Raw genomic sequence first — 71,488 nt, forward strand, 5'->3', positions numbered from 1 at the left:
CAGCCCTGGATCTGCCCCCCGCCGCCTAATTTGGAGGTGGGTCTGTGTGCCACTACACCCCATATTCATCATAGCCTGGCCTCTGACCCCTCCCACTTCCCACCTCCTGAATGCCCCCCTCAGAACCCCTGACCCATCTAACCCCCCACAACTCCTTGTCCCCTAACTGCCCTCTCTTGGGACCCCCACCCCTAACCACCCCCGGGACCCCACCTCCTATCCAACCCACCTGCTCCCAGTCCCCTGAGTGCTCTGAACCCTATCCACATCCCTGCCCCTTGACAGGCTCCCCCCGGACCCCATCCCCTGATCCCTATGCACACCCCCTCTGCCCGAAAGCCCACCCCCCGGGACTCCCATGCTTATCCAACCCCCCCGATCCCCATCTCTGACTGACCCCCAGAACCTCCACCCCATCCAACTGCCCCCTGCTCCTTGCCCCCTAATTGCCCCCTGGGACCTCCACCCCTTATCCAACCCACCTGCCCCGGCCCCCTTACCAAGCCGCTCAGAGCAGCATGTCTGGCAGCCACACCACCTGGCTGGAGCCAGACGCGCTGCTGCACTGCTCAGCAGGAGCTCGCAGCCCAGCTGCCCAGAGAGCTGGTGTGGCGACGTGGCTGCGGGGGAGTGGCCAAGGTCTAGCCTCCCCGGCCAGGAGCTCAAGTGCCAGGCAGGACAGTCCCATGGGCCATGTGTGGCCTGCAGGCTGTAGTTTGCCCACCTCTGAGCGAGACAGTGCTAATGGTCCATCAGCAAAGACAATGGACCATGGAAAAGGTTTGTCCTCACTTGGGAATGCTTCAGCCAACCTATGAATAATGGGCGCTATGACTTTGCCAGGGCACGTGGCCAGACCACATGATACTGAACTCCATTTCGGTACCTGTATTTTTCCACAAACTGGGCTGAGAACTTAGCTTGAAACAAAGGGTTCCCGCCATATGGAGAAATTCTAAAAGGTGGGGAGTGACATCATGGTTGTTCTCCCCCACAACTCCCCCACAACTCAACACCTGAAAGAAGTTCTGGAAGATCAAGGTCTTGTAACAAGGGAGGGGAACCCAAACTGCAAGGCAAATGAAGCTTGTGCCTCCAGAATCTACAAGATTGTTTGTATCATCAGACAGGGTGAGATAGTGCTGATTCAAATCCTGTCTAGTTTGTAGAAGACTAAGTTTGCAGTTTTGTTTATCATAGTAGATTAGGGTTGGAAGAGACCTCAGAGGTCAGTTTAGTCCAACCCCCTGCTCAAAGCGGGACCAATTCCCAGCTAAATCATCCCAGCCAGGGCTTTGTCAAGCCGGGCCTTAAAACCTGAGGTAACCCATTCCAGTGCTTCACCACCCTCCTAATGAAATAGTTTTTCCTAATATCCAATTTAGACCTCCCCCACTGCAACTTGAGACCATTGCTCCTTGTTCTGTCATCTGTCACCACTGTGAACATCCTAGCTCCCTCCTCTTTGGAACCCCCCCTTCAGGTAGTTGAAGTCTGCTATCAAATTCCCCCCTCAGTCTTCTCTTCTACAGACTAAATAAGCCCAGTTCCCTCATCCTCTCCTCATAAGGCATGTGCCCCATACCCCTAATCATTTTTGTTGCCCTACACTGGAGTCTGTACAGATTCCTGTGCAGTGCAAGATGGTATAATTCTGGGTTTATACTTCAATGGGGGTGCAAGGCTGGGGAGCTGGGAAGCTGGCTGGGAGCCCCCTGTTTGTCCATGAGTGGGTTACATAAAGCACTCAGTTGTATGTGTGTGTAACCACCTGCTGTCATGCTGGGTGATAACAGGGCCTGGAAAGGCTGTCTGAGTCACCAGAAGAGCAGTGTGAGAAAGGCCAACCCAGCTGAATTGTTAGGGGGCACAATTCCAACTGCTCCCAGACTGCACTCCAGAGTGACAATCTGTCACAGTCTGAAACCCATTTCTCTTGGTTCCCAGTAGAATGCCCTAACCACCAGGCTATTGGGTGGGACGAGGTCTCTTTCTGGTTTTGTTTGTGTGAGGAAGGGCTGAGCTGGTATGACCCACCCAACCTGGATTACACAAGTACCCATGATAATTCCATATTACAGCAGGAATGTCCAGCAGGTCCAGTCTGTTTTCACCATGGCACTCCCACCTGTGGATAATACCACAGCAGATAAATATGCAAATTGGGACAGTCGTGGATGCCTGTACCCTGAATTGCTCCAGTTTGGAAGAAAGAAACCATGGTGTAGCAAAGGGGCTCAGACTAAAAAAAAAAATCTAGATATTTAGAGAGGACAATTTGAGAGTTATTGAAGACTCCTCATAAATCTAAACATCATCTTCTTATTACAGCAACACATGGGTACTATGCAAACAAACAAATAATAGTATTTAACATACAGATTTTTTTGGTACCAGACCATACACAGGCCACAAATCCTATGCATTTAAAACATGCAGCACTGATTTGGAATTAATGTCTCCACACCGTCCTGAGCTGAACAACCTAGTTCTTTGAATAGGATGGTGTCCTTATCCTTGGGCTCATCTTCTTGCTTCAATTTGTAAAAGCAGGCCTGTGAGCATCAGTCTTCCCTGTAAGCCCACATGCACACACACCCTCTGCCCTGTCCCAATTGGCATCAAGAAATCCCTGGGTTACAGATTCTTCCACAGAGACTCCATCAGGTACTGAAGGCAAAGCATGCCCTTTGGCTTGCTGCTCCTGGTACTGAATCATTAAGAGACACCATTGACTCTGGCGTCCTCTCAGGGACTGTGGGATCTGGACATAGCAGTCTTTCCTGGTCACTGCAGGTCCCCAGGCCACGCTGGTACTATGTCAGACGCCTATCTGTGGCTAACGACTTATTCTGCCTGCCGGTATTGCTCTTGCCTTTGCTTCAGCATGAAGACCCTCATCTGGCATGTCTTCTATATTGTCTGCACTGGGTTGCTTGACCATGGCATCGTGTTCCTCTGGCTCAGTACCTCCCCCTTCCACAGGACCAGCTCCAGATCCCCACCACCACCACATGTTACTGGCAGCCAGGAAGATGCCCATTCTGCCACCAGTGCTGTGCTCCTGGCATGGGTTCTGTTCAAGGTCTCCATGTACCCTTCCAAGCATTGCGCCACCCTTGTTCTCCAGGTACTCCGAGTCATCACTGGACTCTCAAGCTGACTCTTGGTTTTCCCGATACCGAGTGCCTAGAGCTTATTCATAGAATCATAGAATCGTAGGACTGGGAGGGAACTCAATAGGTCACCTAGTCCAGTCCCCAGCACTGTGGCAGGACTAAGCATTATCTAGACCATACCTGTCAGGTGTTTGTTTAACCTGTTCTTAAAAACCTCCAATGACAGATATTTGACAACCGGTAATTTGTTCTAGTGCTTAACCACCCTGATAGGAAGTATTTTCCTAATGTCTAACCTAAATCTCCCTTGCTGAAATTTAAGCACATTACTTCTTATCCTGTCCTCAGTGGTTCCGGAGAACAATTAATCACTTACCTCTTTATAACAACTTTTTACATACTTGAAAACTGTTATCATGTTTCCCCCTCAGTCTTCTCTTCTCCAGACTAAACAAACCCAGTCTTTTTCAACCTTTCCACATAGGTCATGTTTTCTAGACTTTTAGTCGTTTTTGTTTCTCTCTTGTGGACTTTCTCCAATATGCCTTTGTGTATCTAGTCCAAAGCCACCTCTGTGAGGAGCCTCAACTGTAGAAGAAGCTCCACCTATCCCTCTTCCTTTTAGATCCAAAATAGCCCTATTCTGTTGTCCCTCATGGCACATTGCAAGGAACAACTATTTGTGTGTGCTATTGTGGGTGGGGACCTATGGGGGCTTGATATAGGTTAGATCTGTGTGAGATCTCGATGTTTTGTAGGGCTTGAGTTCTGCAGTCTGTTGGGGGCTGAACTTATTATTCAAATGTATGTAAAGGCTGAAATTTTCAAATGTACTTAAGGATGTCCAACTCCCATTAACAGCAAATGGGATTTGAGTGTCTTACTGCACCAGACACCTTTGAAAATCCCAGACTCCACCTACAGATGCAAATGAAGAAGGCTTCTTAAAAGGCTAATTGTCCGCTTTTCTAAAAAAAAAAATCACTGGGAAACCAACACCCCTGAAACAGAAAAATCCTTGGTTCTAGACAGCACACTTTTGAGTTTTCACCATTTTCATTTCTTCCATGAACAATCAAGATTTTCTACTGAAAATTCTGGCAATTGATTTGTTTGTTTCTTCTTGTCAAACAAAAAGATTCCCCATCAATTTCCAGCATATTGTTTATTGCTACCCATGCGTCTTATTCCCTAAGTTCAAATTTCTGCTGCCCAGGGCACAACTAGTGTCAAGGGTGAATTCTCTGTAACTTGAAGTCTTTAAACCATGATTTAAAGGCTTCAGTTACTCTGCCCGAGGTTGGGGTCTATTACAGGAGTGGGTAGGTGAGGTTCTGTGGCCTGCATTGTGCTGGAGGTCAGACAAGATCATCACAATGGTCCCTTCTGACTTTAAAGTCTGTGAACTCTCCCTTACTATTAACCTCCATTTTCACTTTAGGAAGGTTATCTACAGCCTATTTCCCAGTGCCCAATGCATAATGATTCCCTACAAATTAATGGCCAACTCCCAGTGCACAATAGACTCAATGAGAAAAAGCACATTGTATTGTCCATTACCCGCTCTCGTTCTCAGCCTCAGACAGAGACAGAGAAAAACATTCAGTTTTTTTCATGTCCTTCCAGGGAATAGTTTTCTTCTTACCGCTTTCCTCAGGGCAGATTTCACCTCCCGGTTCCTCAGGGTGTAGATCAAGGGGTTCAGGACAGAGGTGACGATGCTGTACATGAGGGTGGCTATCATGTCCCTGTCTTGAGAGTCCCCCTGAGAGGGCAGTACATAGTTAAAGATAACAGGCACGTAGAGTAAAGTCACCACCGTGAGGTGGGCAGTGCAGGTGGAGAAGGCCTTCCTCCTGCTCTCCCGTGACTGTACCTTCAGGAGGAGGAAGGAGATGATGTAGAGGTAGGAGAGGAGTGTAAGTATGAATGGGCCTATCACGATGCCTCCAGTGACGATGTTGAGGAGGCTCAGGTTGAGGCGGGTGCTGCTGCAGGCCAGGCTCAGCAGGGGTTTGATGTCACAAAAGAAGTGGTGGACATGATTGGGGCCACAGAAATGCAGCCGGGAGGTCATGACCGTGTGCATCAGGGCGTGCAGAAAACCACTGGACCAGGTGGCCACTGCCAGGAGCAGGCAGACCCGTGGGTTCATGACCAGTCTGTAGCGCAGTGGGTTGCAGATGGCCACATAGCGGTCGTAGGCCATGACGGCCAACAGCACGGCCTCGCTGCTGCCAAGGAAGTGGAAGAAATGGAGCTGGACCAGGCAGCCAGTGAAGGAGATGATCTGATGTTTTGAGAGGAAGCCAGCCAGCATCTTGGGTACAGTGACCGTGGAGTAGCAGATGTCTAGCCAGGACAGGTTGCCCAAGAAGAAGTACATGGGGGTGTGGAGCCGGGGCTCGGCCAGCACCACGGCCATGATAGCCCCATTCCCCAGCACACTGGCCACATAAAGAAGCAGGAAGAGAGCAAAGAGGAAGCACCGCAGCTCCTGGAGCTTAGTTAGACCCAGGAGGATGAACTCGCTCACCTCCGTCTGGTTCTCCATCTCTGCAGCGGGAAGAGGAAATGCCATAAATGAATGAAATGCAGCAATCCCCGTGGTTTTTATTTCTATATGCACCTTCCATCTAAGGGCCCCACAGTGCCTGCCAGTTATTAATTAACACTTCCCATGGCTGCTGTGGGGTAACATCCCAATTTCACAGACGAAATAATGGGGGCTAAGAGGGATAATGTGCGGTGCATATTTATATCTACATTGTGGTATTGAGGACTGTATTGGAATTGCAAGGTATCTCTTTAAGTGTGTTTGTGTGGGGGGTGTTTTTCTTGTTATGCTCACATGCTGGGGGAGAGGGTTCAGTGGGAAAGTATAAGAGAGGTAGCTCAAAATACAGTGCGGTGACTTGTGCCTCTCTGCCTCAGGGAGCAGCCTGTTTTCTCTCTCTTTGTTTTTGGATTATTGTATGTAGTCATTCTACATTCCAAGAAATAAAATAGTGTTATGTTGCAACCTAAAAAAGCTAGCTAAGGAGGTCACTGGATATCCAATATTGATTTTCCTTAACTTTTGGGACACTGAGTTAGTTCCAGAAGACTGGAAGAAATCTAACGATGGGCACATTCTTAAAAAAAGATAAAGGGGATGACCTGAGTAACTATAGGTCTCTCAGGCTGACATAATTTCCAGGCATGGAGTGGCTGATACAAGACTTGATTAATAAATAATTAAATGGGGATAGCATAATTTATTCCAATCCACGTGGGTTTCTGGAAAATAGATAGATTGATAGCACAATTTTGGCCGATAAAAGAAATAGAGTTCATGCAATATACTTAGACTTCTGTAAGTGTTTGATCGGGTAGTGCAAGACAATTTGATTAAAAATCTAGAAAGAGACAAAATTAATATGGCATATATTAAATGGATTACAAACTGGCTAAATGATAGGTCTCAGAAGCTCACAGTAAACAGGGAATTATAATCACATGTGTTTGTAATGGGGTCCCGTAGGGCTAAATTCTTGTCCATATGCTGTTGAACATTTTTATCAATGACCTGGAAGAAAACATAAAGTTTTCAGAAGACACAAAAATTGGGGGGTGTTGCACGTTTTAATTTAATAATGATTCAAGATTGTCAAATAGGTTCAAATGGCATTATTTAATATAAGATTATTAATCAAAGATTAATACAGTACTATGCAGAATACAGAAAGTATAGACACTTTACCATCCCCTGTAGATGGTGAAAAAAAAGGTAGTTTGGGCTCTTCCTCTGTACTTGATTGAATGCTGACAGTGTTCATACCCAATCCACCTTTGCTTTTATAGAGTGTCAGACAACTAAACTCCTTTTTTGGGGGAAAATCCTTTCCTGAGCTTAACTCCACCATGTGTTCTGTTCTGTTTTCCTAATTACTGATAGACTTTCTTTTATGGTTCTCAGTTTACCTGACTGATGAGTAAAAAGGAATCTGTAACCCGTACATTATAACTAAGAGCTGTGACAACCGACAGTTCTCAATGAGTTAAAAACATCTTTCAATGGGTCATTACTTTCCTCCATGACAGAACCCCTGTGCAATTACAAGTATCCCTTATCAACCAGCCAGTTTTCTTTATAATGTACCTTTGTAGACATTTTCATTAGTTTGAGGGTTTTTTTTCCCTACACACCTGGACTGTATTAGTAAAGACAGGGTAAAAATGTTACATACATTCCATTATAGAGATCATTTTCCCTTCACCCATCAGGTTAAATTGAAGGACAAGGAACTTCTTTTCATTGAAATATATATAGGGCAATAAATGTATAGATACACAACATGAAAAAGGCTGTTGGCTTTTAAAAGAATTCTCAGGGTTTAACATACATAAATCATAAAAAGCGGCATTGTAAATAATGAAGAGGACAGGTTGCGGATACAGAGTCATCTGGATCAGTTTGCAAACTGGGTGAATTTTTTAAGTTGCAAAGTCAAGCCAGATGGTATACACTTGCCCGTGCAGCCATAATTCTGCCCCTTGTGCATCCATCCTATGCACTGAACAGCACAGCTCTCCTGTGGAACAAAATAGCATATGATCAAGCAACGAAAGAGTGTACCATAATGCATAAGCACAAGGGGGCAGCGTTAAGGTTACACAGCCAGTGTAGAATCTGACATTTCCCAGCGGCTGTGTGTAGTGTTTGACTTCGCAACTTAAATAATGTTCTTTTGTTCATTAAATATTCTGTGCAGCTATAATAGCCCCCCCCTTCCTGCCTCCTCAGAAGGGTTTAGCCCTGAACCCCGAGCTTTTACCACTTAAACTACACAACAAACTACATGAGCTGGCAGCAGATGGCTGCTAGTCAAGAGATCAGGGGAATGGGAGAAGACAGGAGCTTCCCACTAGCTCATCTGCCTTGGGCTGCTCTTTCTACTCTGCTGTGGATCAAACAGATGTAGGGCATCTGTGGCACAGCCAGGGAGCTACTGGATGCTAAATATGGATTATGGGCTGGAAGTTAGGCACCCATATCCCTGTGACTTTCAGTTTGAGGCTGGCACCAAGAGCCCTTAGGACTTTTCAAAAGTCCCAGCCTATAAGCTTGTCTCAGTTTTGGGGGGTAATTTAATGCCACATATCATCATAGTTTCTTTTGGTTCCTATGATTGAACATCTTGGCCAAGGAATCAACTGCCTGAAGGCAATGAATGCATCAGATCTGTCTGTCTGACAGCCCCTCTTTGCATGAATTTGTCCCTCATATCCTCCCTTGCTCCCCCACACTCTCTCCTCTCAAGCAAAAGTGTAACAGAAAAAAACAAGCCTTGCTAAGAGGGCAAGATGAGAGAAGGACATTAGCCACATGCTGCCTTCAGCAAGGCTGTTGCAAACAGAGAGTAACTCTGCTCACTGTGTTGGAGGTCAGGTGGGGTTTCCAAAGGAGCCCAAGGGAGTTAGGCTCCCAACTGCCATTGAGGGGGCTATTTTCAAAGACTCAGGCACTTGGGTGCCCAAATCCTGTTGAAATCCAATGGGAGTTGGATAACAAACTCCACTAGACTTCTTTGAATCCCAGCATATAGCAGAGATAAGAGCCTGAGTTGAAGCAGAGTGTTTCTTCCTTGGTATCTAGAAAATGACCTGGTCAGTAGGATGGGAAAGAAAGAAAGAAAGAAAGAAAGAAAGTCCAATTATTTTACCTATGGTAGCACCTAGGGCCCCGTTGTGCTAGGCACTGCACAAACGCAGAGTGAGACAATCCCTGCCCTGAAGAACCACCCTAAACAAAGAAGACTGAGAAATGGGAAACAAGTTTTCCAAGGTCTTACACCAGCTAGTCATGGCCGAAGGGGAGAAACAGACCCAAGCTCTCCTGATTTGTAACCCTGTGCTCTACTCGCTGAGCCAGGCTGTCTTACAAGTATTGGCTGTTATGGCTACTTTCCTTTGTGGAGTCAGAAGCTTTTCAAAGGAGTCTGAGGCAGTTTGAAAATCTTACCCTTGGTGACTCTCTCATGCTGTTTCCTTAGAGCTCAGCCAGGGTGGTTTTGGTCCTCCTTGTAATGGAAACAATAACAATCGCTGGCATGAAAGGGCACTGAGGAGGAATAGCAGGAACTTCTGTCTGTTCAGAAAGGAAAAGAGATGCGAGCTCCTATTGACTTGAATATCTGGATGGTTGTGCTGAATCTGTGGAACAAATGACCGTTTTTATCATATTCACACCATGGGGGGAAACCAATTTCCATTCTCTGGATGGCTCCCCTGCGGCGGAATGTCTGAACAACACGAGGGTTACTGGTCTGTGAATAACAAGCCAAGCGTTCCCTACAGAGATGAAAGTAAAGCATTATTGTGCAGACAAGAGGTGCTGGGAAAATAAGTAAACAAAGCAGTGATCCTAAGGGAATTAAGTGCTCAAATCCTTTTGAATATATTCGAATATCCCAATCTAAAAAAAAATAAGACTCTGGTTTGCAAATATTGTACTTTATTTATTTATTTATTTATTTATTTATTTTAATTTTTACTGAAACCACTGAATTTGGTCCACCGTGATTCTGAATGTGGTTCCTTATGATTCATTATCCCATTCAGCCATGGAAGGTTAAAGCAGATGTAGCAAATTAGATGCACTTTTCAGAGGGTTATAGTATCTATGAACACTGGCTGGAACCCCATCATGGTTCAGTGATGACATGAAGGAAGCAGAAATATTTTTTTTAAATGGAAAAAATGTGGCAGGTGGTAGCAATCGATGTAAAGTGGAAGTTCTGAATGTAGAAATTTGATAAATACAACTGGAAAGAAATTAGAGTAGAGAATAAGAGTAGAGGTGATTTTCCATCTGTGGACTTCATTGGTGAGATCGATATTTGAATTCTGCATACAGTTCTGGTTGGAGTGCATATTTTAAAAAAGGACGTTGAAAATCTAGAGAGGGGGCAGAGAAGACCCCATGAAATATATCTGAGATCTGGAGAAACACCTTACAATGATAGACTTAAAGAGCTCAGTCTGTTTAGCTTACCAAAGGGGAGACTGATAGAAGACTTGATTACACTGTAAAAATTCCTTCATGAGGAGAAAACAGCAGGGCTCTTTAAGCTAGTAGAGAAAGGCAGAACCAACCACTGTATCTCAAGTGATACAAATTAAAAGGAGAAAGACAGCACCCATTTCTAACAGTAAGGTTAATTAACCACAGGAACAAACCCTGAAAGGGAAGTGGTGGATTCTCCTCTTTTGTATCTCAATTCCAAAAAACAGCAAGTGCTCAAGTGGGGCCTAAACGCTCTACTGGAACAGCATCCAGCACTTTTTCTGAGCGCTACAATGGCATTCTGGTACTTCTTTCAGCGACAAAATGAAGGCTCTGATTGGAATACTGGGGAAGTGTTGGGTCCTCACCTCCCAGTCCACAACATCAGAACTCTGGCAGGGGCTTCCCATTGGGCAGGGATGCGGATGCCCTGTCCCATTATGTCCTGTGTGGGCAATGGGTCCTTGCAACTTGTTGGGTCTGAGTGGAAGAGGAGGCGGCTGCTGGGTCTCCATTCAGAGCTAGCCAAGGAAGGGGGCCTGCCCCTCATTGTGCCCGTATTCCTGGCTCTCCTGTGGTAAGAACCATAGGCACCCCTTCTTTTACTGTTGCTCAGAGTGAAGGGACATGGAGGGACGGATGAATCAAATCTGAGTGGCTCTGTAATGATGCCATTCAAATTTGGCCCTCTATCCCTCTGTCTCCATCTGTGGAGGGGTGGACGCACCAAAACTGGGTGGCACTGTGACCAAGTGGGCCAGGTCACAGAACCCTGAATGGGGAGCCACAGGTCAGGAACTGCCTCTGGGGTCATGGACTTCATTCCAATTCACAATTACCGTGAACACTATGATATCTGTGCCAAAATTGTAGCCTTAATCATCAGGCATGGCTGCTGGCCAGCCAGCACCAGGAAATGAAAACTTTTTGGTACCCTACCTTCCCCATGGATGTTGAATCTAGTTATATTGTGATGTCTGTTACTTAGTGGTTCAGTCACAGTTATACTGAATTAGTTCTTCTGAATTAGTTCTAACAATCAGATTTATTTTAATCCTCAGCACGATGCACCGTCCTTGCTGCTGATGGATGTAGGAATCAGGATCTGCTTTTCACCCTCACGGTGTCATACGCTCACCTTTTCTCCGCAAAGATACCTTCAGCTTGCTGACGGGCTGCGCTGCTCTTACTTGATTTATGCTCCTGTATATATCACACAGAACGTTAATGCCCCCTGCGCTATTATTACAGAGTTTGTAGGTTTTCGTGGGCTGTCGGGATATCCCATGAAGCTGCTGGTACGATCACTTTTAAATTGCCCGCAGGGGGGAATTATCACCAGCTTTCTTGTTAAAACTAGTGTAAACATCAAAGCCATTGCAATCTCCCTACAAACCTCATGGGAAATCTTCCTCTTTGTCATTTCCTCTGTGTGTGTGTGTGTGTGTGTAGAACTCAATGAGTGAGAAACACACATCCATCACTGTATTGTACTGACCACCTACGAGCCCAATTTATTTCATAATTCTCAATGTACTTCTCAGCAGCAGGTAAGTGTCAATGTTGCTGTTTTACAGGTGGGTAAACTGAGGCACAGAATGTGGCCCAGACTTGGGATCACCCAGCAGATTGGGGCAGAGCCAGGAGCAGAATCCAGGGGTCCTGACTTCAAAGCATGTGGCATAGCCACACAACTATGTAACACATTAGTTTTGTTAAGAGGTGGTGCCAAGAGAAACAAAAGATAAATAGACATTTCAGGTATGAGCTATGCAAAATACCAATACAAGATGAGGTGGGAAGCATTCAGAAGAAATATTTTGTCCGGCCTTATTCATGTATCCTTTTCACACCATTGTAATTGAAGTTACCCTGCATATTTATTGAACATTCTCCATCACAGCTGCAGGACTTCAGAAAGCTACCAAGCCCACAGAGCTACCAATGAGTGACGTGAAACTAAGGCATGATGGAACTGGGCACTAGGGTGAGGTAATTGACACTGTGACATGTGTACATACAACAGGCCAATTCCATTTGAGTGGAGTAATATGTTTACATTTATTTTATTAATTAAACTTGATATCTGAGTTGTGGATCTGATACCTGACACACTCTCAAATATTAGCAACAATTCTCTGCCTTGATACCATGTTGTATTCCAGGCATCAACTCCACTCCTTGGTACAGTCTCATTCTCTCAAAATATCACTAGTTACACCCGTAACATTGATAATCCCCCAAATGTGTAGCCTCCTATATATAGATGCTCTAGAACCCAAGACAAAATTCATACTGAGTAGGATGATACTTCTAGAGTTACTCCTTTGAAATTAATGGAAACATGGATGCAGTTAGGCACTACTCAATCTGAGTATGTTATTAGCACCTGATTCTCAGCTACTGTTGTGATGAAAGCCATGGAAGCACCTAGATTAGATAGATAGATAGATACATTTGAGTATAGAAATATAGATGAATTGATGTGTATGAGAATAAAAAGAGAGAAAGAAGTGTTTGAGCAACTATTATATATATATGAACATAGGAACATAAGAAAGGCCATACTGGGTCAGACCAAAGGTCCTTCTAGCCCAGTATCCTGTCTTCCGACAGTGGCCAATGCCAGGTGCCCCAGGGGGAATGAACAGAACAGGGAATCATCACGTGATCCATCCCCTGTTGCCCGTTCCCAGCTTCTGGCAAACAAAGGATAGGGACACCATCCCTGCCGATCCTGGCTAATCCTCCATGAACTTATCTAGGTTGTTTTTTTTAACCCTGTTTTGGTCATGGCTTTCAAAACATCCTCTGGCAAAAAGTTCCACAGAGTGAATGTGCATTGTGTGAAAAAATACTTCCTTTTATTTGTTTTAAACCTGCTGCCGCTCGCTTTTTGTGTTATGAGAAGGAGTAAATAACACTTTCTTATTTACTTTCTCCACACCAGTCATAATTTTATATATAGAGAGGTGTGTGTTTATGGTGATAGATAAATAGATTGATGGAGGGCTGGATAGAAGGATGGATGGGTGTGTATGGGAAAAGTGTGAGAGAGAGAAAGAGGTGTTTGTGTATGGATGGATACGTATTGATGTAGATAGGTGGTTTGATGTGTATGGGATTGGATTCCCAAATATTAGAGGTGAGAAGATACATTATCCTATAACTGATAACTCCAGGTTTTCATGCACCTTCTTCTGAAATATCTGGTTCTGGCAACTGTTCAAGATAGGCTACTGAGCTAGCTGGACCACAAGTCTGGTCCCATATGTGTAATTGCATGTTCCTTTTAAAGTCCCACCCATAAACTGAAGGCAGAAGCCTACTTACTAAAGGTTTTTTTCTTGGCAAGATCACATGACATCATTGCTCTGGAATCTACCCTGGCTGCCCAGTGTTGTCAGAGTAGGATTCCAGGAGTTAGACGTCAATAGCTTGGGATCAGCCTACATGAGAAATCACCTGTGCCTCTGAACAATACTGTCTGAGTTGTAATCAGTAGAAGCAATTAGTTTGGGCCTATATTGATATGAATGAGAAGGGACTGCTTGAGAAGTATTCTGTATAAGCAGCTCTCTGTTATGAGTAAAATTTGGTAAATTACCTAAATATCTTACGTGCCAGTCTCATGTGTAAAAGTGACTCTCACACTTAGGATTCTAAGTCCCATTGACTTTCAACAACACTTAGGCCCCTAATTGCCTAAGTCACTTTTGAAAATGGAACATATTATCCTTGGTCATTTGTGAATGGCGCTAAGAAGATAAGAATGTCCATGCCATGACCAGAACAATGGTCCATCTAGCCTAGTATCATGTATTCTGGCAGTGACCAGTGCCAGACGTTTCAGAGATGGGGAGGGATAGCTCAGTAGTTTGAGCATTAGTCTGCTAAGCTTATGGTTATGAGTTCAATGCTTGAGGAGGCCACTGAGGGATCTGGGGCAAAACTCAGTACTTGGTTCTGCCTAGTGAAGGCAGAGGGCTGGACTCCATGACCTTTCAGGGTCCCTTCCAGTTCTAGGAGATAGGTATATCTCCAATTCCTAAACTAAAAGGGAATGAACAGAACAGGGCAATTATTGAGCAATCCATCCCCTATTGATCAGTCTCAGTATCCAGCAGTCAGAGATTTTGGAACATTGGATTGTGTTTCTGACCATTCTGGCTAATAACTATTGATGGAGCTATTCTCCAAGAAATTATCTAGTTCTTTTTTGAACCCAGTTATACTTCTGGGCTTCACAACATCCTCTGGCAACAAATCCACAGGTTGACTGTGAGTTTTGTGGAGAAATACTTCCTTTGGTTTGTTTTAAACCTGCTGCCTATTAATTTCATTGGGTGAAATTCTTGTGTTATGTGAAAGGATAATTAAAACTTCCTTATTCACCATCTCCGCACCATTCATGACCTCTAGCATACCTCCCCTTAGTCATCTCTTTTCTAATCTGAACACCAGTCTCTTTCATTCTCCTCATATGGAAGCTGTCCCATACCCCTATTCATTTTTGTTGTATTTCTCTGAACCTTTTCCAATTCTAATATCTCTTTTTTTCAAATGAGGGCAACCAGACCTGCAGGCAGCATTCCAGGTGTGTGTATACCATGGATTTGTATAGTTGCATTATGATATTTTCTGTCTCATTGTCTGTCCCTTGCTGTTGTTTTGTCCCCTAATAATCATAGCAGGCCATGAAGTTTGATAATGTATTTAGTGGCTCTTACAGTGTCCTTTGCATGGAATTGATCCATGGTACCAAGGTGTCAAATCTGACAAGCATCACTTTACTTATAATGCTGCTTTCAAAAGTATGGGCAGGAGTTAAAGTCCACTACCAACACACTTTGCAAAGTGGATAGATCTTGGCCCCATTCCTATTAATTTTCATTCCTGAGGTTGACCCTCTTCATAGTATCCCAAGAATAGAGACTTCTGGCAGTTTCAAAAGTCTTAAGAATATATATATATTTAAAAATACACAAGAAAAGAAAGCGTGGGGCAGGAGGGACCATGTTAGGCCTGGTCTACACTAGGACTTTAATTCAAATTTAGCAGCGTTAATTCGAACTAACTGCTCAACCGTCCACACCAGGAAGCCATTTAATTCGAACTAGAGGGGTCTTTAGTTCGGCAGGTTTGACATGGCTAGCTCGAATTAGGCTTGGTGTGGATGCTAATCGAACTTAGTAGACACTGCACCACTCTGTTGACGCTCTGGACAGCAGTCCGAGCTTGGATTCTCTGGCCAGCCACACAGGAAATGACCTTTGAATTCATTTTCCTGTCTGGGCACTTTGAATCTGACGTCCTGGTTGCACATCGGGGCGAGCTCCGCAGCACCTGCAACGATGCAGAGCTCTCCAGCAGAGGACTCCGGGCAATCCCAGAATAGAAAGAAGTCCCCAGCATGGACTGACCGGGAAGTCATGGATCTGATCGCTGTGTGGGGTGAGGAGTCTGTGCTCTCGGAGATGCGCCCCAGCAAGTGGGGTCTCTAAAGCCATGAAAGACAAAGGATACAGCCGGGATGCGATGCAGTGTGGACCTAAGACAAGTGTATCAAAAAGTCAGAGCGGCAAACGGACGCAGACATGCCGCTTCTACGAGGCACTGCATGCCATTCTAGGTGGGTCTGCCACAACTGCCCCACCAGTGACGGTGGACTCCGAGGCGGAATAGTGTACGGGACAGTTCCTCCTCGATGTTCGCCGATGGGGAAGATGAGGAAGGGTCTTTTGAGGACAGCGCAGGCGACAGCGAACACTCCCGCTTTCCTGACAGCCAGATTCTCTTACTCACCCTCACAGAGATCCTGCCGTTAACCCGGACTCAGAATCAGGGGAAGGATCAGGCGGTAAGTGCTACACACGTATAAACATTTATTTTTTATAACATTGGTATAGAAAAAATAGAAACAGTATTTACAAAATTCTAAATATTAAACTATATGAAAAGAAGGTCCACACAAATGGGGATAGAATAATAATCCTCTATCGACAATTCCACGAAGGTGTCATTCAGTTCTCGAAAAGCCTCGAGGTGCCTTGTTGGGCGCTCCGTGGAAGCAGACTCTTCCACGCCAGGACATCCGAATATAGAGAGGAATCATCGCCTCTACTAGCATTGCTGCATATGGTCCTGGTCTGTGCAGTGCATCCCGTAACATCCTGTCTTTCTGGGCACGAGTGACCCACCTCAGGGTGATCTCGTTCTGCAAATACTGCATCTAAGTAGGGCAATTAGTGTAGTGTTACTATTGTTAATGGTTTAAAATTAGGTTGCATAACAATGACCCTCGCCTAACAGCCACGTGCTAGAGGCCACAGAGAACAAGCATCCATTGCACTGGCGGGAGGGGCTGCAAAAGGCTCATTTTTTCTGCTTTGCACATTGCCTTTAGCAGGAGAGCATAGCTATCCACTAACTGATAAGCAGTATGTACTGTAAGGCTTACCAGGACTTTGTGCAAGAGGGATGCAGCTGTCTGTCCTCACTTGTGCGCTCTCCTGTGCAAGCGTATTCGAAATCTCGAACTAGTTCTGAGATCTCCTGAGACTTGGTGCCCTGTATGGTCTTGTTCACTGAAACTGACTAGACTGTGTTCACTGTTGGCAAACATGTATGTGTTCAAGGAAATCACGACTGCCCGGCATCCCCGCAGAGGCTGGCTCAGATTCGAAAGAAAAGACTAGGGACGACATGTTCCAGGAACTGATGCTGCTCCCAGAGCAGAGGCGCAGAGCAGAGACAGTGGAGGAGACCTGTGTCAGCAGCATCGCACACACATCGAACAGGAGGATAGGTGGCGGCAGAGACCAGCAGGGTGACTCAAACGCTGCTTGGTCTAATGAGGGCGCCTTGTAGATGTTCTGCAGGACCGCAGGCAGGAGTGCACTGCATCTGCAACCGCCCCAACGCCAAGAAGTCCTGTCCCCCTCACCCAAAATTACACCGTGAGAACTGTCACTGCACGCGCTAATGTTCAGACACCCTCCGCTGTAAAAATTGTAGAAGTTCTTTCTACAGCATCACCCAGTCCCAACTCCAAGTTTCAACCTACATTATTTCGTGTCAGAAGACTTTGTGTGTGTGTGTGAATTGCAGTGCATAGCCCACAGTACCATGGTACATCAACTGCAGGGCACACACAGACTGCAGTCACTAGGCTCAGTCTGTGTGGTGTATGCTGCGGGTCTTTCGTTGATGTGTATGCTGTCCAGGGTCCTGGTGCCTGCCATCCTGTAAAGGCAGGCTTCAACATGCACTATGCAAACCCCTATCCAACCCCACCCCACAGACCTATGTAGCAGTATGCTTCCATGTTTCAACCAAGAAACAGAAATGCAAAGTCAACGAAAGATTTATTATTAATTACTGTTACATTTCATTAGTTTTAAAACGTCCTTTGGAAGTGGAGAACCGGGTTTGTGAGCTCAGATCTAACTCAACACATACAGACACAGGCCCATGATCAGGCTCTCTTAAAATCAAGTGGACAGTCACAGGTTACCCTTTCAAAGCCTCCCGGATGCCTGATCCAGCAGCCAGGCGATTTGCCTCAACCTCCCTTGCTGTGGAGCACACAGCAAGCAATAACTACGGGGATATTCTTTTCGCTGATGTCCGAGCGAGTCAGTTTCTGCACTTGCTCAGCCGGTAGTTGAAGAGTTCCTTCAAGGCGCCTGTATAGGGCTTCATGAGCCAGGGCATTAGCGGGTAGGCCGGGTCCCCGAGATCACTGTAGGCATCTGCACATCCCCAACCGTTATTTTGTGGTCCGGGAAGAGTACCGCCTGGAGGCATTTGAACAGACCAGAGTTCCTGAACACCATGAACCTTGCCCGCCCACCCGACGAAGATGTTGGTAAAACGTCCCTATGGTCCACCAGAGCTTGCAGCACCATTGAAAAGTCCTTTGGTTAATGTGCTGGTGCCAATGTGTCCCATCTATCCCACGCAGTTTGGGAATCCTGAAGCCATCTATGATGAGAGCAGTTGCTCAACGATTGTAGATTTTCCCACGCCAAAGTGGTTGTAGCTGTCTGGCTGTGTCCTGGCGCTTCAGGGCAGGGGACAGCAAGTCACACACATCCTGAAAAGTGCAGCGATGATCGCAGCGGGCTCCATGCTCCCAAAACCACCTCGACACATTTTAGCAGGCATTTACCCAGCATTCCAAAATGTGGACTCAGAAGTTCGAATTAGTGTATTTAGTGTGGATACACAAATTCGACTTCATAAGGTCGAATCCACAAATTTGACTTAAGTAGATTCGAAATAGTCTTGTAGTGTAGACAAGGCCTTATTATCACTTAATACTTGACTACCTTTTCACTGGACCAAGTGGTTACTTTTTACTTGGTTTGTTTTTCTGCAGGATGAGCAGTCAGAACCAGAGACAATTGTAATCCCCCATTTAGAACCAATATTTTTCAGGTTGGGCATTTTCATTTTTTTGAACAAATAATGAAAAAAAAAGTTTTGAATTTTTCTACAGGAGGGTGTGTGTGTGTGTGGATTGTGTGTGTGTGTGATTGGAATCATCCACCAGTTCTACTAAACAGATCCCTGCTTTTATTTAATTTGAGAAAGAGAGAAATTTTCCTAAGACTGGAACAATTAATGGAGAATCTAGTAAATATAAAGTAGAAAGATTTTGTGTTACAACACAAATAGTTATGCTCGGTAGGCCTAGATTTTTATTAGTAAATGTCAATTTCACCATTCACAAAATGGTTCTATCCAGTTCTATGATTCTATGATTTCAATCAATTTCTCAGAATGTATGGGAACACCAGATATTTCTGCTGAGCTCTCCTCAGGGCCTCCTTTACCTCTTTGTTTCTCAGGCTGTAAATGAGGGGATTGATCAGGGGTGTCAAGACAGTGTAAAGCATAGAAACAAATTTGTTCAGGATTCTGAGTGCTCCGGTGTTTGGTAACATGTAGACAGTTATTAGAGTCCCATAGTAAATTGTCACCACGATAAGATGGGAGGAGCAGGTGGAAAAGGCCTTTTGCTTCCCAATGTTAGAAGAGATTCTCAGGATGGTGGAAACGATATAAACATAAGATGTCAGGGTCAAAAGAAATGGTAGAATGATGTTTGTGGAAGAGAAGACAAGGGTCGCCAGGTTAACCAGACCGGTGTCACTGCAGGAGAGGTTAATCATTTGGGCGAGATCACAGAAGAAATGATTAATTTCATTAGGGCCACAAAAGGCTAATTGTGACACCAAATATATTATTGTAGCAAGAATGATGAATGAACTTAGCCAAGATCCAGCTGCTAGCTGCATACAGAACCTGACATTCATAAGTGTTCCATAGTGCAGGGGTTTGCATATTGCTAAGTACCGATCATAAGACATCAAAGCTAGCAGATAACACTCAACAGTCAATAGGACACCAAACCAATAAAACTGAACCATGCAGCCAGTAACAGAAACAGTTCTGTCCCCAGTCAAGAAACTGGCCAGCATCCTGGGCAGGATGGTGGAGCTGTAGAGGATTTCCAAGCAGGACAAGTTCCCTAGGAATAAGTACATAGGGTTGTGAAGGTGCTGATCAGCCACAACTAGTGCAACAATGAGCAAGTTTGCAGCCATGGTGACTATGTAAATCCCTAGAAATAGCAAGAAGAACAGAATTTGCAGTCCAGGGAGATTCCCAAATCCCAGCAGGATGAATTCTGTGATAGATGTTTGATTTTCCCCTTCTCCTTTCTCCATTCTCCGTCTGATGCAACTAGTGATTGAGAAAAAGAAGTGATCAAATAAGGAACTTGCTGTACAATGCTGTGGTTTCCCTCTATTTGATTTCTTATAAATTCAGTGTGCTATCTAAGGTCAAGGTTTATATTCTCTCCTTACTGAGGAACTACTTCTCACTCAGGTATTGCATAGAGCTAAGGATAGAATTTCTCCACCAAAGAGCAGGATCCCAGCCAAAGGGCAGAAACACAGGGAATTTCTCACTTTCCTACACCTGTTCTCAGCTTCTTTCATTCACTGATTCATAGATTTACTGTCCAAAAGGTACCCTGAAATCATCTCGTCAGATGTCCATTACAAAAACACGCCAAAGGATGTTCCTAGACAGACACGCACTCAACTCAATTAATTGTGTACAGCTAAAACATATTTTCCAGGAATGCAGGAAATTCATAGATATCTAAGCAGAAAGATAGACAGAGGGATGTGAAATGGGTTTGGTACAGGGATAGCTAAAAAGGACAGGTACAGAGACTGTGACAGAGGCTTGACACAGGGATAGGTATAAGGGATTAGAAGCACAAATAAAGGGTTTATTAGATAAATGAATAGACAGGGGTGGGGGGTAGATCTCCTTGTCCTTCATCAATCTCTCTAGAAATCAATCATGATGAGATTTTAAAGTCCTGACTCAGGAAAAGCTCCCAATGAGTGACGACGCTGACCAAGAGTAGTGTCCTTCAGTTTGAGGGCTGAGTGAGAGGATTTTCCATGAGATTGGTCACACTCACCTTTAATCCTCAGCATGAAGCAGCGACCTCTCTATCGACAGTGACTGGATCTGGTCTCACAGTCAGTCTCGTCCTCTCAGCTCCTGGGAAAACAGCTGCATGTTGCTGTTGGAATGGGGTCTCTCCCCTGCTGCCCAGTATGCCTGTCTACATGACACAAATCCATAATGTCCCCTGCTCTGGATTCTTGCATCCTTTATTGAGAAAGGAGCCTTCCTTTGGTCACCTCTGCTTCTGGGATCTCCCTTGGGCCCCCTGCTGGTGATCACTTAAAATTACCTTCCTAGGGAAATTAACACTGTGCCCTTTATTAAAAGAGTAACAACAAAACTGATGGCATTGGCATGTGGCAGGGATGTCCCCCTCGGATGCAGTCATTAAAGAAGGGACTCCATATCGTAGTATAGAAGCTAGGTAAAGCAGAGGCAGGTGGTAATGAGGAACAGTCACATTTAAAAATCACACTTAAAGGTAATCAACTGAATATTGACACCATGTACAAGTGCTTATATACCAAAGCTAGAAGTCTAATTACTAAGATGGGTGAAAAGGAATGCCTGGCATCAGGTGGGGATATTGATATAATAGGCATCATGTTGTTGGTGGAAAGTTGGAGGAATGAGGATAATCAATGGGACACCTAGTACCAGGACCTAAAATATGTAAGAATGGCAGAGTAGGATGCACTGGGATGGGGAGTGACATTATATGTTTAAAGCATAAAGTCAAATAATATAAAAATCTTAAATGGATTGAACTGTACCATAGAATCTCTATGGAAAGAAATTCTGTGCTTCAACAATAAGTGTTTAGCAGTGGGAATAAACTGCTGACCATCTGACCAAGATGGTGACAGTGATGGTGAAATGTGGAGGGAGCTTAGAGAGGCAAAAAATAAATAAATAGAAAATACAAGTGACCTGCAAACAGAATGGGGCTATTTAAAAACACCATAATAGAGGTTAAGATTAAATGTATATCCCAAATCAGCAAGGACAATAAGAGGACAAAACAATTCCACCATGGCTAAACAGCAGAATAATGGAGGTCATTGGAGGCAAAAAGGCATCCTGTAAAATTTGGAAGTCCAGTTCCAGTACGAATAGTGGAAAGTAGCACAAAGTCTGGCAGATTAAGTGTAAATGTACCATAAACAGGCCATGAAAGACAGGGGCGGCTCTATGTTTTTTGCCGCCCCAAGCACGGCAGTCAGGCAGCTTTCAGCGGGGTCCTCTGGTCACGCGGATTCGGCGGCATGCCTGCGGAGGGTCCACCTGTGCTGCGCCATCAGCGTGCCCACCGCCGAATTGCCAGGACCAGGGGACCGCCCACAGGAGTGCCGCCGAAAGCCACCTGCCTACCTCCCTCACAGCGACCTGCAGGCCGCCCCCCACGGCTTGCTGCGTTAGGCATGCACTTGCTGCGCTGGTGCCTGAAGACACCCCTGATTAAAGAATTTGAAAAGCAAATGCTGAAGATGAAAACAAACAAACTATATATATAATGGAAGTGAATCAGAACCAGGAAGCCTGCCCAAGATGCAGTGGGGACTTTAGATGACCAAGGTGTTGAAGGAGCACTCAAGGAAGACAAGGCCATTGCAGAGAACCTCAATGAATATTTGCACTGGTCTTCACTGCAGAAGATGTGGGTGAGATTCCCACTATCAGAGTTACTCTTTTTGGGCAACAAATCTGAAATAAGTCCCCACACTGATGTGTCAGTAGAAAAGATTTGAGAATTAATTGATAACAAAATGATGCTAAAAAATGTTTGTTTCGAAAAAGTTTCAAAATATGTGATTGGGTCAGTATATTGTAATTTCTTATTAGGAATAGTTGAGGATAAGTGAGTTATAAAGGAAGGATCTTATATTAATATAGAATAACTTGAAGGGCGAGAGGACTGAATAAGATAAGGAGGTTATAAAGGAGGATCTCAATCTAAATAACAAAATACTTTGGACAATGAATGAACACTTTGGAGGCAAAACAATGAATGATGCAATCTGAAAGTATGCAATTTTAGGCAATGCAAGAATACATCATATTATTCATGACATCATTATACATCTGCAATCATATTCTGATGCAATCATGCTATCATAGATATGCATCATGCTGAAAATCTCTGCATATCAGCTTGCCTAGATGCTCTACAGTGTCGTGCTCCTCTTATGCAGTCTGGTTTTTTTTTTGTCAGCACAGTATTTTTAGATGGCAGTATTCAGAGAGTGCAAGTACTTAGTGAACAGTGCAGATAACTTCTACTAGTGTGTTTGTGGTTTATGTTTGTGGTGAAGTGACTTTGCAAGCAAAAGCTTTGGTGATAAAGCCTATGGTTAAGATTTTTGGCACAAGGGCTGCAGACACAAGGCAAGGGCAACACACAAGAGGTGGCCCCCACTTTGCAAACCAACAAACCTTCAAGAGTGAAAATCCATGCCAGAATAGGAGGAGAGAAATGCAAGGAGCTTATTTGAATTGCCAGCATTGCATTACGCCTCCAGTTGGCCGTCTATTGGAAAGGAAGCTGGGAAAAAAAGGAAAAGTGGAAAATGCATTATCAAAGTCATCCACTGCTATATTGCATACCCCCAGTACCCCACGATGCGGTTCCTGGAAGTTCACTTGAGTCAGACGAGGAAGAGGATGAAGGATTCAATGAGGAGTCTGGACCATCAATGTCACCACACCCAGTCCTCCCTCCTCTCCTCCTCTCCTCCTCTTCCTCCTAACACAAGGTGAACTCCACCTCATAACACCCAGTTTTGGAACTACCCAAGAAGAAGCAGAGCTGCTGGGCTCCAGTAAGCCACAGCTGTTGGGAATAAGTTCCAGGCAGTGGAATAACCTTTCCATGTTCCGTGACCGTCAAAGTTCATTGTCATCTCTGAGGATCTTGGATCTTCTGCTGGCCCTGCTACAACATGGTGTGATGGCAGCCCAGCATCGTTCATGATTCAGAGATCGATGAGTGGAGACATTGATTCATGGATAGGGAGCTTCAATGTTGTTTTATTACATAATGGCAATGTTTGCCATCAATTCCAGCAAGTCATGCAGCAAACCATTTGAAAAAACCTGAAACCATATGAAATTTTTTTTGAGGTGTGACACCAATCGCATCAGCGGCGGCTGGCCGGCGATTTGAATCTGTTTTGTTGCTGCTTTTGCTCACTTCTGACACACAAAGTACTGCTGTTTTCTCTGCGCGAATGGATAGTCGCACAGAGATTCCCACTACATCAAGAAAGAGCAGCAAGACCGTGGGTCTTGGAGCCTGGGAAAGAAAAGTGGCATCAGCCACTTGTTGAATTGAATCAGGAAGATTTTATTACCACCCTTACACACCATCAGCTGGGTCTGATGAAGTCTCTGTCAAGGACACACACAACAAACAAGCAAACAAAGTAAGTCCATGAAAATTTCCAAGCTAAAGTGAAGCTAAGATAAAGGAAAGGTGTCTTGTTGGTCCAGAGATTCGTCTTCTTCGGATGATGCATTTGACATTGCACTGCTGCATGGCAAAAAGAAGAGCGCATGGAAAGCCAGTCCAGGGCAATAAAAAAAATTTTCGAAACAACAAGGCAGACAACTACAGGTTGTTGGTAGAAAACCTCCTCCCTCAAGGCATACAAAAAAAAACAACATGTCACTTATACATTTAAAGATACATTTTTGCATTTTTTTTTTTTTTTTCCAGCAGGAGCAGAGCAGTGAGAGACAACACCACAGGACATTGCATGGATGGAGAAACTATCAAAGCAAATGGATCATCAATGCTTGACTATTGCTGGAGGACAGTGACAGAAGATGCTTTAATGGAAAATATAGACAAGACAGAAGCCAAGAAGACGAGTAATATGACTAGAAACTATGTACAATAATAATAGTTTTTTGCCTTTTCATAAATTATTTTTTTTAGATAACCCCCTTTGCTTTTTTTTTAAAGTGTTACACAAACAGGACAGGTGAAATATTATCATGTAAAAACACCAAACACACATGAAAAACCTAGGTTTACAACAATTTATGATTACTCTACTCTATCTACACAATATACATACACAAAAGTAAAAACTTAAATTAAATGTAAAAAAAAAAGTAGCCAATCAGTTGTTTTAATTGTCATATTTGAATTCAGCACATCAAAATACATAATAAATAGCACATTTTATCTCTGAAGTAGATGACTTCTCAAAAATTGTAGACCAGTGTAAATTAAACAGTAATAAGTCACCAGGACCAGATGAGATTCATCCTGGAGTTCTGTTGGACCTGAGATATGAATTTGCAGATCTCTAACTGTGTGATGTAACCTTCTGCTGAAATCAGCCTCTGTACAAGATGACTGGAAGGTAGGTAATGCAACACCAATTTTTAAAAAGGGGTCCAGAGGTGACCCTGGTAATGACAGGCTGGTAAGCCTACCTTCAATACCAGGCAAACTGGTTGAAACTATAGTAGAGAAATGAATTATCAGACATATAGATGAACACGATTTGTTGGGGAAGAGTCAATACATCTATTCTAAAGGGAAATCATGCCTCACCAACCTATTAGAATTCTTTGAGGGTGTCCACAAGCATGTGGAAAAGGGTATGGACAAGCATGTGGACAGTGGAAATAGGGTACTTGGACTTTCAAAAAGTCTTTGCCAAGGTCTCTCAGCAGAGACTCTTAAGCAAAGTAAACTGGGTAGACTGCATAGACTGTCTGTCCTTCATCAGTTAAAATTGAGCCAATCACAGCATGTCTTCCAATCTTTTCTTTCTCTGGCCATCCTTCGCCGTGCTTGTCCATATCTCCTTGTTAGGAAATCATCCCACCTCTTTGGAGGCCAACCGAGTGGTCTTTTCTGTTCTCACGGATACCTCTCGGATATAGCTGCAGTCCATCTGTTGTCTCTGAGTCAGACAAAGTAAACAGTCATGGTATAAAAGCGAAGGTCCTCTCATGGATCAATGACAGGTTAAAAGACAGGAAACAGAAGGTAGAAATAAATGATAAGTTTTCACTATGAGACAGACCCCCAAGGATCTGTATGCTAGATAAAATATTAATTAATGATCTGGAAAAAGGTGTACAGTAAAGTGGCAAAGTTTGCAGATTATAAAAAAATATATATTGTGGTTAGTTATTTCCAAAGCTGACTGCAAAAAATTACAGGGAGATCTCATAAAATTGGGTGACTGGGTAACAAAAGAGCATATGAAATTTAATATTGTTAAGTGTCAAGTGATGCACGGGGGGTGGGGAGGAATAGTCCAAAGTATGCATACTTAATGATAGGTTCTAAATTATCTGTTGCTCCTCAGTAAAGAGATCTGGGAGTCATCAAGGATACTGTGGAAAAAGTGAATAGAGAAGTGTTATCTACCCTTTCCCACAATACAAAAACCAGAGGTCACCTGATGAAATTCATAGGCAGCAGGTTTAATACAACAAGAGGGAATACTTATTTTTACACAATGCAAAATTAACCTGTGGAACTCATTTCCATGGGATAGTGTACTGGCCAAAAGTAAACCTGTGTTCAAAAAAAAAGGGGGTTAATGGGGTTGCCAGTTTTGTATCTATATAATATAGCATTCCCAATGTGTCCTATTGTAAGGCCATTCCACTCCAGTTGCTTTGTATACACACCGGCCTGGTTTGAGATGGAAAAATATTAGCTATGCCATGTGGTTCCCTCTCTTCTATTATGAACCTTAAGAGATACCATCTCCCTTAAGGAAAAATCCAGTCTTTGCATCTACATGGGGCATCCTGCAGTGTGTGACGATGATTATGGCATCTGTTCTTACTCATTCTCTTCTCATAACACTGTGAGCTAGCCTGTGCATCAGGATCAAACCACACTTAGAACAATTTGGATAGAAAAAAGTATTAACAAAAGTTAAAGATAAAATATAAGATGATAGATGGGCCTCCTTTGATTACATATGTAACAAATATCAGCTACCACTGTCTCACAGTTCCTTCTTTTAGTGGCTAAACTCAAGATTTCCTGGAAGGATAGTGGGCAATTGGTTTGTTCCTATTCTATCACCTTTAAGAGCATATTAAGCAATATGGAAACAGAAGTCCCTTTGTGGGAATGACTTGTAGGTGGCTTAATGCTTTGCATTACCCTCTCAATCTCAGTCTTAAAGAAGAAAATGGGGAAAGGAACATAGCCGTACTATCACAAGAGAACACTGATACTTCAAGCTCTTTGTCCTTGCAATTCTTCCAGAAAAATACATTAAACAGGTGCTCCTGGATTCCAGAACATTCGTTTAAACCTAGATTGGCAACAAACACAAATGTTGGAGGTGCCAAGCCCCATGCCAACCTTCCGCATGTCCTCTAAATGTTATACTTAAGAAGCACATGGGATCTTTATAAGGGAGAAGGCAAAAACACTGCATTTATTGAGAATACAGCAGTTAGCATAAGCTTTTTAGTCTTACACACACATACACACACACACACAGAGTGTTGCCAATTGATGTTTATAGTTACCAGTCCAGTGTCTGGATCAATCTAGTGGCCAGCCAAATTGGTCACAGAGGGGAGCAGAGATCTGTCAGTCTGGGAGTATGGCAAGATGAACCCAAAGTCCCATGGCAAAGCACCCTGTTCTTATAGTCCTTTTTCTCTGTTGAAGTCTATGGATTTTGTTGTGTCAGTTTATGACCCGTTACTCCTTTATTGGTGGTATCTTTTTATGTAAACATTCCAATACACCGCGGAGAGGGTCATCCTGTCCTTAGGCATGCTAGCCTTCACCTCAGGGTCATCAATCTGCCCTTCCTTCATTATGGATGCGCATTGATAGTTCTCTGGTATCCTTGTGTCTCTTCACTCCTTCTTCTTTGACCATCTGGGTATAACAATGGCCTTCACACCTTATTTTTTTTCCTGATGCATATATTCCTCATTCACACAAACAGTCTTTTACAGAGGCCTTCATATAGGAAAACATTTTGGAAAGGATTATATGGTTAACCTTACACAACTTAGTTTGCAATGCATACAAGAAGCAAAACTTATAGCAAATACTGTAATTAAATCTTACTTGAAAACAAAAGGTGACCATAATCAGCCATAAGGACTATTCTGGTCTATTCCTGCCTTGAAATAAAAAAGGGTGGCTGGCAGGATCAAATCAAATCACACGTTAATTCTCATAGTACAAGTATAAAATCCTGCTCCTACATATACCTCTCAAAAATGCATGTGTTCTGGAACATCCTAACTGTCAGGGTGGTTAAACACTGGAATAAATTGCTTAAGGAGGCTGTGGAATCTCCATTATTGGAGTTTTTCAAGAGCAGGTTAGACAAACACCTGTCAGGAATGGTCTATAGTCCTGTCATGAGTGGAGCTCTGAGGTCTCTTCCAGTCCTATATTTCTATGATATAGTGCTCTTGCAAAAACTTAAAGATTTTTCCTTCTGCAAATTTGTTTATTTTGGGGGTGCTGGAGGAGTTGATACTACCGGGCAGTAGTTATTATAGTGACCAAAGAGTTATTCTGAGAAAATGCAAATCTGCAATTTCTCTCTCCTACACAGACAGGCTTAGTGAGCTCTCTATGATGGCATTAATGGAAAAATGACTGTCTCATAGGCCATGTCTACACTTACCTCCAGAGTGATCGATCCGGGGGGAGCATTAGCAGTCGACCTACCGCAGTGAAGACACCGTGTTAAGTACCTCTAAATACGTCGACGTCAGCTACGCTATTTTCATAGACCGACTTAGCTCGCCCCCACCCCCTTGTGCCTGTGTAGACCAGGCCATAGAAACACTTGGAAAACATATAAAGGTATGGTCACACATGAAACTATTGCATACTTTTGCAGTGCCTTTCGAAAACCGGTCACCTGCCTTCCACGAGGCCTGAGCAGGGAAGGAGTCGAAGTATGCCCTGCTGGCTGAGACCCTGAGAGCCCAGGGCTATGAAGTCCAGGTACACGCCCTGATCGTGGGAGCCTTGGGCTCATGGGACCCCCGCAATGAGCCGGTTCTGAGACCGTGTGGAGTTGGTCGACGCTACGCCCGGCTCATGAGACAGCTCATGGTGTCCGACACCATCAGGTGGTCCAGAGACATTTATGCCGAACACATCCCCAGACACTGCCAATACCACACTGAGTAATTGAGACAGCCGACCAGGGAAATAACCCACGTCCTTCTCTGAGGGACCAAGGGACGCACCCCACCCATGTACCTATCTGCTCCACCGATACTGATTTGGACTCCTTATTCATCCCATGGGTGGCGAACCCGAGCCCACTTATTCACTGACACTTTAAAAACCCTTGCACCCCAATCTGGGTCTATGCCAGTTATGCGATATGAATGTATCTTTTCATCCTTGCAAACGATATCTGTGACCCTTCATAACCCAAGCCTGACCCCAGATGTACAGTACCTTCCCTCTCAACCTGTGTATATTTCATTTTAAACATCTACTTTAATAAAATTTTTTAATCTGTTTTTATTAGTCTTCAATACTCAGAGGATATATTCTCACATATTTACCTATTTAGTCACTTTAATAGTTGATGCCCTGGATGACCTCTGCAGGTTCAGGGTTTTTCTTTGTTTACTTGTTTGGTTCCAGGTCTACCAAATAATGAACATTGAATTTAATTATTTATATGCTATTTCCATCTCAGGCACGTATTTATAGATGTTTTGTTTTATCTGTTTATATGTAATGTCAAAACAATAAAATTAAGGGTTAAAGAAGGCTCACTCATTCACACCATGGCTACCCACTATCCCCATTCTTCCTATTTCTCATTGCAAAGGGAGAACCACTGACTATTAGGGTTAGAGAGACTGAGATAACATAGGGAATAACGACCAATGCAACTATGTCAATTTACACCTGTAAAGATCTGCCCAACTTACCTAAATAAGATCTGCCCAACTTACCTAAATAAATTCAACTGACTAGGAGATGCAAATGTAAAAAATGCTGAGTATCTTCTTGCTATAACTCAGGAGGACTGACAAGGTCATTTCAGACCAGAATTGATTTATTACCATATCAATCACCCTCTCTAAATCCTACATTTCTGGAGAGCTCTCCTCAGCGCCTCCGTGACCTCCTTGTTTCTCAGGCTGTAGATGAGGGGATTGACCAGGGGTGTCAAGACAGTGTAAAGGACAGAAAACACTTTGTTTGGGGCTCTGAGTGCACCGGTGTTGGGTAACATGTAGACAATCATTAAGGTGCCATAGAAGATTGAAACCACAATAAGGTGGGAGGAGCAGGTGGAAAAGGCCTTTTGCCTCCCAGTGGTGGAAGGGATCCTCAGGATGGTGGAGATGATATAAACATAAGATGTCAGGGTCAAAAGAAATGGAGGGAGAGTGTCTATGGAGGAGAATATGAGGGTCACCAGGGTAACCAGACTGGTGTTGCTGCAGGAGAGTTTAATGACTGGGGTGAGATCACAAAAAAAATGATCAATTTCATTAGGGCCACAGAATGCTAATTGCGACACCAAAGATATTACTATTGTAATAAGTATGAATGAACTTATCCAAGATCCGGCTGCTAGCTGGATACAGAACCTGCCATTCATACGGGTGACATAGTGCAGCGGTTTACATATTGCTAAGTAGCGATCAAAAGACATCACAGCTAGCAGATAACACTCTGTGGTCAGCAACAGAGCAAAGCAGTAAAACTGTGTGATGCATTGGCTGACAGAAATGGTATTGACTCCTGTCAGGAGACTGGGTAGCATCCTGGGCAGGATGGTGGAGGTGTAGCAGGTCTCCAAGCAGGACAAATTCCCCAGGAAGAAGTACATGGGGGTGTGTAGGTGTTGATCAGCCACAACTAGCACCACAATGAGGATGTTCGCAGTCATGGTGACTATGTAGATCACTAGAAACAGCAGGAAGAAAAGAATGTGCAGTTCAGGGAGGTTCCTGAATCCCAGCAGGATGAATTCTGTGACAGACGTTTGATTTTCCCTTTCTCCTGTCTCCATGAGGTATACGTCGGTTTCCTCTTTCTCCTCTCTCCATGTGACATATCTAGTGACGGAGAAAAAGTAATAATTAATTAGGATGGATGCTGTACAATGAAGCTGGGTGGATTTCCCTCCATTTGATTCCATCATAATTCACACTACCAACTGGGTTTATATTCTCTCATAGTCAAAAAAACAAACAAACAAACAAACAAAAAAAACCCCTGTGTCACATTCAAACTTTGCACAGAGTTTTAGAACAGAGAATTCCCCCGCCTACACACACACACACCTGTCCAATAAAGCAACAACACAGTTAACTGATCACTTTCTTCCCTTGTCCACTGGTTTTTGGTTTTTTCATGTATGGATTGATAGATATTAAGGCCCCAAAGGGCTATTAGATCCTGTATAACACACACCATGGTTTCCCCCAGTTTCCCCCACATTGAACTCTATAACCTATGTTTGGCTAATGAAGATCTTCTAGAAAAGCATCCAGGGCCAGATCTTTAAGGCTATTTAGCCACTTAGTAGGAATTTAAAAGAATCTAGGCTCCCAAGGAGTAGCAGCTTCAATGGATGTTTGCCATCTTGATGCCTTTAAAAATCTGACCCTCTGTCTTGATTGGACGACATCAGGAGACAGGGAATCCATCACTGACCTTGGTAGTTTGTCCCACAGGTTAATCACCTGCACTTTTAAAAATGTGTGTTTATTTCTCATTTAATTTGGTCTGACTTTAACTTCCAGCTATTGGTTTTTGTCCTTCCTTTGTCCATTAGTTTCAAGAGCCCTTTAGTACCTGCTCCTTTCTCCCTATTCCCTGTAATCAAGTCAGCTCTCAGTCTTCTTTTTTGATAAGCTAAACAGTGGGGCTCTTTGAACTGTTTCTCACTTTGAAGCATTTTCTCCAGCCCGGCACCATTTTTGTGTCTCTCTGAGTTACAATCATCTGTGATCTTGCAACATTCTTCTTAAAATGAAAACCCCAGAACTGGATGCATTATTCCATTGCCTGTCTCACCAGTGCGGTAGAGAGAGGTGATTACACTTTCCTGCTCCTTATTCCTCTGTTTATCCATCCAAGGATCCATCCGCTCTTTTAGCCATGGCATCATACTGAGAGTTGCTCGGCCAGCTATGACTCCTAAACTTATTTGAAGGGGGATAGTGTCATACGGACAGACGCTCTAGGACATGAATGTGTTTGTATCCATCTAGTGCCTGGAATGAGGGCAGGATACTGATCAGCAGCATAGAAGACAAGAGACTCTATAAAGGTTCCTGCCCAAAGCACAAAGGAAACCCCCCAACCAGCCACACATGCAGATTCCTCTCACTCTTATTGACTCAGTGTCTGACCAAGGAACACTAAGCCCTCTTATTAGCTGTCAGCAGTTGTTTGACTGTCATGTGTTAGTTGGGGTGGAGCTGACGACCAGCTCTGTGTAGCAAAAAGGTGCAGCAGTAACTTAGTACACTGGGCCACTCTCTCCGTTCAGTAACACCAGGAGCTCTGAAGGGATATAGCGGGGGGAAGAAAGGAAAGTGCACCCTTATATGGTTCTTAGATAACCCCATTACAGCAGCACACCTCATAATATCTCTGTGAGGTACAGCAATGCTGTTATCCACATTTTATGGATGGAGAGCTGAGGCAGAGAGTGAAAGAGACAGATTTTTAAAGGTATTTTGTGCCTAGTGCAATTTTCAAAAGCAGCCAGTGTCTAGCTCCCAGCTCATTAAGCACCTACATACTTTTAAAAATTGGGCACAGAGTGACTTGGTCGGTACTAAAAGTTTGTTATCCAGGTGTCACTGCTTCCCAAGCTGTCAGGAATGCCAAGCCCCATTCGGTGCATTTCTAATGTGCACCCCTTTTGTGTGTGGTGCTCAGCTCCTCACAGGAAATGCTGAGCAGCTTCAACTCCCACTGTAATCTGTGGAGAAGATTCTCAACAAGAGCCATGTAGCATCTTCCAGGACTGGGCGGGGCAGGTGAATCCTGAGAAAATAATGGGCTGCCAGGTAGAAAGAGAGAGAGATAGACGGAGAGAAGGTAAAAAAAGAATATATTGATAGAGGGATGTGTAAGAAGAAGGGTGGATAGAGCGAGGTTTTGGTCACAGAGACACGTACTTGTTCAAAGGTTAGATAGATCTGTAAATAACTCAAAAGAGAGATAAACCAATAAATAAGTAGACAGATAGAGGGATGAGTAATTGTCTCAGAAGATAGAGAGAGAGCGATAAGGAGCTTAACACATAGATCTCCTTTGTGTTTCATCCATTTCTCTAGCAGTATCATGATGAGATGCTTAAGTCCTCACTTAGGCAAAGCTGCCAGGAGGTGATGACCCTGTCTACTAGGAGTGTTCTTCTTAGTGAGGTAAAGTCTGAGGAAGAGTTTGAGGGTTTGCCCTGAGGCTGGTAACACTCACCTTTAATCCTGAGCATGAAGCAGCGACGTCTCCATCGACAGTGACTGGGTTTGGTCTCACAGTCAGACTTGTCCTCTGCTCGGGAGACACTTATATGTTGTGGGGGGATGTCTCTCTCTCCTGTAGCCCAGCATGATTGTTTACCTCACTCAAGCCCTTGTATGACTCCGGCTCTGGATCCTTGCAGGGTTTATCAGGTACAGCAGCCTCCCCCTGGCCCTTCCTGCTGCTGGGATCACCCTGGGGCCCTACTGCTGGTTATCTTTTACAATTACCGTCATAGTGGAATTAACACTGTCCTGTTGGTTAAAACAGTGAAACACCAAAGCTGATGCCACGAACATTCGAATCCCAGAGGAAATCTCCCCTTTCCCCATGTGTGCTGTGTCTGTGCCAAGAGCCCCAGAGAATGGGAAATAAATTTCTATCCCTTTAGTAATAACATCGGGTTCTAACAGACCATTTGCCATCCATAGATCTCAAAGCACTTTATACCACATGGCCAGTATCTTTATCCCCATTATACAGATCTGGAAACTGAGGCACAGGGAAAGGAAGTGATTCCCAAAGGGTTGTGAAACAGGACATTGGCATAACTGAGTACAGCTTCCAGGCTTCCTCAGTCAAAGTGTATCGCTGTGGCTGCTGGACCAGACAGACTGAGAGCCTTTGTCTATTAACGTTCACAGATTTCCATATGTGTCACATGGATTTGTATTGCTGCCCATCACGGTATCATCTGAGCAAATTCAACATAAAATTGACATTAACAGCAAAATACCTCTATATTTAATGCAGACTCTGTACCTTTCCTCTTTTTGGGGTGGGGTGGGGATGAAGCCCTCTGCTTTGGGGTGGAGTTTTTGGTATTGATTTTTTCGATTATATTAATTCTCTTTTTCTGTGTGGAGATTTGGTTGAGGTTTTGGGAGTACAAGGCGAAGTCATTTTATATTGTTAAATACTATAGAATCATAGAATCATAGAAGATTAGAGTTGGAAAAGAAATCAGGATGTCATCTACTCCAACCCCCTGCTCAAAGCAGGAACTACCCCAACTAAATCATCCCAGCCAGGGCTTTGTCAAGCCAGGGCTTAAGAACCTCTAAGAATGGAGATTCCACCACCTCCCAAGGTAATGTCCTAGTCAGCCCCTGCAGCAATCACCAAAAGCACAAGGGGTATTATAATTGACTATGGCGACTCCTTAAGGACTCAAATAGAGATGGGACCCCCATTGCGCTGGGTGCTGCACACATGTGAGGAGATAAACTCCCTGCCCCATAACATTTCCAACTGAAATAGACAAAGGGGGAGTTGGGAAAAGAGAGGTCAATGGCTTGGCTGAAACCCCACCTGAGATCAGAATAAATAACAGAAAAAAGGTGTTCTGATTTCTAGCCCCGTGCCTTACTCACTAGAGCACAGTGTAAGACATGATGGGTCACATAAACTCTCCGTAGCTTAAGCATTAGAGCACTGGGCTTGTAAGCCAAGTTTATCTCAACAATTTGGGATATTTTGCAAAGACTAATGGAGAATCCAAGGAACACAGACAACAGGCTGTCACAAATGCAATAGGCTTCTGACAAGGTCAAAAGATTTAGGAATATTATTTATAAAGCATTGGGGGAAAAGTGAGAAGGGGGGAAAACAATCTATTCTATAATAACTGAATACATAACTTTTTTTACTGGGCTGGTTGGTCACTTTTAGCTGGTTTGATTTTCTGCAGGAAAAGTAGATTCTGAAGAGATTACACGTAGTGAATCAGTAGTTTGTACCAGAGCCCACTTAAATCCAGCATTTTTCAGACTGAGGATTTTCAGTTTTTTTGGAAAAAATCTTGATTTTTTTTTAAATTTTCTATTATATATATATATATATATATATATATATATATATATATATATATATATATATATATATATATATATATACTTGAAGGGATTAAAGATGATGGATATATATATCATGCATGAGTTATCCTAAACAGACCCCTGCCTGTGTTTAATGTGAGACTTTCAGAACATTTTTATAAGACTGGAAGAATTAATGGGGAAATCTAATAAATGCAGAATAGAACATTCTTATGATTATATCTCAAACTACTTTACAAGTATTCAGAAGATGTTTGAAGAATTATTTGAAAACACTCAAGAGGAAAACAGAAAAAAAGAAAACACAGTTTATTGACACTAAATACTGAACAGTTCCTGGTCATGCCAACTGGTAATTTTTTAGATCATTTGTATTGTTGTGGGAAAGGTTGTGATGCACACAGGAAGAGTAGCCTGATGCAGATCCCTTTAAGGTCAATGGGAACCTTTCCCTTGATCTCAGTGGAAGTTAAACTTGTTCCTCAATTCTTCTTTGAAAACTCTGAAACTCAACGTAGGGTTAATGTAAACAAATCCATAAAGATAGAGGCAGGGATTTTCAAAGCAGCATAGGAAAAGGAGGAACCAAATCCCAATGCAACTAAACAGCTGTTCCCTGGCATGCAGGAGGTGCTGGGAGAGAGGGGAAGGAGTTGATAAGTGGGGCCCACAGACCCCCTGGGGTACCCTCATGGACCCCAGGGTCCATGGATCCCAGCTTGAGAAAGATTGACTTAGATGGTTCCCTTCTGACTAGTGAGATGATTTATTCCCATTTCAATCAATTTCTCTGAATTCATTGGAAAACCCTACATTTCGGCAGAGCTCTCCTCATGGCCTCCTTGACCTCTTTGTTTCTCAGGCTGTAGATGAGGGGATTGATCAGGGGTGTCAAGACTGTGTAGAAGAATGAAAACACTTTATTTGGGGCTCTCAGGGCCCCGGTGTTTGGTAACATGTAGACAGTTATTAGGGTCCCATAGAAAACTGTCACCACGATAAGATGGGAGGAGCAGGTTGAAAAGGCCTTTTGCTTCCCAGTGGTGGAAGGGATTCTCAGGATGGTGGAGATGATATAAACATAAGATGCCAGGGTCAAAAGAAATGGAAGAACAATGTTTATGGAAGAGAAGATGAGGGTCGCCAGGGTAACCAGACAAGTGTCACTGCAGGAGAGATTAGTAACTGGGGTGAGATCACAAAAGAAATGATCAATTTCATTGGGGCCACAGAAGTCTAATTGTGACATAAAAGATATTAATATGGATAGAACAATGAGTGAACTTAACCAAGATCCAGCTGCTAGCTGCATACAGAACCTGCCATTCATAAGTGTTGCATAGCGCAGGGGTTTACATATTGCTAAGTACCGATCATAAGACATCACAGCTAACATATAACATTCAGCAGTTGCTAGGAAACCAAACCAATAAAACTGAACCATGCAGCCTGTAACAGAAATGGTTCTGTCCCCTGTCAGGAAAGTGGCCAGCAGCCTGGGTAGGATGGTCGAGGTGTAGCAGATCTCCAAGCAGGACAAGTTCCCCAGGAAGAAGTACATGGGCGTGTGAAGGTGCTGATCAGCCACAACTAGTGCTACAATGAGCATGTTCGCAGCCATGGTGACTATGTAGATCCCTAGAAACAGCAAGAAGAACAGAATTTGCAGTCCAGGCAGATTCCCGAATCCCAGCAGGATGAATTCTGTGATAGACGTATGATTTTCCCCTTCTGCTTTCTCCATTCTCCATGTGCTGCAGCTAGTGATTAAGAAAAAGTACTGATTTGTTAAGGAGTTTGCTGTACAATGCTGAGGTTTCCCTTTATCTGATTCATTATAAATTCAGAGTGCCAATGAAGACCAGGGTTTATATTCCCTCCCAACTGAGGAAGGACTTCTCACCCAGGTGTTGCACAGAGGTAGGGACAGATTTTCCCCACCATTCCGGCCAAAGAGCAGCAACACAGTGAATTTCTCACTTTTCTACACCTGTTCTCAACTTCTTTCATTCATCAGTTCATGGAGTTACAGGTTAAAAGGGACCGTTAGCTCATCTCATCTGACATCCACTATAACCCACACCAGAGAATGTCCCCAGCTAGTCCTGCATTGAGCTCAATTAAGTGTGTTTGACTAAAACATATTTTCAAAAAAGCAGCCAGAGCCAGATATTTAAAGGTATTTAGGGATCTAGTGGGATTTTCAAAGGCATCCAGGCAACTAAAACTCATTGATCTGAATGGGTGTTAGGTGGGTAGCTACTTTTGAAAATCCAAGTAGGCACCAAAATACCTTTAAAATTCTGGCCCAGGGTGACTTGCTCAATGCTATACAGAAAGGTGGTGGTAGAGCAGAGACTAAAACCTAAGTCGAGTTTAGAAACCAAATGACTAGCTAGTGCAGGGTTTCTCAAACAGGGGTCTCCACTTGCGTAGGGAAAGCCCCTGGTGGGCCGGGCCGGTGTGTTTACCTCCCCCGTCCACAGGTCCGGCGGATCGCTGCTCCAGGGCAATGGGAGCTGCTGGAAGCGGTGCAGGCCGAGGGATGTATTGGCTGCCGCTTCCAGCAGCCCCTATTGGCCTGCAGCGGTGAACCGCGGCCAGTGGGAGCCGCGATCGGCCGGACCTGCAGACGGGACAGGTAAACACACCAGCCTGGCCCACCAGGGGCTTTCCCCACACAAGCAGCGACCTCTGTTTGAGAAACCTTGAGCTAGTGCCTTAACCATGTCCCATTGGTGCCACTACTTAATCTGTAAGGATTTCCAGTTTCCATGCATTTCAAATGTAGAGCCCATTCCTGTGTGGTGCTCAGACCCTCCCAGGAAATGCTGAGGGCTCTCTGCTCCCTCTGAAGTCCATGCAGAAGACACTCAGCAGAAGATACATAGCATCTCACAGGTCTGGGGTGGGCAGGCACATAGGAATCTGCACTACAGGAAGGGCTGGGTAGGCAGCTGAGAAACAGTTGAGAACCTGAGGAGCAAGGTGGAGAAAGGTTTCTGAGAAAGTGAAATGATGTCCAGGATAGGGAGACAGACAGCTAGAGGGATGTGTAAGGTGATAGATGAATAGGCAGAGGAGTTTTTATGGGAACACTCAGAAGTTTAAGGAGATAAGTAGATAGATGTGTAAGGGACTCAACAGAGATTTATAGATGTCTAAGTAAAAAGATGGAGGGATGTGAAATGGATTTGGTAGCGGGAGAGATAAAAAGACAGAGAGAGACTGTAGAAGAGGCTTGATATAGGCATAGATTTAAGGGCTTAGAAGGGTGCATAAATTGCTTATTAGAGAGAGAGAGGTGAGGGGTGGTAGACAGATCTCCTTTGTCTTTCATCAGTTTCTCTAGCGATAAAACATTGTCACATTCTAAAGTCCTTACTCAGGCAAAGCTCCAGTGAGTGAAGACACTGACCAGGAGGAGTGTCCTCTGAGGAAGAGATTGAAGGTTTGCCCTGTGACTGGTCTCACTCGCCTTTAATCCTCAGCATGAAGCAGCGACCTCTCCATCGACGGTGACAGGTCTGGTCTCACAGTCAGTCTTGTCCTCTCGGTTCTAGGAGACAGAGCTGCATGTTGCTGTTGGGATGGGTCTCTCTCCTGCTGCTCAGCATGCCAGTCTGCATGACACAAATCCTTAATGTCTCCTGCTCTGGATTCTTGCATCCTTTATTGGTGAAAGCACCCTCCCCCGGCCACCTCTGCTGCTGGTAGCTCCTTTGGGACGCCTGCTGGGGATCACTCAGAATTACCTTCATAGGGGAAGTATTAACACTGTGCTGTTTTGTTAGCACAGTGTAACACCAAAGCCGATGCCTCTGGCATTCTCATCCCAAAGGAATTTTTTCTTTCCCCCATGTACTCTGTGTGTGTCAAGAACTCAAGAGAATGGAGAATAAGTTTCCATGCCTTTAATAGTAACATCTAGTTCTAACAGGCCATTTTCCATCCATGGATCTCAAAGCACACTACACAGTATGGCCAGTATATTTATCCCCACTTGAATGATGAGGAAACTGAGGCACAGAGAATGGACATGATTTCCAAAGAGTTATGAAACAGCCACTGGCATAGCTGGAAATAGCCCCCAGGCTTCCTCCACCAATATGTCGGCCCCAGCTGCTGGGCCACACAGATTGAAAGCTTTTGTCTATTACCATTCAGAGGTTTCAGTGTGTATCTGAGGGATTTGTATCGCTGCCCATCATTGTAGTATCTGGGTAACTTCAACATCAGATCAGTAAGCATAGTAAAGTCCCTTGTACATTTAATGGAGTCTCAGATTGAAAGGTAACTCTGGCATTTTTCTCAGATCTAGTCTCCAAGAACACACAAAGAGCAAGGAAAGTAACACAAGCCATTCACAAGAACAATGTCTAGTCTGCCTTAACCATTTTATTAAACTTACCAGCACGGTTATGATTATCTAAGCATATATAATTCCTAAAAAAATATCCATGCATACGTCATGCTCACATCTTCCTAGAAAATCTTAGGGTCTGGGGGTTTCCTCAAAAATTGATCATCAGCAGAGAGATGGTTCCTGCTGGAATTTTCCTGAATTTAACTCATTTTTACCATTCAGGGCACTGTCTTTCATAATGTAATTCTGACTATAGATAATCTACTGTGCATGTGAATCCAAGGGTCAAACCTCTTTTTCCTTATCTGTATTGTGTCCCCCAAGAATATTGGGGTATCCGGTTTTTCACAAGAGGTTTAAAGTCCTTTTTATTCTCATTAGCATTTATGCACAGCATGTACCCTGCGGTTAGGGCATGTGTTAGAAAAATGTGACTACTGGGTATCTTATAATCAAAAATGAAACTTGCAGTTAATTTTTCACAATACCACCCATTGGCCCATCTTTTCCCATAACCTTATGGCCTCAGGATATACTTTGGTCACTTACTTATGTCAAGCATTTCTTAAACCTAAGGCCTTCTGTGGCTAAGCTAAAATCTTGCAGGCCTCAGCCTGTAGGCTAGGCATTTCAGCCATATTCACTTAGATACCTAATGCAAATTTCTCGCTTCTGACTACTGATCAATCTTATCCTTCTATAATCCTACAACTTAAATCTATTTAATGTACAATGATTACATATGACATGACAAGTTAGTTAATCATCACATCACACAATAAATGAATGATCAAATGAAGCAATTGACTACAGATTGCTTCATAATGCAGGTTTGAGGTGACAAGCAGTAGCTGTAGAACTTACAGAAGCAGAAGGCCACATTCTAAATCTGTGCTGAGCTTGCCCAGCCCTCAGCCACCAGAACGAATGCTGCATTGGCAATTGAGAGGGGACCGCACTCTGGTTTGTTACTGGCCGGTGGGCAATTATTTTGGAGTTGGAAAATACGCAGTGGGGGCCATTGTTACGCAAGTGTGCAAGGCCACAAATCATCTCCTGCTATGCAGGAGTGTGACTTTCAGTAATGTGCAAGACATTGGGAATGGATATGCAGCAATGGGGTTCCCGAACTGCAGTGGGGCAATAGATGGCGTATGTATCCCTGTTTTGGAACCAGCCTACCTTGCCACATAGTATAACAACAGAAAGGGCTACTTGTCTATGGTCGTGCAACATTGGCGGATCACCAGGGATGCTCCACTGACATTAGTGTTGGCTAGTCAGGGAAGGTGCATGATGCTTGTATCTTTAAGAACACAGGACTGTTCAGAAAGTGCAAGCAGGGACTTTCTTTCCCAACCAGCAGATTACCACTGGCAAGGTTGAAATGACAATAGTGATCCGGGGATCGAGTCTGCCCCTTGCTCCCCTGGCTCATGAAGCTGTCCAGTGGCCACTTGGACAGCACCAAAGAAAAATTCAACTACCAGCTCAGCAGGTGCAGAATGACCGTTGAAGAGCTTTTGGTAGATTAGAGGGGCGATGCCACTGTTTGCTCACAAGATTGAACCACTATGAGAAAAATATCCCAATGGTTATAGCTGCCCGCTGTGTCCTGCATAATATCTGTGAGGCAAAGCGGAGTGAGGGGGATGCCACAGGGGTGGTGGGCAGATGTGGAGCGGTGGTCTGCATAGTTTGAACAGCCAGACACATGGGCAATTAGAAGAGCACAGTGCAGAGCTATGAGGCGGAGGAAGACCTGGAAAGAGCATTTTAACAAGGAGCCACAGTGACACATTGTGGTGATTCTTAAGTTCCGACGACTGTTAGGAATTGTGTGGTGCCTGGTACGCATTTATGATTATAAGACTGTTTGTTAATGCAACTATTCATTTGGCAGTGCTTCCTGTACTTTTATAATGATTACCCTGTGTTTGTCCCTGGCCCCAGGAGATCTGTTGTCCTGTACAATAATAAATAGTGGGTGTTCTCAGTAGAGCTAAGTGTTCTGGATCACATGTGGTGAACTAATAAAGATAAGCTATTTTTCTCACAAGCCAAAACCAGTGCATAGAATCTTTGTGCAACTAAAAAAAAATACAATGAAAACATCTGAAATAAATTAAAGAAATAGAACTTTACACGGGGAAAGAACATCCTTGTACATTTTGGCTTCATATACAGCAGCTGTGGCTCTCACAGATCAGTGTATGTGAAGCTGTGGGTGTCCTCCCAGGTAGAGCAGTAGGGGTATTAATGTGGCTTCTGATGCCATATGTAAAAATTAAGCTGGGGGTAGGGAGGTTTGCAATGGAATTCTCAGTTGACTGCAAAGGGAGGTCAGACCATGACTGTTGAACCTATACGTCCACAAGAATCTGCAGCATCTGTATTTGCTGCTGGATTAGCCCCATTATGTCTTGGGGCATCTCCCTCTGCTTTTTCCTGCTGGGACTCCTGTGCCTTGTAGCCTTTTTAATTTATGTAGCAGTAATGCAAGGAACCGACAGGCCTCTCTCCTGTAAGACATTGGCTTAGGCAGTTTAGCACAAGTAAAGTAGGCCTACCGCCCTTAGCATGTATCAAATGGCCTGACTGTTACCCTAGATTCTGGGGAACTGGGAATAGCTTGCTCAAGAGAGGGAACTGGTACATAACGATACCAGGCAACCACAGGAACATTGAACTGATACTGGGCTTGGATATTTTAGGATAGAATCATTGGCTAATGTTTACCCGCAAACTTGCTTTTGCAATAGGTGACATATATGATAATGAACTAAAGGAATATGTTAACTTATAGGATACAGGTATTCCAAAATGACGAGAGTGGGGAAGTTAGATATGGACATGGGAGTTTAGGCATCTGAATGAATAGTCATTCATGATAGTATCCAGGACCTCTAACAGGCCAGGCAGGGGCTAGATTTTCCATCACTGACTCTTCGTGCTTAGTATCTACCACCCACCTTTGGCACTGGGTGTCTGGCCCATCGGACTCATTTGTCTTGCCAGGGACAGGGCTGACCCTGTGTCTCCTACCACCAGGTCCCCGAGGAAGGGTGTGAGTATATATTGAGCAAAGGATGACACCAAAGACATTCCTCATTCTATATTACTGCTTTTTGTTTATGTGGTCTGGCACTTCCTCGTCTGTACTAAGGGTGTTAATAAAAGTGGCTAAGGCATTGCTTTGCTCTCAGTGCCAATGTCTTTGCTGTACAACCCAGAGTTCCCCACACAATAATGAACTTCTTAGCAATTAGCAACCAATACAATTATAAACTGTTAACAGGGCTGGATTAACGCAGGGGCTCTGGGGGCTGCAGCCCAGGGCCTCGGGTTAATAGGGGTCCTGCAACAGGCCTGCGGATGGTGGGGGGGGGCAAAGGGGACAATTGCCCAAGGGTCTAGGTGATTTAAAAGGGCCCGGGGCCCCAGCCGCTGTTGGCAGTGCAGAGGGACTAAGGCAGCTTCCTGCCCGCCCTCGCTCCACACCGCTCCCGGAATCAGCCAGGGCACCTCTGTGGCCCTGGGTGGGGTGTGTCTCTGCGTGCTGCTGGCAGCAGCATGCTGTGGAGGCCCTCCTGCCTCCCCCCCACACACACCCTCCCAAGCCACTTCCAGAGGGGTGTGCCGGTCGCTTTCGGAAGCCACCCGAGTTAAGGGCCAACCCCCTGACGCCCTCCTGCTCCTCCACCCCCTACCCCCACCTAAAGCCCACACACCCTCCCACGTCCAAGCTCACACACATGTGTTTGAAATTTGGCCCTGGAAGCCCAGAGCCCGCATCCCCTTGGACAGGGCCCCACAAAATCTAACAGCCCTGGGCCCACAGGAGAGTTAGTCTGGCCCTGACGGTTAAAGAATCAGGCTACATCATTTCTCCTGTCTGTTTTTTTTTCCCCTTCTCCAGGCTGTCTGCAATGTTCACCCTCCAGGCCCTCTGTACCCGGGCCGATGCAGCCCTGGCTTGCAGGATCTCGCTGGATGTGTCATCCTGAGTCCTCTTCTTTCTCCTCCTTACCTGCCCCAGGTGTTCTGAGAATCCCTAGTGACACTTCTGCTTCACAGTGACCATGCACAGCCCCAACCACCAGCCCCAGCCAGGAGTGAGTATGGCCCACCGGGGGTGAGAAAGTGGGAGGGGGGAAATGTAGTGGGAATTGTTTGGTTGCATGAAACTATGTGTACAGGGCAAGGGCACTGAATACTGGCACCATTTTCAACAGTTGGCAGTGATTTTAGCCTGTGGTAAAAAGGCTCAGATAGCACAGCTGCTGCTGGCATGCTGAAGCTACCCAGGGCTGTATGCTGCTAGCCTATTAACGCAATGGCACCTGCTGAAGTTATCGCCAACTGGGGTGGGAAAGTGTCCTAGTGCTGGGGAAGAAATGAGGCCACCATCCCTAGAAACCTTCAGGAGAGGGTTGCAGAGTACCTCCATGAACGTTGCCTTGAGATCTCTCAAGTGGGTTCAAGGGACATCCCTGTGTACATAAACAAACAGCTCTGCATGGTCTGCCTTGATCTAACTCTATAGGAAAATAGGAAGCAGATAACAACTCTACCTTCCTTGGTTGTACCACTACTTCTTCTAGTCCAAGGAAATTCATAAAAAGTCAAAAGCTGTATCCCGCTAAGTGAGGGGCAGGGGCATCATCAATACATGATTGTTATAGGAAATCCATTCACACACTTACAGATGTGCAATACTTCACCAGTTCCTAGGGGTATGCTCGACCCCCGCCACAAGTCATGCCCCCTCTACACCCCTTCTCCCATCCCAGCCCTGCCTCTTCCCACTCACATCCCATTCTACCCCCTCCCTTCTCTCTTTCTGCCTCTGCTCGTCCCCTTTCCTCCCTGCCCCAACGCCACCTGACTGTTGCTGAACAATGGACAGGAGGCACTGGGAGGGAGGGTGAGGAGCTGATCGGCAGGGCCCACCAGCAGGTGGGAGGGCAGGGGAGGGGAGGAGATGATCCAGGGGGCTGATGGTGGGTGCTGATCACCCACTATTTTTTTCTGTAGGTGCTCCAGCCCCGGAAGACACACAGAATCATTGTCCATTCACACTTCCTTGAGATGCCTTCATCTGCACTGCCAGCACCAACTGGACTGTGGTGGGGTTTCAGGCATGTTCTGGCTCACAGCATAGCTGGACTCCCTGTTCATAAGTCGCCCCATCATCCACCTCCTCTTCCTCCTTGCTGTTTATGACAGTGCCCTGTGACTTTGGCTCCTCTGAGGTATCCACAGTGGTGTGTGGGGTAGTGATGGGGTTTACTCCAAGTATCTCATGTAGCAATTTGTATAAGCAGCAGGTCAGTGGCTTAGTGTTGGATTGGCTGTTGACCTCCCTGGTCTTCTTGTATGCCTGGCACAGTTCCTTCTTTCAGTATAAGGAAGAGTTGCAGATATTAGCTGTCTTATGTTGGTGAAGTAGAGATATTGGCTTCTGTCACAAGAATTCCAAACAGTTTGTAAACTTTGTGTCATCTCAGCCATCTGGGATCATTTCCAAAGACTAAAACTGCTAATGGTGAATCCAAGAAATGCAGAAAACATGATACCACAAATGGAATAGGCTGGTGACAATGTCAAAAGGCTTAGATTATTATTTCAAAAAATATGCAACACAGAAAAAAGTAAGAGACAAAACTCAACCCATTTTTTATGACAATACATAACCGTATTTTGAATGGACCAGCTGATCACTTGTTAACTGCTTTGTTTTTTTAGGAAAAGTGGATTTCTGAAAATATTACACATAGTAAATGAATAATCAGAACTAGAACCCATTTAAAATCAACAGTTTTCCGACTAGGGGTTTTCACTCTTTTGAACAAATCCAGAAAAAAAAGAAACTTTCCACAGGGGATAAAAAATATCTGCCTTCTCTACTAAACAGATCCTGCCTTTGTTTCACTGGAGACATTCAAAGCATTTGTCTGAATGAAATAATAAATGGAGAATATAATAAATATAGATTAGGAAGTTCTCATAGTTATAGCTCAAACAACCTAACATGTGTTCAGAAAATGTGTGAACAAGTACTTAAAAATGCAAGAGGAAAACAGAAAATAAAATTTATTATCGCTTAATACTCAACAGAAAACGGTCAAGCCAACTGGTAAGTTACTGGTATATTTATTTTGCAGTTGGAAAGGTGATGATGAACTGAGGATGAATAGCCTGATTTAGACCCACAGAGGCCAATGGGAACCATTCTGTTTACTTGAGTGGGCGTTGGCTTTGTTTCTTAAATTTTCTTTGAAAGCCCTCAAACTTAACTGATTATTAATGTCTACAAATCAGTAAAGATATAGGCTGGGGTTTTCAAGGCATCTTATCCAATTTAGATGCTCAGCTCTCACTGTCTTTCAACAAAGATTGGATGCTGAGCTGCCAACCCCACCTTTGAACATCTCTCCCATTCACAATAGGGTTATACACTTTCCTCACTCTTCCTGTATCTCCTTGCAAAACAAGAACCCTTGGCAGCCAGAGGTAGAGAGACTGAAATAATACTGAGAATAAAAAAAGAATGCTTTAATCTCCCATCATGCACTTGACTGTATTTTTTATTTAGGCAAAGAGCTGGAGCTCAGAATGGGATTTAAAAATATATATGTTTAGAGGAAGATAATGATCTGGTTCAAATCGCATCGCACTGTAGAAATGAATGGCCCTCTAGAAATTGACACTGGCTGAGGATCTGCCATTTTTTACCTAAATAAATACAATTCTAAAAATAAAACCCTCTGTATCTTCTTCCTAAAACTCAGGATGCTTTGACTGATAAGAATTTGGACCATGTAGATGGTACCTTTCTGGCCGATGATTTGATTTATTCCCATTTCAATCAATTTATCTGAAACACCCTATACTTCTGCAGAAATTTCCTCAGTGCCTCCTTCACCTCTTTGTTTCTCAGGCTGTAGATGAGGGGATTGATCAGGGGTGTCACGACCGTGTAGAAAACAGAAAACACTTTGTTCGGGGCTCTGAGTGCACCAGTGTTTGGTAACATGTAGACAATCATTAAGGTTCCATAGAAGATTGTAACCACAATAAGGTGGGAGGAGCAGGTGGAAAATGCCTTTTGCCTCCCAGACGTGGAAGGGATCCTCAGGATGGTGGAGATGATATAAACATAAGATGTCAGGGTCAACAGAAATGGGGGAACAGTGTCTATGGAGGAGAATATGAGGGTCGCCAGGGTCACCAGACTGGTGTCGCTGCAGGAGAGATTGATCACTGGGGTGAGGTCACAAAAAAAATGATCAATTTCATTAGGGCCACAGAAGGCTAATTGTGACACCAAACACATTAATATAGTAAGAACTATGAATGAACTTAGCCATGATCCAGCTGCTAGTTGGATACAGAACCTGCCATTCATACGGGTGACATAGTGCAGGGGTTTACATATCGCTAAGTATCGATCATAAGACATCACAGCTAGCAGATAACACTCAGTGGTCACTAGGAAACCAAACAAATAAAACTGCACAATGCAGCCTGTAACCGAAATGGTCCTGTCCCCAGTCAGGAAACTGGCCAGCATCCTGGGAAGGATGGTTGAGTTGCAACAGATCTCCAAGCAGGACAAATTTCCGAGGAAGAAGTACATGGGGGTGTGAAGGTGCTGATCAGTCACAACTAGTGCTACGATGAGAGTGTTTGCAGCCATGGTGACTATGTAGATCACTAGAAACAGCAGGAAGAAAAGAATTTGCAGTTCAGGAAGATTCCCAAATCCCATCAGGATGAATTCCGTGACAGATGTTTGATTTTCCCCTTCTCCTTTCTCCATGAGGTGTGTGTAGGCTTCCACTTTCGCCATTCTCTGTGTGATGTAACTGGTGATTGAGAAAAAGCAATAATCATTTAGGGGGGTTGCTGTACGGTTAAAACTCAGTCAATTTCCTTCCATTTTTTTCCATAAAAATTGAGATAGCAAATTTGATTGGAGTTTATATTCTGTGTCATCCAAGGGACTGCTTCACACGCAGGTATTGAATAGGGCAGTGGCTCTCAATCAGGGGTACCAATCCCTTGGGGGTATGCAGAGGTCTTCCAGGGGTACATCAACTCATCTAGATATTTGCCTCATTTTACAACAGGCTAAACAAAAAACTAGTGAAGTCAGTACAAACTACAATTTCAAACAGACAAAATGAGAAAGTCAGCAATTTTCCAGCAATAGTGTGCTGTGACACTTTCATATTTTTATGTTTGATTTTGCAAGCAAATAGTTTTTAAGTGAGGTGAAACTTGGGGTATACAAGACAAATCAGACTTCTGAAAGGGGTACAGTAATCTGGAAAGGTGGAGAACCACTGGCATAGGGTATTGGGATACAGATTCCCCTTCAGCCCACCCAAAATAGCAGAAAAACTGTTAATTTATCACTTTTCTACTAGGACTGTAGATTATTTGCAGTTAACTCAAAAAATTAGTCGCAATTAATTGCCATTTTAATTGCAATGTTAAACAGCATACCAATTAAAATTTATTATATATTTTGGATGTTTTGCTACATTTTCAAATATATTGATTTCAATTACAACACAGAATACAAAGTGTACACTGTTCACTTTATATTATTATTTTATTACAAATATTTACATTTTAAAAATAAAATAAATGGTATTTTTCAGTTCACCTATTACAAGTACTGTTTATCATGAAATTGCAACTTACAAACATAGATTTTTTTTGTTACATAACTGCACTCAAAAACAAAACAATGCAAAACTTTAGTGCCTACAAGTCCACTCAGTCCTACTTATTGTTCAGTCAATTGCTAAGACAAACAAGTTTGTTTACATTTATGGGAGACAATACTGCCTACTTCTTATTTACAATGTCACCAGAAAGTGAGAACAGGCATACACATGGGACTTTTGTAGCCAGCATTGCAAGGTATTTACATGCCAGTTATGCTAAACATTGATATACCCCTTCATGCTTCAGCCACCATTCCAGAGGACATGCTTCCAAGCTGATGACACTGGTTAAAAAATATATATATGTTAATTAAATTTGTGACTGAACTCCTTGGGGGAGAATTGTATGTTTCCAGCTCTATTTGACCTGCATTCTGCCATATATTTCATGTTAGAGCAGTCTTGGATGTTGATTTAGCACATGTTCATTTTAAGAACACTTTCTCTGCAGAGTTCACAAAACACAAAGAAGGCACCAATGTGAGATTTCTAAAGATAGATACAGCACTTGACTCAAGGTTTAAGAGTTTGAAGTGCCTTCCAAAATCTGAGAGGTACGAGGTGTGGAACATGCTTTCAGAAGTCTTAAAAGAACAACACTCCAACAAAGAAACTACAGAATCCAAACCACCAAAAAAGAAAATCAACCTTCTGCTGGTGGCATCTGACTCAGATGATGGAAATGAACATGCGTCGGTCCGCACTGCTTTGGATTGTTATTGAGCAGAACCCATCATCAGCATGGATCCTCTCGAATGGTGGTTGAAGCATGAAGGGACATATGAATCTTTAGCGCATCTTGCATGTAAATATCTTGCTATGGAGGCTACAAAAGTGCCATGATAATACCTGTTCTCAGTTTCAGGTGACATTGTGGACAAGAAATGGGCAGCATTATCATCTGCAAATGTAAACAAACTTGTTTGTCTGAGTGATTGGCTGAACAAGAAGTAGGATTGACTGGACTTGTAGGTTCTAAAGTTTTATATTGTTTTATTTCTGAACGCAGTTATTTTTGTACGTAATTCTACATTTGTAAGTTGCACTTTCATGATAAAGAGATTGCACTACAGTACTTGTAATAGGTGAACTGAAAAATGCTATTTATTTTATTTTTTTAATGTAAATATTTGTAATAAAAATAAATATAAAGTAAGCACTGTACACTTTGTATTCTGTGTTATAATTGAAATCAGTATATTTTAAAATGTAGAAAATATCCAAAATATTTAAATAAATGGTATTCTATTATTGTTTATCAGTGCGATTAATGGCACGATTAATCACAATTAATTTTAATTGCTTGACAGCCCTATTTTCTACACCTGTTCTCAATTTCTTTCATGCATCGATGTATAGATATAAAGACCAAAAGGGATAATTATATCATCTCGTCGGATGTCCACTAGGACACATGGCAAAGAATGTCCCCAGTTAGCCCTGCACTGAGCTCAACTAATTGTGTGGGGTTAAAACATATTTATGTGACTTGTGGGAGTTTCAAAAGCCTCTGGGAAACTTGATTTAAATTAATTAATTTATTCATATTTAATTTATTATTTATTATTATTATTAATTAATTACTTAAATTGAGTTATATGGGTTTTAGACAGCTAAATGCTCTTAAAATCCCATTAGTTGACTAAATACCTTTGAAAATCTGGCCCAGACTGACTTGCTCAAGGCTATATGGGAAGATTGTGGTAGATCAGAGAAGAGAAACTAAGGGCTAGTCTACACTAGAATCGTTACAGCGATGCTGCTGTACCGATGCAGTTGCACCGCTGTCGCGTTGCTAGAATGTAGATGCTCTATGCCACCTCCCCAAGCAGTGGTAGCTATGTCGTCAGAAGAGCTTCTCCTTCTGACATAGCGTTGTCCACACTGGTGCTTAGGCATGGGCAGTGCATGAACCCCCTCATTTGGGGAGGCTAGCCCCCTGCCCTGCCCCTTCCACCTTGCCCCCCCAAGCCCATCCCCCCACTCTCGCTCCCAGGGGCTAGAGGAGCCCGAAGCCACCCACCACAGCTGGAGAGATCCAACCCGCCCACCCAAGCCGCCCGAAGCCCCAGCCAACCTGCCCATCTGAGCTGTCCCGAGTGCCTGCCTGCCTAAGCTGCCCTGAGCCCCGGCCACCCGGAGGCTCTGAACCCCGCTGTGGCTCATGCCCGGCAGAGAGCATTAGCGGAGGTTTAGAGAGGCTTATCCTCCCTCAGCCCCTCTTACATGCCACCCATGCACATAGGTCGATGAAACTTATGATGCTCAGGGGGGTGACTTAATCACGTCCTGAGTGACATATATTATACCAGCAGCAAAGAATCCTGTGGCACCTTATAGACTAACAGACGTTTTGCAGCATGAGCTTTCGTGGGTGAATACCCACTTCTTCGGATGCAAGCATATATTATACCAAAGAAGCACTAGTGCGTATAAGACCCAAATCACCCAATGACAGACAAGAGCTGTAATCACTGTTCCTCTTAAAAACTGAGATGGAGCAATAAATGGCCAGGCAGCGTTTGTTATACAGGTGCCCCTGCTTCCTAATATGTAAGGATTTCCAGGTGCTATTCAAGGAAATTCCAATTTACTCGGTGGCCTATAGAAATGATGCATGTTTATGTTCTACAGAAAGGCATTGAAATGTAAGCAAATCCCAAACTCTCTTTCCAAAAAAAATCAGGTGTGATAATAGCCAAGGAAGGCTTTCTAAAATATGAGTAAAGTGAAGGGGGACAACTCAGAGGCAAGTTAGAAATATCTTAGGGTGGACCCCCTGCTCCTGGTGTAAGTAGGTTTTGGTCCTAATTGGCTTTGACGAGTCTTTTAAATTAATGCTAGTGGTTTTCAATATACTATCTATATTGGTAGCTCTTCATATGGGAATTACACCAATGTTAATTAAGACAAAGTTTACTATTAAAAAGCCAATGAGAAACTAGGAAATAATTAATTATGGTAGCAGAAATACAGATACGGCAAAAGGCAGACTGAAGGTTAGTTAATCAAGGGGCATGATTATAACTGATTACATGAAGAGTAGTAGTCTAATTTTACATTAGACATGCCCATTGTCCATCAAGATGTGGTGAGAGAAAGCATCACCCCGGAATGGCGTAATTTCATCTTAGAGTGTGCATATAAAATCCAGCATGTGACTATATTCCAATTCCTGCTCACTTTAGCTAACCAGTTTATTCTAAACAAAGCTTTTAATTGTTTCACTCATTGTGCCATTCCCAGTGCTCCAGTAAACTCAATTATCCATCACTGCCCTGGAGGCTCAAACCTTAAAGAATTCAGGTTGGTTTTATTGCTTATCATTGAACTACTAACTGGGAACAGATAAATCTAAGGTTACAACACTCGATTCCTACATGGTGCTCAGTACCTCCAAAGAAATGATGCATGCCCTCAACTACCTCTGCAATCCAGGCAGAAGATACTCAGGGGCAGACTTGTGTCATCTCCCAAGATTGGGCTGAGGAGGTGCACAGGAATCAGCCCCACAAGCAAGTCTGGAGAGGCGGCTGAGAAACTGAGGTGGAAAGTTCCCTGAGAATGAGATGAGATGTTAGGGAAAGAGAGATGGGCAGAGAGCAGGAGAGTGAAGGACAGATAGACAGGGATGTGTAAGATGACTGATGGACATGCAGAGGGGTGTTTACAAGGTAGATAGATGTTTAAGGGTATAGAGACAGAGAGAGGTGTAAGGTGTAGATAAATAGAGGGATTATAAGGGATTTGGGGGGGGATTGTTTAAGAGGTTCAATAGAGGGATAAATAGATGTGTAAGGGTATAGCTAGAGAAATAGATGGCTGTGTAAAGGATTTGATAAAGAGACAGATAGATAGGTAGGGGTGTGTGTGGATAGACAGATCTTTTTTAAGTTTCATCAGTTTCTCAAGAAGTATATCAGGGTGAGATGCTAAAGTCCTCACTCAGGCAAAGCTCCCAGGGAGCAAGGACACTGCCCAAGAGGAGTGTCTTTCAGATTAATGGTTGTGTCCAAGGAAGATACTGGGGGATTGCCCTGAGACTGGTAACACTCACCTTTAATCCTCAGCAGGAAGCAACGACCTCTCCATCAACCGTGACCGGGTCTGATCTTCCTGTCAGACTTGCCCCCTCAATTCCTCCGGAGACTCTTACATGTTGCTGTTGGGTTGGTTCTCTCCTGCGACCAGCATGACTGTTTGCATCACACAAACCGTTATATGATTCCTGCTCTAGATACTTGCAGGGTTTATAAGGTACAGCAGCCTCCTCTGGCCCTTCCTGCTGCTGGGCTCTCCCTTGAGCCCTGCTACCGGTGAGCACTTACAGTTACCTTCACAAGGGAATTAACACCGTAGTGTTTGTTAGAACAGTGTAACACCAAAGCCAATGCCAGCAGCATTCAAATCCCAAAGGAAATCTCCCTTTTCCCACATGTGCTATGCATGTGTCAAGAACCCAGGAAAATGGGAAATAAGTTGCCATGCCTTTAATGATAACATTTAGGTCTAACAGACCATTTGCCATCCATAGATCTCAAAGCACATTACACAGCATGGCCAGTATCATTATCCCCATTATACAGAAGCACAGAGAAGGGATGTGTTTCCCATTGTGTCATGAAACAGGGCATTGGCATAGCTGGGAATAGCCCCCATTGAAATGTAGCATCATGGCTGTGGGACCTCTACACAGACTGAGAACCTTGTCTCTTGATTTGCAAAGATTTCAGTGTGAATTGCAGGGATTAATATTACTGCCCCTCACCATAGTATCTGGGCAACTTCAACATAAAATGTACTGGAATAGCTACGTTCCTCAGATTTAATGGAGTTCTCTGGCTCTTCTCCCTTTTGGGGTTTAAAATCAAAACCAACTCTGTGTTTTGGGTGAGAGATATTGGTTTTGAATTTTTTAGATTGAATTCATTTTCTTTTCTGGGGTGTGTATTTGGTTGGGGGAGTCAGGAGAGAAGGGAGAGTCATCTGACACTGTTACATAATATCCAGGTCAGCACCAGAAGAAAGGACAAAAAACAGAAGGGATGTTAATAGTTGACTGTGGTGATGCCTTAAGGCCACAAACAATTTAGGAAATATTTTGGGGCAGATCCCTGGCCTGTGTTCTACAGGAGGTCAGAGTAGATCATCAGAATGCTCCCTTCTGGCCTTGACTTCTATGAATCTGTGAAATAGAGACTGGGGGTGGACACTGTGCTGGGCACTGCACACACACACACACACACACACACACACACACACACACACACAGAGTGAGAGATTGTCCCTGACCCCCAAAACTTACAACTGAAATAGAGAAATTGGGGGTGGTAAAAGACAAGCAACAGAACCCAGGTCTCCTCACCCACTGGAGCACCATGTAAGACGTAAGGTGCTATGCAAAGTCTCCATAGCTCAGGCATTAGAGAACTGGCTTGTAAACCCAGGGTGAAATTTCACTCTGCCATGTTAAATCATTTTTTTACTGGGTCTCTAGGGTAGCAGTCTGTCCTTCCACTTGTGGTGCTAGAGGACATGGGTTGAAATGTCCAGGGGGTACAGTTGGGGAGAGTGAAAACACTGGAGGGTAACAGACCACAAATCCCATTGCTGGTTGAACTTGCTGATATTTGGACAAAAAAAGTGCTTATCCATACTTATAGCAGTTTCCTTTGCTTCACACTGACCCCACAGACAATCTAGGTTTCAGAGTGACAACCATGGAATCTGCTAATATAGATTCTTTATTCTATTATTTTGTATTACAACCCAAGATCCTTCCCCTTGGTGTTAATATTCATTGCTGGACAAAGTCCTAACAGTGGTGTAGTGGTAAAAAATAAGTGAGTAAACTAAGGGTACGTCTTCACTACCCGCCATATTGGCAGGTAGCAATCGATTTCTCGGAGTTCGATATATCACGTCTCATTTAGACGCAATATATCGAACTCCGAACGTGCTCCCGTTGACTCCGGAACTCCACCACCGCGAATGGCGGTGGCGGAGTCGACGGGGGAGCCGCAGACGTCAATCCCGCGCCGTGAGGACGGGTAAGTAATTCGAACTAAGGTACTTCAACTTCAGCTACGCTATTCGCATAGCAGAAGTTGCGTACCTTAGATCGAACCCCCCCCTAGTGTAGACCAGGCCTAACTTAAACTAAACTTCATATACCCTAAATAAGAAGTGGGTAAGCAGAGTTTACCCATCTTTACCCTGGACAACGCCACTGGTTTTATTTAGTTAAATGTGGTATTACTCATTAATATGCATATATTATAAATTCATGAACTTATAATTCAGTGTGTTGATAGTTAAAATTATTTAATTACAAGAATATTAAAAGGAGACAGATAAATAATACAAGGTTTAGATATGGTCACAATATTTCATTTGAAACTTTATTTTCAATGAAAAATTGCCTTTCTAAAAAACAAAACCGTTTGTGATTTTTTTCATGTTTTCTTTCCTTGACAAAAACAACAACAAACAACTAAAAGTGCTGAACGTTTTTGTTTCTTGCAAATAAAATATTGATTAGTTTGAAGTTTTCCTCTTTCTGGCTATTGATTTCCTTCTTCCTTCCCCACTTTTCCAATGGCAAAATGGAAAAAAAAAAAGATAAATAAAGAGAGAAATGAAAATGGACATTTTTGATGGGAAAAAAGGGGATTTTGGTTTTTGGCATTTTTTATTGAAAATACTTACCATTTTCTAACCAGCTCTAGGAAAGGGACAGTGCAGATATGAAGCATTCAAGGTTAAGAGTTACAATGAGCATGGCTATAGTAAAAGTTACAACTGTTTTGTTTTTTAAGATACATTTGATCCTATGTGGCCCATTTTCATCACATGAGATCTGTGCCAAAGTCTACTGAAATCAATGGAAGACTCCTAGCATGTGATTTTCAAATGAGCGGATAAGGTGAGACTGATTAGAATTGGGCACATGATTCTTTTAGGCCATTTAACAATATCCCAACCAAGCCAGTGCTTTATTCTGCATAAGCACATTTCTACACATGGCATTTGGTTTTGCAAATAATAGAGCCAGTTTCTACTACCATTGCCCATACTGAGTAATAACTTACTTTGCCAAGAAGCTCATCAATCTGAATGATATCAGTTCAGGAACAAGGCTCTGATTATCACACTACATTGTGGAACCTTGAACCCATGAGTTGCAGCCAGTGGGACTGGGATTAAGGTAACATTCAGGAGGAGCAGTGGTAAAAAACTTCCCCATACTAACTCCACAGCCAAAGTTGCTGTCAGAGGCCAGAGTAAGAGGTGTCCTAAATGGTACCATGGCTAATAAATCCAGACCGATTTATTCCAATGCATTAAAACATATGATACCTAGAGCAAACTTTTCTCAGGGCCTCCTTGACCTCTCTGTTTCTCAGGCTGTAGATGAGGGGGTTGACCAAAGGAGTTAGAATGGTGTAGAAGACAGAGAACACTTTGTTCAGGTCTCTCAGTGTGTCGGTGTCTGGTAACATATAGACAATGATTATAGTCCCATAGAAAATTGTCACCACAATGAGGTGGGAGGAGCAGGTGGAAAAGGCTTTTTGCCTCCCAGCAGTGGAAGGGATTCTCAGAATGGTGGTGATGATACAAACATAGGATGTCACGGTTAATAGAAATGCAGACAGTGCATCTATGGAGGTGAGGATGAAACTTAGCAACGTGATCAGGTTGGTGTCGTCACAGGAACGTTTTATGACTGGGATGAGATCACAAAAGAAATGATCAATTTCCTTAGGGCCGCAGAACATTAATTGTGACATCAAACATACTATGGTGGTACTGGCCACAAATGAACTTATCCAAGATCCAGCTGCTACCTGAGTACAGAACCTGCCATTCATTAAGGCTGCATAGTGCAGGGGTTTGCATATCGCTAAGTACCGATCATAGGACATCACAGCTAGCAGGTAACACTCAGTGGTCACTAGGAAACCAAACCAATAAAACTGCATTATGCAGCCACTAACAGAAATGATTCTGTCCCCAGTCAGCAGACTGGCCAGCAGCCTAGGCAGGATGGTGGAGGTGTAGCAGGTCTCCAAAAAGGACAAGTTCCCCAGGAAGAAGTACATGGGGGTGTGAAGATGCTGATCAGCCACAACTAACACAATGATGAGGATGTTCCCAGCCATGGTCACAACATAGATCATTAGAAACAGCAGGAAGAGGAAATTTTGCAGTTCTGGAAGACTCCCAAATCCTAGGAGGATGAATTCTGTGATGAAGGTCTGATTTCCCCCTTCTTCTTTCTTCATCCCATATACCTAGCAAGGGAGAAGAACAACAAACAGTGGAAGAATTTGCTCTCTTCTTAAGTTAGATAAAGGTTCATTTGTCCAATTACATGGCTGTTCAAAGAGGAAAATTATCTTCTAGGATTGAGTAACTGAAACATTTGAGACTCTAAGGAACACAGGAATGGCCCCAGAGCAATTGATTCATAGATTCTGAAGCCAGAAGGGACCATTGTGATCATGTGTCTGACCCACTCTACAACACAGGCAATAGAAATTCCCCAAAATAATGATCCCTCAATCTTGGGTTCTTGCTATATCAGAGAATTGAAACTCCCCTAATAGACATTTTTTTCAATATCATTGTGATGATTTGGAGACTCTCTCTGTACAGTGTGTGAATTCTGTGTGTGATGATGAACTCTCAGTTTGTATCTTTACCAGGCTTCAAAATTCACTTTGAATTTGCAGCCCTTTGCCTTCTCACTTGTTGGCTTGCCGCCACGTTAGACTGAAATTCCCAAGGTGGCTGGTAAAAAGGTAAGAAAAGGGTCATTGACTTAAGTGCCTGGCCATTGAAATATAATCACCCTAGACAAATTATTGACCACTGCCCAGGGGAATTAGTTTAACAGGGGAGTGGTCTGCTGGCAATGGGGTCACCTGTTGAGGATGAGTATGGAGTCACCTGACAGAGGATACTAGATGGTTATAAAGGGGAGAAGCTGCTCTACTTCCTCTCTCTGTGGCCATTTTTCACCATCTCAAAAGATGCTGCAGGAATGGGATGAGGCAAGGGGGAAAAGGGATGCCACCTAGCTGAACACAGATGGTCCCCTTTGGGAAGGATGACCTAGAGTGAGGGGAAATGCATCTAGGGTTCATTATATTTGTCTGGATCTGTAGATATCGTGTATAGTACAGTAAAGGACAACAGTGTTGTAAAATTCTCTGCAGAGTGTCTTTGCATGTTATATGCTTCAGCTGTCACATGGCCCCAAAGAAAGTTAAACTGGCTCTGGAAAAGAGTGTTCTTAAGCAACAGGCGGCTTTGGAGGGGTCAGCACTTGTCATAAACATACAGCTAAGAGTAGCATGAAATCCCTCCTTTACCTGTAAGGGGCTGAGAAGCTCTAATAACCTGGATGGCACCTGAACAAAAGGACCAATAAGGGAAGAAGATCCTTTCAAATCTGTGGGGGGAGGTTTTGCTTGTGCTCTCTTGGGACAGAGAGAGGGACTAGGCAGGAAAAAACACTCTCCTAAAACCCTACCTGAAATAAGCATCTAAAATTACAAAAATTGTAAGTAAAGCAAGGAAATGTGTTAGATTATCTTTTGTTTTAGCTTGTGAATTTTCCCTGTGCTAAGAGGGAGGTTGATTCCTGTCTTTTTGTAACTTTGAAGTTTTGCCTAGAGGGAATCCTCTGTGTTTTAAACCTTATTATCCTGTAAAATTACCTTCCATCCTGATTTTACAGAAGTGCTTCTTTTACTTTTTTCTTTATAATAAGGTTCTGCTTTTAAGAACCTGATTGGTTTTTAGTGTCCTAAAAACCCAAGGGTCTGGTCTGTGCTCACCTTGTTTACTTATTTGGTTGGTATATTATTCTCAAGCCTCCCCAGGAAGGGGGTGAAGGGGCTTGGGGGGATATTTGGGGGAAACAGGAACTCCAAGTGGTCCTTTTCCTGAATCTTTGTCTAACTCACTTGGTGGTGACAGCAATACTGTCCAAGGACAAGGAAGAATTTGTGCCTTGGGGAAGTTTTTAACCTAAGATGGTAGAAATAAGCTTAGGGGGTCTTTTATGTGTGTCCCCACATCTGTACCCTAGAGTTCAGAGTGTGGAGGGAACCCTGACAGCACTGGAGGCATGGACTGGTCAGCTGGGCCATATGGTTGCAGCTCTCAGGAGAGAGTTGTCATAGTTCAGGGTAACTGCACCTATATTCCCCTCTCTGTGGTCCACCAAGGACATCCACTTAAAGGTTCCCAGATATCACCTCTTTTGGACAGAGACATTCACCTCACTCTGTCTTTAATGGGGTATTTCCAGGTTACAAAGTTTCCTGCCTACACTGTGATATCCCCAGCAAGCCAGACTGCCTAAACAGGCCAGTGTCTGTGCTTTGTTTTCTCTCCAAAGACTATGAAAGGCCGTAATTGTCAGCAGTTACAAATTACCACAGCTCTTAATAAGCAAGCACATTACAGAAAAACATAATAATAATAATAATAATAATAATAATAATAATAATAATAATCCCTACATGCATGTTAAAAAGCCTATCAGAATCTTCCCTAACCATGGGTTCTGGTATGTGTCAGTCCTTCAGAACCACAACTGGATGTTCCCAGTGGTTATGACTCATAAAACTGTTTGAGATTCAGAACCTTAATCCCAACTGGGCAGCTCAGTTTTTATTTATCTCAGGCCTTTGATCTTCAACAGACTAGGTAATCAGCAGATCATCACCATCTCCTTGGACATAGCTTCAAATGGCTGGGGTTTTGCATAACCAAAAGTGGAGAATTTTCATTCTTTCCCCCCTCACTATTCCCCAGGAAAACCACTTAATGTTTTTGGTCCCCAAAGTCCATTCTTGTCCAGCCTGTTGTTCAATACAGTCCTTTGAACCCCCAGGGCTCACATCTGTCACATCTCCCCTCCACCCGCTGAGAGGTTACAAACAAGCCCAGCCCACGACAATGCATAATTTATTCATTTCGTACAATGGACTCCGAAGATACTTAAATTTAATTCAATAAGGTCTCCCAAAGACATGTCAGGAAATAGCCATATCTTTTCACAGGAGTCTTAGATGGAGGGTCCCCCAGGCCAGGGTAGTGCCAAGGCTTTGTCTAGACCCATGAGACTTAAAATTCCCAGGGATCCAGTGACTGGATTCCTTCCCAGCAATTTGGTGGTCTGCCTGCATGGTGAGCCTGACCAGGTCTGTGACAATCATGTGTATGAGGTATTTTTTCCCCTCATGTAGTTAATTGTTGGCCTGTTTCATGTAGCAGAAAAGCTGATCTCTCTTGTACATTGGTAACCTCACTAGTGTAACTGTGTGTATTTATTCATTCTTATATGGCCCTCAGAACTGTAGTTCTGACCACCTATCACAGATATGGTCAGGCACCCTCTGCCAGCTGCCCACCAGCCTGCTGTGAGGGGAATCCAAGCCCCCGGACCTGTCTGGAGTCTAGCCACCACCCCAGCTTTTGGGGTCACTAGGCCCACTCTCGGAGTGCAGACCGTCTATCTCACCTTTCTGAATGCTGGCACCTCCTGTTCAGTGCCTGAGCTCCCTGTTGACCCTTCAAGATTCCCTCAGCACTTGAATAACCCTCTCTCATAAGTCCACACCAGAGCATGAGCCTTCTGTTTTTCCATTCAGCTCTCTCAGGTGCACATGGCCATTGTGAAGCAAATAACACTCATAGGCATAGACATGCTATGTTGTTCTTTTATATTTAGTACATATAAAGGGTTTGAACAGGGGGATTCCCATCTCTAAGGAGAGTGCCCTAACTGCTCGATTACGGCAAAGAGACAAAGGGTGGCTTCCCTGCTTCCTAATTTCTAAAGTTTTCAACTCATCATTACAGTGCACTGGTCCTAGGAGCGGGTGGATGCCCACCTGAATGGTGTTCAGAGCCCTCAGCAATCACAGAGGTGGGAACAGGAGACAACCCAGACCTTATATTGCTGGGCTCAGGAGAGCATGAAAAATCTTAGCTCCTCCATTTGAGAGGGTCTGGAGACAGGCCTGAGAAAGAGCTGAGAAAGTGAGGGAAGGCACCTGAGAGAATTATGAGATGTCAGAGAGAGAGAGGGAGAGAGAGAGAGAGAGAGAGAGAAGGCCTTGCTGAGGTGAGGAAAGGGGAAAGAGATAAAACAGGAACACAATCCACCCCAAACTACAGCCCAGTGGATGTGTGTTACTGTGGAACTGCAGGTGACTTCTGTGCTGGGTCCTTGCTCCGAAGTGATCTGTTGTAACTCAATATTCCCAGACAGTCTCTACAAGGTTTCACCTCAGGGGAGAATGGGCTGTGATACAGAAAGGTGACTGCCCCCGCAAATTGCATTCCTGAGGGGCAGATCAGGTTGGTCTTCTTCCCAATACATCAAGTTTTCCTTCATAAAATTTCCATGGCTTTGCCTAGAAAGGAGTTAACTTACCTTTAATCCTCAAAGCAGCGATCTCTCCATTGATAGAGACTGGGAGTAGAGAATGGGATCTGATTTCCATCATCACTCTGCTATCTCAGACAATCTCATTCACTCTGCAGAGACAACTACATTGCAGGGATAGGATGGGCTGCTCTGGGCTGATTCATACCCTGCTCTATTTTTACAGGGTTTATAGGGAAAAGCAGCCACAGGCTGGCTCTTGCTGCTGCTCAGATCTCCCTGGAGGCAGCTGATAATGATCACTTTTAAATTCATGGGAGAATTAACACCATGTTGCTTGTCAAAACAGTGCAAACATCAAGGCCATTGGGGAAAAAAAAATTACTTAGATAAGTTAGATGTCTTCAAGTTGCCAGGGCGTGATGAAATGTATCCTAGAATACTCAAGTTGACTGAGCATGCATCTGACCATTAGCAATTACCTTTGAAAAGTCATTGAACATGGGGAAAATTCGAAAGGAGTGGCAAAGGGCAAATATAGTGCCCATCTATAAAAAGGGAAATAAGGACAACCCAGGGAAATACAGACCAGTCTGTTTAACTTCAATACTCAGAAAGATAAAGGAGTAAATAACCAAGAAAACATTTAGAAGATAATAAGGTGATGAGTAACAGTCAACATGGATTTGTCAAGAATAAATTTTATCAAACCAACCTAATAGCTTTGTTTATCTGGATAACAAGCCCTCTGGATTGTGGGAAGTTGTAGATGTGGTGCATCTTGACATTAGTAAGGCTTTTGACACAGTCTTGCATGACCTTCTCATAAACAAACTAGGGAAATACAACTTAGATCAGGGTTTCTCAAACAGGGGTCGCCGCTTGTGTAGGGAAAGCCCCTGGTGGGCCAGGTCAGTGTGTTTACCTGCCCCGTCTGCAGGTCCGGCTGATCGCGGCTCCCACTGGCCGCAGATCACTGCTCCAGGCCAATGTGAGCTGCTGGAAGCGGCGCGGGCCGAGGCACTTACTGGCTGCCGCTTCCAGCTGCTCCCATTGGCCTGGAGCAGTGAACTGCGGCCAGTGGGAGCCACGATCGACCGGACCTGTGGACGGGGCAGGTAAACACACCGGCCCAGCCCACCAGGGGCTTTCCCTACACAAGCAGCAACCCCTGTTTGAGAAACCCTGACTTAGATAGAACTACTATAAGGTGGATGCATAACTGATGGAAAAACTGTTCCCAGAGTCATCAGCGGTTCACAGTCAAGATGGAAAAGAATATCAAGTTGGGTCCCAGAAGGACTGGTCCTGGGTCCAATTCTGTTAAACAGCTTCATCGATGAATCAGATAATGGCCTAGAGAGTACACTTATAATGTTTGAGGACAATACCAAGCTGGGAGGGGTTACAAGTGCTTTGGAGGACAGGATGAAAATTCAAAATGATCTAGACAAAATGGAGAAATGGTCTGAAGTAAATAGGAAGAAATTCAATAAGGAGAAATGTAAAGTACTCCCCTTAGGAAGGAATGATCAGTTGCACACACACAAAATGGAAAATGACTGCCTAGGAAGGAGTACTGCGAAAAGGGATCTGGGGGTCATAGTGGACAACAAGCTAAATATTAGTCAACAGTCTAACACTATTGCAAAAAATCAAACATCATTCTGGGATGTATTAGCAGGAGTGTTGTAAGCAAGACACAAGAAGCAATTCTTCTGCTCTTCTCCACAATGATACGGCCTCAACTGGAGTATTGTGTCCAGTTCTGGGCACCACATTTCAGGAAAGATTTGGAGAAATTGGAGAAAGTCCAGAGAAGAACAACAAAAAATGACTAAGGCTTCAGAATACAGATACCATGTCCACCCAACTATCTATGAGTGGAGGGAAACTGGGGCACCTTGTCATCCAGATCCTAGGATGAGGAAATCAACATTGGCACACATGGACATACAACAAGCCAATTCCATTTGAGTTGAGTTAGATGTTTACACTGATTTTGTCCATCTTGCTGAATGTCTGTCCTGACACAGATGTCACCTCCAATTCCCTGCCTTGGGGCCATGTTGTATTTCAGGTTGCCATCTCCATATCCAACATAATTCCTCTTCCCCAATACATCACTAGCTGCACTGCTAACTCAGAGTACAACAATAGATAACAGCCTCCAAAGGTTTAACTGCCTGAAGATAGTTTCCCTAGACACTTATGAAACTATTAACTCTGAGTAGGACCGCACTCCTGGAATTATCCCTTTGAAATCAATGTGAGCCCAGATGGAGGTAGGTGCTACTCAGTGTGAGGCCTGGTCTACACTACGCGTTTAAACTGAATTTAGCAGCGTTATACCGATTTAACCCTGCACCCGTCCACACAGTGAGGCCTTTTATATCGATATAAAGGGCTCTTTAAACCAGTTTCTGTACTCCTCCCTGACGAGAGGAGTAGCGCTGAGATCGGTATTGCCATGTCGGATTAGGGTTAGTGTGGCCGCAAATCGATGGTATTGGCCTCCAGGAGCTATCCCACAGTGCACCATTGTGACCGCTCTGGAAAGCCATCTGAACTCGGATGCAGTGGCCAGGTAGACAGGAAAAGCCCCGCGAACTCTTGAATTTCATTTCCTGTTTGCCCAGCGTGGAGTTCTGATCTGCACGGGTGGCCATGCAGTCCCAAATCCAAAAAGAGCTACAACATGGACCGTACGGGAGATACTGGATCTGATCGCTGTATGGGGAGACAAAACTGTTCTATCAGAGCTCTGTTACAGAAGACGAAATGACAAAGCATTTGAAAAAAATTTCTAGGCTATGATAGACAGAGGCCACAGCAGGGACTCAGCACAGTGCTGCGTGAGAAGCGTAACAGAAAGCCAAAGAATCAAATGGACGCTCATGGAGGGAGGGAGGGGGTAATGAGGACTCCAGGTATCCCACAGTCCCCGCAGTCGCCGAAAAGCATTTGCATTCTTGACTGGGCTCCAAGTGCCTGAAGGGTCAAAAACATTTTCCCGGGTGTTTCAGGGTGTATATCGTCAATTTACACCCCTTTTCTTTCCCCCCCCCGGAAAGAAAAGGGAAATAAATTGTTTCTCGCCTTTTTTCAATGTCACCCTATGTCTACTGCATGCTGCTGGTAGACGGGGTGCTGGAGAGCCAAACAGCAGCATCCTCTCCCTTCCCCCCCCCCCCAGACGGTACAGTGCAGAAGGACTGGTATCCGTTCTCATCATCAGCCCATGAGTGCTCCTGGCTGGCCTCGGTGAGGTCGGCTGGGGGTGACTGGGTAAAAATAGGAATGACTCCTGGTCATTCCCAGCAGATGGTACAGAATGGCTGGTAACTGTCCTCATCATAGCAACTGGGGGCTGAGGTCCATCAGCCCCCCCCCCACATCATGTCTAAAGAAAAGATTCTGTACTGCCTGGACTACCATAGCAACGGAAGGCTGGTCTCCTCTCCCGCCCCTACCCTTTAATGTCCTGCCTGAACTATCATAGCAGCTGGAGGCTTACTCTCACTCATTTTATCTCACTAAAAAGTCAGTGTTTCTTATTCTTGCATTCTTTATTACTTCATCACACAAATGGGGGGACACTGCCATGGTAGCATCTGTTACTTGTAAACAGGACAGGTATAAAAAAATTGGGCATAGCAGTATAAATTTGGGAGCTCACCTTCTCCATCAGATGAATGTAACATGACAGCAAGTGATGGCTTCCTTGGAAATTGATATCATACAGAACCTTTTCTCTGTACTTTATTATTACTGGTTTATAGCAATACACTTGACTGACATTGATTAATTGGTCTCCTGAATGTAATTTTAATGAACCAAAGTGGGTGAAACAATTGATTAAAAGATAAATAAACACTAAGTAACATTGTACTGGTTGCAATATAATAAAAGAGCAAATGGTTTGTGAATGTCATCAGATCAATACCGCCCCACGAATCAACTTCCCATTACGCTATCATGGCAGTGCTTTAACATGACTATGTAGTCGTGGCACCAAAGCTAGGAGAGAGCTCTCCCAGCAGTGTAAAAAAACACCCCCATGAGGGGAGTAGCTACCAGCACTGGTGCATTGTTGTGATGGGATCCCCCTGGGGTGCAGCCTGGGACTGTGGAACCACTGTTCCCCTTGAATACTCTCTAGCCTGGGCTGTCTCTCATAATGTTGGGCTAGTGCTCAGCAGCAAGCCCCTCCAGGTGCAGTGATCACTCAGCACAACAGCATGTGGAGTCCTACACCCAGGTAGATTACATGAATCCTCCCGGAGCCACTCATGCATCTCATAGAGAAAGGCACCAGCACCAAATCCCCCCAGCTCCCAGCACCATACCCCGGGAATATACCATCTTGCACTGCTCAAGGCCAACTAAAATGATTAGGGGTTTGGAACGGGTCCCATATGAGGAGAGATTAAAGAGGCTGGGACTTTTCAGCTTGGAAAAGAGGAGACTAAGGGGGATATGATAGAGGTATATAAAATCATGAGTGGTGTGGAGAAAGTGAAAAAGGAAAAGTTATTTACTTGTTCCCATAATATAAGAACTAGGGGCTATCAAATGAAATGAATGTGCAGCAGGTTTAAAACAAATAAAAGGAAGTTCTTTTTCACACAGCACACAGTCAACCTGTGGAACGCCTTGCCTGAGGCGGTTGTGAAGGCTAGGACTATCACAGGGTTTAAAAGAGAACTGGATAAATTCATGAAGGTTAAGTCTATTAATGGCTGTTAGCCAGGATGGGTAAGGAATGGGTAAGCCTCTGTTTGTCAGAGGGTGGATATGGATGGTAGGAGAGAGATCACTCAATGATTACCTGTTAGGTTCACTCCCTCTGGGGCACCTGCCATTGACCACTGTTGGTAGACAGGATACTGGGCTAGATGGACCTTTGGTCTGACCCAATATGGCCATTCTCATGTTCCTATGTTCTTGTGTCTTCTTCTCAGTGTCTTGGTTGCTTGCAGCATAGCTGGGGACAAGAGAAAGGCCCAGTATGTGTTCACTCCACCTGTTTTATAACCCCAGTCCATGTGCTTGGGCAGCACAAGTCCAGGCATGTCTGGGGGCATTGCTGAGCCACCCAGCAAGGTTGAGCAATTCCCCTGGTGTGGCCTCATTCAGGTGAGTCATTGCATTGTAGCTCCCTTACTGGACAACGGCTATTGATGGGTTGTTTGACACCCCACCCGGGCGTTGGTTACTTTTCTTGCTGTTGCCTCTGGGAAGCTAATATCTGGCTGATTCCCCAACTAACAGTATATTTTAATGAAACCATACAATGCAATTCTCATAACTTCATATGCATTAATGATATACACATATGGTTAGAGAAATGACTTTCAGCAGATCTTTCCCCTGATACCTTTCAAGGCATGCCTTATAAGTAAGATTAACATTATATAAAAATGAAGAATATGGGGTTACAGTATGCTCCTCCCAAGGTATAGAATGTCACAATTATTGACACTGTTTTTTCACACCCCTGAGTGAGAAAGTTGCAGTGCTGTAAAGTGGCAGCGTAACCAAGGCTTCAGTTATTTGTTACAAGGGGGTTTGTGTCAGGCCCCGTACGGGGAAAAGGCAACAGTTATTTTCTCTGTGTCTCGTATGGGCTACATTCACGTTTTACAGTACAGTAATCCACCTCCTCCTCTCCCATCCTACATCCACAGTATAGTCCCTCACACTTTGGGAGAAGCAGCCCCCTGCTCTTTCAGCAAAGACCAGAAGGATGGGTGCAAGTTAGGCCATTTGGCATCAAAGAGGGGATTTTCAAAAGAGCATAGAAAAGTTAGGTGCCCAACTCCCTTTGACATTCAAAGGCAATTGGGTGCCTAACTCCCTTAGGGTCCTGCAAAAACCACAGCCAATGTTATCAAGGAATTAAAACTTTGTTCAGACGGCAGCTTAGGGGTGGTCTTGGCCTGCTCTTTGGAGTTCCAGCTCCAGAGATCAGACTGACCTGGGAGCTTTATCCAATATTTTTTTTCACTTGGGAGCATTTAATTTTCTTCTTCCTATAAAAATGAATTGATATTGGTTCCTTTTTTCCCTATTAGTCTTAAAGATCTACTCATCTACTATATAATATAAACCCAGATTTCCATTGAGATCAGAAGTTCCGTCTGCATTAATTTCCTTTGAAATGAGACATTCCCTTTTTTCTATTGCTTTGTCTTTTGAGTCAACACTTCTCCTGTCTCCATTCTTTTCCCTCTGGAATCAGTTGTTTTCCATGACTTCCCCTTTGAGGTTAGTAATAGGACTGTCTTTGTACCATTGTTTTTCCTTTCCAAAAACAAATATTAACTTTCCTCTAGGCAATAATTTCAAATTCCCAATAGGAGAAATATCAGGGGAGAGTACATCATCTCATCTGAAGGAGAAATTGCTAACCAGGAGAGACATTAATTTCTGTGAAAGGGAATAATAACAAAAGACACCAAGAAGCGCTCTAAAATCTGGGCATCCGGATAGGAACCCAAAGCTCAGTTTCATGAGATAATTGAAGAGTGTCAATAGTAGAAGAGAATGGAAAACGTAGTGCAAAGATTACAATCTTGTCTCAGAAAATCTAAGGGAAGGGTTAGGGTAAGGGTGCAGCTGGCAATAGGTCATCAGTGTGAAAGTTAAAGCAGCACAGTCAAAATGAAATAATCTGATTTAGAAAAGAAAAATACCTGCTCAGGTACCCCCCATATAAAACAGAATAGAATTGCTTGTTCAATCCAGGGGGAAATTAAATAAAGGTAGATGTTGTGACACTGCCCACCATATTCTTCCAAGTGCTATTATTATGATATGGTTATAGCATAATTATTATGCATTTTCTGCAAGACGGGTCATTTAAACTGTCACTGGAAAAGTTATGATTTCCTGAATATGATTTTCCTGTTAGTATGCGGGTGTCATTTTTGTATCCGAAGTTATGAATATTGACTATGTATCTGTTTCAAATGTAGTGGGTAACTCCCACTAGGCAAGATGCTAACAGTCTAGATAGTTGGTTGGGAAGGGTCTATTCAGGCTAATGACCCATGAGGGAAAACAATAAGCCTTAAGAGAAGCTTATCTCCCACCTGGTGAGTCTTCCTAAGAACACTCCAGAGAGCCTGTAATTAATGGTTGCTATGACTCCACAAGGACAGGAGACCAGGCCACATGACTCTGGGTACCATATTGAGCTCTCTGTGTTTTTCCACAAATAGTTCTGTGAATCAAATCTTGAAACAAAGGGTCGCGACCCTATGCTAAAGCTATATAACACAGGGAGTGATATCCTTGGTTCTTCTTCACAAGACGACAGCTGGAAAGAACTGAGGAACAAAGACTGAATTGGGCAAAGTGCTGGACCCAGGCTAAAGCACTCTCTAGCCTGAGAAACCCAAGTGGCAAAGCAAATGCAGCTTGTGCCATGAGAATTGCCAGACTGCTGGTATTATCAGTCAGGGTGAGAAACTGCTCATTCATAGTCAGTCTAACCCGTGTTTTATGCTCAGTTTGAGTTTTTCTCTATTTGCTGGTAATCTGCTTTGGTCTGTTTGCTGTCCCTTATAATCAGTTACAGTCTCTCTTTTGTAGTTTATAAACCTGTCTGTAGTTTCACCTAAACCTGTGTGCCTTTGAGTGAAGTGTCTGGGGAAAAATCTCAACTGGGATAGGACAAGTGTGCATATTTCTCTCCACATTGAACTGATAGGTGAACTGGGTAACAAATTTGTACCAGTCAGTGTTTTGACAAGGGCAGGGCGGTACAGCTCTGGGGTCTTTGGCTGGGAAACTGGTGGTTATCTTGACTGTAGATTCTCTATTGTTGGTTCATGCAGCGGCTGGTCAGAGAGCTGCATGTAACTGCAGCTCGGTGTGTCCCTACCTGTATGAATGCTGGAAGAAATGTAGGACAGCAGCACAGTGTGAGAGGGAGCCCAGACTGGTGGGTCAGAGTGCTCAGCAGAACTCCAGTTCCAAGTAGTGCCCCAGGGGGAACTCATCACAGATGGGTTATAACAAAACATGTCTAAGAAAGAGCAATGAATGACTCTCACATTTAGAATACAAGTATGTCCATACTGGGTCCGACTAACAGTTCATCTAGCCCAGTATCCTGTCTTCTCATAGTGGCCAATGCCAAGTGCTTCAGAGGGAATGAACAAAACAGGTAACCATCAAGTGATCCATTCCCTGTCACCTATTTTCTTTTTCCTGTATCATATTATTACTGGTTTATAGCAATAAACTTGACCGCCATTGATTATTTGGTCTCTTGAATATTTTTTATAATGAACCAAAGTGCGTGAAGCAATTTACTATACAATTCATCAACACTAAGTAACATTGCATTGGTTGTAATTTAATTAGAGAGAGAATGGTATCTGTTGGACTGGTTTGTGCACATCATCAGATCAATTCTTACCCAAGAATCAACTCTCCATCTAACAGTCATTGATGGACCTATCTTCCAGGATTTTTTCTAGTTTATTGGCTCCTTGTTTGTGTGTATTTTATTTTATTTTTCCCCACTTGAGTTGTATTGCTTGTTAAAATTTTGAAACAAAAATATAGTCTCACTTCTCTGTGCATATGTGTCTTTCTGCATTTCCATTTTTGTGTCACATACACTCCTGTTGCACCAGTGTCAATGTACCATTGCCACTCCTGGTGTAGACATAGTTTATATAGGTGCATCATAAATCAGTGGATGAAGAGCTCAGAAGCTAGGATATATCAAGAATTGATATATGAAGATATACCAAGGAGGCCACATCTGGAGTAGTGCATCCAGTTTTGGGTCCCCCATTACAGGAAGGGTGTGGACAAATTGGAGAGAGTCCAGCGGAGGGCAACAAAAATTATTACGGGGCTGGGCACATGACTTACGAGAAGAGGCTGAGGGAACTGGGCTTATTTAGACAGGAGAAGAGAAGAGTGAGGCGGGATTTGAAATCAGCCTTCAACTACCTGAAGGGGGGTTCCAAAGAGGATGGAGCTCAGCTTCTTCTCAGTGGTGGCAGATGACAGAACAAGGAGCAATGGTCTCAAGTTGCAGTGGGGGAGGTCTAGGCTGGATATTAGGAAACACTGTTTCACTAGGAGGGTGGTGAAGCACTGGAATGGGTTACCTAGGGAGGTGGTGGAATCTCCATCTTTAGAGGTTTTTAAAGCCTGGATTGAGAACGCCCTGGCTGGGAAGATTTATTTAGGGTAAGTCCTGCTTTCAGCACGGGGTTGGACTAGATGACCTCCCAAGGTCTCTTCCAACCTCATCTTCTACGATTCTGAGTCTATGTGTGTAGGATAAAAAATAGGAAAAAATTTGAGAGTTATTGAGTTACTTTTTCTTTAATAGCAAGGATCTGCTAATTCTCTTTAAACTTGTCTATATTTTATTGCTCATAAAATTTTGAGAAATAAACTCTCTCTCTCTCCATATATTCACCTCATTATGTCTACATATCTCTGTGATTCTCCAGTTTTTCATTTTTCTACAGGCACATCATTCACCCTTCTGGATAAATACAACTCTCTACTTTCTTTCCTGATGCATTTTCATTTTTATTTACTTTACATTTCTTTATTTGGGGTTGGATTCTGATCTCAGTTGCACTTGTGTAAATCCATATGATGCTGATGTAATGTACCCTGGTGTAAATGACATCAGGAAACAGCCGATTATGTGTGTTTAGGCTTTTTGTTTGTTTGTTTGTTTTGGTACGGGAGGATGTACCCGTGGTTGAACTCTAAACATCTTTCATTTCCAATCTATTAATTTTTTTATTATGTCTTGTAAATTTGTTGATGTGACACTGATGTGATAAAGATACTTTAAAATCGGAGCTGAAAAGTCTTTATTTAGAGTTCAGGAGAGCTTACGGGACTTAGATGGGACATTTCTGTAGTTCAATACGGTTCCATGCTCTTGGTTCACCTATATTGGGAGCTCAACCTCTTAACGATATGAGTTTTCCTCTGTTTATTGACAACTTCATTTTTCCAGTGGAGAGATGCAGTGGCACGAGGTTACCTACTCCAGTTTCCTAGCAGTGTAACCGACAACAGAACCTGACTGTGTGTACTCCTCCATTAATATTTAATGGTGTTGTGTTTCTAGATACATATTATGGAGAAAGCGGAAGGAAGAAATGAAACCCTGTTCGTGGAATTCATCCTCTTAGGATTTGGGAATGCCCCTGAACTTCAGCCCCTTCTCTTCCTGCTGTTTCTACTGATCTACACTGTGACCATGGTCGGGAACATCCTCATTATTATGCTTGTTGTGGTTGATCAGCACCTTCACACCCCCATGTACTTCTTCCTGGGGAACTTGGCCTGTTTGGAGATCTGCTACACCTCCACCATCCTGCCCAGGCTGCTGGCCAGTCTCCTGACTGGGGATGGAACCATTTCTGTTAAGTGCTGCCTTGTGCAAACATATTTTTTTGCTATTATAGCAACAACAGAAAATCTGCTGCTTGCGGCAATGTCTTACGATCGGTATTTAGCAATATGCAATCCACTCCGTTATGCTGCTCTGATGAATGGCAGGGTTTGTTTCCAGCTAGTGGCAGGGTCCTGGGTATATAGTTTTCTGGTCAATGGCACACTAAATTATTTCCTGTTTCCATTAACATTCTGTGGTTCCAAAGAAATTGACCATTTCTTTTGTGATTTTTCACCCATGATAAAGCTGTCTTGTGGTGACACCCAGACTCTGCAACTGGCGACATTTACTGTCTCTACCATTGGGACACTTGTGCCTTTGCTACTGACACTGACATCCTACATTTATATCATCACCGCCATTCTGAGAATCCCTTCCACCACAGGGAGGCAAAAGGCCTTTTCCACCTGCTCCTCTCACCTCATCGTGGTGACAATTTTATATATGAGCGTGATTACTGTCTATGTGTTTCCAACAAGCAACACTCCCAAGGTCCTAAACAAAATATTCTCTCTTTTCTACAC

At 43.7% G+C, this 71,488-nt stretch overlaps 7 protein-coding genes across 7 annotated transcripts in view; 1 reads left to right on the forward strand and 6 right to left on the reverse strand.

Moving 5' to 3' along the window:
- Positions 1 to 4,731: 4,731 nt before the first annotated feature.
- Positions 4,732 to 5,673, reverse strand: LOC120381156 (olfactory receptor 12D2-like). Its single transcript, XM_039499281.1, has one exon. The coding sequence runs from the start codon at positions 5,671 to 5,673 to the stop codon at positions 4,732 to 4,734; it is 942 nt and encodes a 313-aa protein (XP_039355215.1).
- A 13,268-nt stretch (positions 5,674 to 18,941) lies between these two features.
- Positions 18,942 to 19,904, reverse strand: LOC120379898 (olfactory receptor 11A1-like). Its single transcript, XM_039497415.1, has one exon. It carries the CDS (start codon positions 19,902 to 19,904, stop codon positions 18,942 to 18,944), a length of 963 nt encoding a protein of 320 aa, XP_039353349.1.
- Positions 19,905 to 29,741: 9,837 nt separating this feature from the next.
- On the reverse strand, positions 29,742 to 31,085 carry LOC120379899 (olfactory receptor 11A1-like). The gene is made up of 2 exons (XM_039497416.1): positions 30,958 to 31,085; positions 29,742 to 30,729 (listed from the first exon to the last, which is right to left on the reverse strand). The coding sequence occupies exon 2, from the start codon at positions 30,681 to 30,683 to the stop codon at positions 29,742 to 29,744; it is 942 nt and encodes a 313-aa protein (XP_039353350.1). The 5' UTR covers positions 30,684 to 30,729; positions 30,958 to 31,085.
- A 4,700-nt stretch (positions 31,086 to 35,785) lies between these two features.
- LOC120379900 (olfactory receptor 11A1-like) lies at positions 35,786 to 36,733 on the reverse strand. The gene has a single exon (XM_039497417.1). The coding sequence runs from the start codon at positions 36,731 to 36,733 to the stop codon at positions 35,786 to 35,788; it is 948 nt and encodes a 315-aa protein (XP_039353351.1).
- A 9,247-nt stretch (positions 36,734 to 45,980) lies between these two features.
- On the reverse strand, positions 45,981 to 47,210 carry LOC120379901 (olfactory receptor 11A1-like). The gene is made up of 2 exons (XM_039497419.1): positions 46,252 to 47,210; positions 45,981 to 46,014 (listed from the first exon to the last, which is right to left on the reverse strand). The coding sequence occupies exons 1-2, from the start codon at positions 47,208 to 47,210 to the stop codon at positions 45,981 to 45,983; spliced, it is 993 nt and encodes a 330-aa protein (XP_039353353.1).
- An 8,229-nt stretch (positions 47,211 to 55,439) lies between these two features.
- Positions 55,440 to 56,387, reverse strand: LOC120379902 (olfactory receptor 6N1-like). Its single transcript, XM_039497420.1, has one exon. The coding sequence runs from the start codon at positions 56,382 to 56,384 to the stop codon at positions 55,440 to 55,442; it is 945 nt and encodes a 314-aa protein (XP_039353354.1). The 5' UTR covers positions 56,385 to 56,387.
- A 14,256-nt stretch (positions 56,388 to 70,643) lies between these two features.
- Positions 70,644 to 71,488, forward strand: part of LOC120380226 (olfactory receptor 1M1-like) — a 969-nt gene continuing 124 nt past the window's right edge. The window contains exon 1 of the mRNA XM_039497749.1: positions 70,644 to 71,488. This exon is cut by the window's right edge and continues 124 nt beyond it. Within this exon, the coding sequence (XP_039353683.1) occupies positions 70,644 to 71,488 (845 nt within the window).

The sequence above is a fragment of the Mauremys reevesii genome, linkage group 13 (genome assembly GCF_016161935.1).
Source record: "Mauremys reevesii isolate NIE-2019 linkage group 13, ASM1616193v1, whole genome shotgun sequence".
Lineage (NCBI taxonomy): Eukaryota > Metazoa > Chordata > Testudines > Geoemydidae > Mauremys > Mauremys reevesii.

Coding starts and splice junctions, on each gene's coding strand:
- LOC120381156 (XM_039499281.1), bottom strand. CDS start 5,673: ATGGAGAACCAGACGGAGGTGAGCGAGTTCATCCTCCTGGGTCTAACT.
- LOC120379898 (XM_039497415.1), bottom strand. CDS start 19,904: ATGGAGAAAGGAGAAGGGGAAAATCAAACATCTATCACAGAATTCATC.
- LOC120379899 (XM_039497416.1), bottom strand. CDS start 30,683: ATGGAGACAGGAGAAAGGGAAAATCAAACGTCTGTCACAGAATTCATC.
- LOC120379900 (XM_039497417.1), bottom strand. CDS start 36,733: ATGGAGAAAGCAGAAGGGGAAAATCATACGTCTATCACAGAATTCATC.
- LOC120379901 (XM_039497419.1), bottom strand. CDS start 47,210: ATGGCGAAAGTGGAAGCCTACACACACCTCATGGAGAAAGGAGAAGGG. Junction 46,015..46,251: donor CTGAGGAAATTTCTGCAGAA/GTATAGGGTGTT, acceptor GATTTGAACCAG/ATCATTATCTTCCTCTAAAC.
- LOC120379902 (XM_039497420.1), bottom strand. CDS start 56,384: ATGAAGAAAGAAGAAGGGGGAAATCAGACCTTCATCACAGAATTCATC.